This window comes from Crocodylus siamensis, chromosome 1 (assembly GCF_052110815.1).
Source record: "Crocodylus siamensis isolate JL-2025a chromosome 1, ASM5211081v1, whole genome shotgun sequence".
NCBI classification, from domain to species: domain Eukaryota; kingdom Metazoa; phylum Chordata; order Crocodylia; family Crocodylidae; genus Crocodylus; species Crocodylus siamensis.
The window spans coordinates 92,134,790-92,206,878 of record NC_143395.1 but is presented as its reverse complement, the minus strand read 5'-3'; the positions used below and the strand labels follow the sequence as shown (position 1 = coordinate 92,206,878).

The 72,089-nt window shown below is 44.5% G+C and overlaps 1 long non-coding RNA gene across 1 annotated transcript; it reads left to right on the top strand.

The window, feature by feature from the left end:
• The first annotated feature begins 39,148 nt into the window (after nucleotides 1-39,148).
• LOC149873044 (uncharacterized) lies at nucleotides 39,149-68,128 on the top strand. Its single transcript, XR_016440046.1, has 3 exons — nucleotides 39,149-39,181; nucleotides 60,309-60,400; nucleotides 68,088-68,128. It is a non-coding gene; the product is annotated as an uncharacterized LOC149873044 (long non-coding RNA).
• The last annotated feature ends 3,961 nt before the right edge of the window (nucleotides 68,129-72,089 follow it).

Here is a 72,089-nt window from a genome sequence, read left to right as displayed (position 1 = left end):
AACGATTGTAATGCATTTTTAGTGGAGAGCAAGACCCCTCATGATACTTGCCAGCCCTCTTTTTTTTAGTTCCATGATTTATATATTTATTACACTAAAAAGGGAGCACCTATTGGTACTATGTTTGTTACTACAAAGATCTGATAGTGGGGTTCCTTGTAGGCCCAGAAGCCTGATAGTGCAGTACAGGGGCTCATACTTGCAAATTTTCATAGTGCTTCAACTTATCTATATACAATGCTTGAAATGTTTCTGTGCGCTGTACTTATTTCAAGTCCATGACATTTGAAACTACTGGGTGATGATTCAAATAGTGCTTCATTTCTATGTATTATCTAATGAATGGGCTACTTCTAGTCTAAGGGTGCCTACAAACATTCAGGACCGCACTTGAACTCATGGCGCTTTACATAAAGTGCCATGAGTTAGAGTTTTGCCCCTACCCAACAGACGTGCACCTGCACCGGGCCTGGCCAGCAGGTGGGGGCTCTCCAGCAGCCTCTAAGGAGGCTGCTGAACCACCCCTCTCTCCAACCCTGCCGCCCTGCTCCCAGCTCTGGGGCTGTCAGCTGGGAGGGTGGGGGAAGGGAGCACCAACAGAACTTCCAGCTTGCTTGGCCTGGGCTGGAGGTGGGGGAAGGAATGGAGCACCCTTGCCTTGTGCCCCCGCCAGCTACTCCAGCTGGGGTACTGGGGGGAGCCAGGCCAGGCCTGTGAGGCAAGGGGACTCCATTCCACCCTCCCCCCACTTCCAGCTCAGGTCAGGCAAAGCAGCTGGCAGCTTCTGCTGACACTCAAGAGCTGGGGAGGAGGACAGGGTGGAATGGAGACCTCATGGGCGTAGCTTGGCCCCAATACCACAACTGGGGTAGCTGAGGGATAGGTCATAAGATGAGGGGGCTGCATTCTACCATCCCCTTCCAGCTCAGGCTGGGGAAACCAATAGCTCCATTCTGGTCTCTTCCTCCTCCCTCCCAGCTGACATCCCCAGGGCAGGACTGAGCTGGCTCTTGCACCAGCTCAGCTCTGCCCCATATGAAAAAATAAGCCTCTAAAGAGCAGTGCCGTAATCTAATACCTTATTTGACAATGGTATTTTTTTTTCTCATGGTCAGCCATTTTAAAAGTGCTCTGGAGCTCTGCAGGAGTGTTACATCATAGCTGTAGAGCACTTTCAGGAGCCTGATCCTGTGAAAAGTGTCAGTTCTGTCTGCACCCTAAGTATTAAATGAATGTAGAGTATCTCCTAAACCTGAATTTCAAATGTAAACAGAAATGTAACACCAAACATTATGTCCCTAATTTCACGTACACCACTGGAAAGGCAAAGCAGACTTCAACAGACAGGGATTCTTTGGGAAAAGAACACTGGGTGAGACTTCTGATCTCAAATTGATTTCCCTGTTACAAAACTACATTAACTGCATTGAAGTTGCTCCTGATTCAAACTAGAATAAGTGAGGTCAGAATCAGGCCCAAATCAACTGTGAGTTCAGAGAAGAAAAATCAAAACAAAAAAATACTAATATTACTTCACTTCCAATTTTGAAATGGAATAAATGCAAGTGTAAGGTTTTTTTTCACATTACTAGCCATTTCCCAACACAGTGGCCACGTCTACACAGGGTGCTGACTGCACAGTTTTTACTGCACAGTCATTTAGTACTTGCATACACAAGTAGTGTCCCCAGATAGTTTTCTGGTGACACAGACTGCGCAGTTGCTCGTCATTACTGTGCAGCAACTCGTTACTACTGCACAGCACTGTGACATGGTGCTACTGCACAGTCTACATCTTGTGTATACGTGGCCAGTATAGAACAGTGTGTTCTGGACCAGAGCCATATAATAGAGCAGAATTTCATTTCTTGCCCCTTAAATATGTTGGTGAAAGATTTTCCATTTGGGGGTTGTTTCATGAATGTGGAAAGCTAGTTTATTTCACACGCAGACTACCATTTCATTTAATAGCCAGTCTTCTGTGGTTTCCAAAAGAGGTTTTGCTTCGCCAGTTCACTGTATTGCCGTCTATTCTAAATCAGGGTTAGTCCTTCTCATTTTTATTAGCTCAACTCTTATAGGCAATCACATGAACCAACACACTTTTCTGAATTCTGAGCAGAGAACTAGGTTTGATTACATACTTGTAGAAAGGAAATATGGATATATAGGAGTGCTGCAAGCACAAGGCATAAATAGCCTCACGTTCAAAGCACCTCAAGTGGGGCATGTGATCTTAAATGTTTCCAATCTGGTAAGTAAAGACTGAACCTTTCTGTATTCGTATTTTATGTTTTTAGTGTCTCCACTCTAACCTCAGAGAGAGACTTGAATATTGGCTTGTCTTCACCTCAGAGTTGACATTGGAATATATAATCAGTAAAGCTCACCATCTGATTAAATCTCCACTTACACAGCCCCTGCCTTTGTGAAATTTGAACCTCCTCTTCTCTATTTCTCTACCATTAAAAGGCATGCCAAGGCATTATGCCCTACTTTTTCATGATGGATAACCCCACTGTTTCAACTTAGTGATGTCTCCTGGGGATATGACAGAGGTGGGCTGGCAGCAGCACACATTGACTCTAAGCACAGGCTGTACTTCAAACCAGCTGGTCTTCAGGGACCCACAGATCTGTATCGCTGATAGAGGCAGCAGCCTTTCATTTCCTCCTATCCCTGAGGTTTTAATATTATGGTACAATGAAAGTGCCTTTTAGTACCTCATTGACCACGTTCATTAATGCCTGAGTCATTTGAAGTAGGGAGGGAAAGCATTGTGTTTTAACCGATGTTATCATCATGGGTTGCTGTACTGAAAAGAAAGTTAAACAAATCTTAAGGAAAGCTACAAGGTCTGATTTTATTGAGATTCTGGACTGTTGTAAAGCTGAACAAAAGTAACAGTAGTCAGGGGCTCTTCCCTTACAAATTTTGTGCATGCATATTTTGTCCTGAAAGGTCAGCATCAAAGTAAGGGACATAACTTCAGTTATAATTTCAAATTGTCCAGGTTCCTGCTAAGTACCTCACACTCACAATACAGATAAGAATACATGACCCCCATTGTGAAGAGGTTTCAGTGTAATGTCAGGCATGATGCAATGAAGTTGGCATATGAGTGCCACTGGATATAACTAACAGTGCAGTGGAAGAATGATGAGGGAAATATATGTAATATGATACAATAACCCTGCCAAAATTATTAGTTTCAACATTTCCTTTTTTTAATCAGAAACTATATTCCAGATTTGACTTAAAAATGTATAAATAGCTGTCTGTAAACATAGGAAATTCTAGGAAAAACTCTCATACTCAGAATAAATGTAGGTGTTAAGAAGTGTGACTGACCAACTACAGGAAGCACAGCTCTGACTATTGTGTGCAAAAGGAATTAAAGGCAAGATTCAGAAAGGGATTTCAGCATATGGATGCTGGGCATCCCTGACCTTAAAAATGAGGCAGCAAGTCCTAGAAATAGAATTCACAATTTCAAATTAGACATCCAAGTCCCTCAAACTTTAAATGGGAATAGTTAGGAACCTAGGATTGGGATTCACAACAGCCAGCACACTGCAGAGGAACTTCTAGAATAGCAGGTATAAGATGCTGAAAAGGGGTATATGCCTGAGATCCCATATCTCTCCTGGATAGACTACTTGTTTCCTGAAAGCTCATGTGCAACTGAGACTCACAGTTCAAAACTTCACTCTAGACTTAGGTAGGGTGACCATATGGAACAATGTGAAATCTAGAACACTGCCCTCCTACCAGGGCAGAACCAGTATTACTCTTCAGGCAGCTAAGGAGTCAATGGCCTGTTAATGACCCATTGTTTTCTTCACAGGTGTAACAACCCCCTTTTTAATGATCACTCCAAAAATCAAACTAACTTCTTAGGGCAATTTTGCTGCCTGCTAGGGCTTCCTATGTCACAGCTCTTGCTGGTCTGCCTCTCCACCCCGCATCCCTACACTTAAGACACTTCAGCTGATGGTGGCATTTCTTGCATAACAGAGAACTTGCCCATAAATTAGGAACCCAGGGTTCAGTTTCCTCCTCAGACTGAGGAAATTCAGATCCACATCACTCACTCATATGAGTGCCCTAAATCTGAGACTGAAGAACAGACTGCATAGGGCAGGGCTGTCCAACTGGCAGCCTGCGGGCCACAGGCAACTCCCAAAGGAGTTAAGCTGTGGCCCCAGTTCCCAGTCCTTCTCTGCACTACCAATTCTTTAATGCACAGTGTTCTTCAGCAGTACCTATTGGCTACTGCTGCCACCACTGGTGCTGGGAATCTCTGGGTTCTCCCACCCTCCTCTATCTTCTGCTTCTTGCCCTTACCCCTGGGGATGGGGTGGTAGCATGGTTGAGGGATCCGGCAGATGAAGGACTCAGGGATTTGGGGAACTCTGTATGGTTCAGGAACGCTGGCATGCTGCAGTAGGAGGGTGTTTGTTGCCACAAGTGCAGTGTGTGGGGTTGGGGATGCTGGCACAGTGTAGTGGGTGGGGTGTCTGTCCTGAGGTGTAGCAGAAAGATGCCCGTACATTGTGATGTGACAGTGCATGTGGCCCACGCAGCAACCAGCCCAGGACGCATTCAGCCCACACCCCTGCAGGCCCCCAGCACTCAGAAGTTGGATAGGCCTGGTGTAAGACGTTGGTTGAAATTGTCACCAGGCAGTCAAGAATGCAAGAGTCATGGGGCCAAAGGAGAAGAAACAAGAGGACTGTAACCCAGTGATTAGGGATATCATCTGAGAGGCAGATAGAATTAAGAGTCTGGGTTCCAGTCTCATCTTCTAAGGTTGTTTATGCATTTTACTCATTGATTACCTGAAACAAAATGCACAGACAGCTCCTGAAGCAGGGACCAAAACCCAGAACACAGGCTTTCAGCCTACCAAGGACGTATGTCTGTTCCACCAGGCTTCAGAAAAATACCTCCTCCCCGACACACACACACTTCATATTTATCTGAGAAAGACTATAAAGGAAACTAATACAATAAACCATACCAAATCACCAAGACCAGACTGTATTTCCCCAAGAGTCCTGAAAGAACTCAGACTCAGAACTGTGGATCTCCTGATTTAGTGTGTAACCTAACACTAAAAACAGCTCCTATACCAAAGGACTGGAAAGCAGCCAATGAAATGTCACTTTTTAAAATCCTCAGGAAGAGATCCAGGGAAATGCAGAGCAGTGAGCTTAATTTCTGTTCCTATGAATTTGGTAGAATTTATCATTAAAAAGTAGGATTCTCCTTCATATGGGCTGGTGGGAACAGCCAACTTGGCTTTTGTAAAGGGAAGTCATGCTTCACCTATCTACTAGTATACTTTGAGGTTGTCAAGAAGCATGCAGATCAGAGTGATCCAGTTGATATAGCATATCTCAATATTCAAAAGTTTCTGGAAAGGTTTTGCATCAAAGGCTGTTAATGAAATTAGGTTGTCACAGCATTAGACAAGGTCCACTCATGGAACAGGAACTGGCTAAACGACAGGATAAAAGGAGAGTGGTCATAGATGGTTGTTCTCACAATAGAGGAAGGTAAGCAGTGTGGTCTCCCAAGGGTATGTGCTGTTTAACATATTCATAATTTAGAAAGGTGAATAATGAGAAGTCTAAGAATGCAGATGACACCAAATTATTCAGGATGGTAGGGGAAAAAAGCTGACTGTGTCAAACTGTAAAAAGAGCGCATAAAATTGAGTTAATGGGTAACAAAATAGCAGGTGTTCAATGCTGGTAAGTGCAAAATGATGCGCCTTGGGGTGGGGGGAAGAACAACCTGACATGCACATATATGGTGATGGACTCTACATTAACTGTTACTACTCAAGAAAAATCTCTCTGGACTACTGTGAATAGTTGTCTGGAAATATCAGCCCAGTGCTCAGCAGTAATCAAAAAAGCAAATGGAATGCTAGGAAGTATTCAGGAAAGAAGTGAAAATAAAACAGACAGTGTCATTATGTAACAAGCCAGATCAGGGGCATCGAGAATCTTCAATGCAAGAAGAGACTAAATAGGCCAGGACTGTTCATCTTAGGCCATGTGTAGATGAAACAAGAGGCGTGTGTGCATGACACTTTAAAGCAGGCTAAATGTTTTTGCACCTCTTTAATGGTGCTGGTGTTTGCACGCCTTGGCGGCATATTGCTCATTAATTCCAGCTGCTCTAGGAAATTCAGCAGTGTAATGCACCTTAAAGGACCTAGGGGGCAGCAAACTAAAACTGCTGCAAGGGGTTTTAGTTTGCTGTCCCTACAGCTGCAAAATGAAGCACTGGGCTCTGTGCAGCTGCACGCCTCTGCAGGAAGCCCTGCAGGCAGCCTGACAGCAGATCAGGAAAGCAGCTCTGCCCAGGACAAGTGGCGAGCCTGATCTTTAATTTTTTTCCCACCTGGAGCCTGCCTTCCTGAGCTGTGTGGGGACCTGGTCCTTTCCTCCACTGGTACGGTGCCCCCTGGGACCACCTGAGCCGGGTGCCTGTGGGCAGGTGCCACCTGGGGTGTGGCACACCTGCTACAGAGGGAAACACCACCCCGCTTTCCCCCTGACAGCCCAGGGACTGTTCCACCCACCAGCAGCTCGCCTTCCCCTCCCCATCAGAGTGGCAGGTAAATCAGTGAGGTGTGTGCATGACACGGGGGTTTAATCAGCCCTAAATTGAAGTGGTATTTTTTTAAACCCACTGCTTCAATTTAGGGGCCCCATTTTGTCTACATATGCCCTTAGAGAAACAACTGAGGGGGGTAGGCTGGAAATCTGTAACCTCATGAATGACAAGAAGAAAGTAGAAGGTTTGGCTTGGTTTGGTTTGGTTGGTCTCCCCGCCCCCCAGTCCTCCCCCACAACCCACTCATAGTATATCTAACTAACTTGTGGAATACCTTGCTACAAGATAATAAAAAGGTTGTCAAAAGACCGTAGGACAAATGCAAGCAAAATAGGTCAATCTGTGGGTATTAAACCTTATAGTTAGGAATGTAACGTACAAATTAGGACTTTCTAGGTCTCTGAACACTGGAAGCTTTAAGGGAAGAGAGGCAAGGGACAGATCCATTTGCTAGACAATGCATACATACTCTTTCCCTTTGCAACTTTTCTCTGTCACTGTGACCCCTGCCAGACATTCAGGTAAAGGCAGGATAAGATCTGCCTCATGATCCGCACAACTGCACCTCCTACCATGCCACACATGCATTGTAGGAGGTGAGACTGTGGGATCCAGCATCAGATCCAATCAAACCTTATTGTTGGTGCAGAGGGAGCCTGGGATCACAATTCCAGGCTCCTCCTGCACTAGTAAGTAGCAAGCTTCTGCAGCGGAGTCCCATAGCTTTCAGCCCATGGGCAATCCAGTGGCTGCAGACCCCTCAGCTGCAAGAGTCCCAGTCACAGGACTGCATGGTGTGCCATGGCAGCTGGGAGCCCTATCAGCTGATGGAGCTCCCAGCGCCAGGGAAACACCTGGCCACATGTTCAGTTAATGGCATGATAGGTAGGAACCCCAAAGTTATTACAAATCTTTATATGGAATAATGTTCTGGCTTATTCCTCCTTTTATCATGCCATTAATTGATTGAACATGTGGGTGGGTCACATCTTAAGATGTGATTAACTGGTTAATCACATTTTAAGTGTAATGTGTGGCAGGGACCTGTGAACTATTAGATGGATGGACACGTGCCCTGACCCCATATAGTACTTCCCATGCTCTGGTTCAATGACTCTTGTATTCCTTTCTGCACAATGACCCAGCTTATAGTAAAGATAAAGAATGCTTCTGCTTAATCATTTATCTAACACAGGGGTAAAGAATCACTCCTAAGTGGAACTTAGACAGCTGTTTGGCATCCAAGGGTAGAATTCTATTTGTCTTTCTATTTGCATTTAAATAGCAGTTTCCTAGCCTCATTAGTGGCATTTTTCCCTTACATGTAGATGGGCATGTAAGAATACATATACAGACTGAGAACACACAATAGGCCATGCACTGGCTGGGCAATGAGATGGTTATGTATACTTGACTGTTGTGGATGTGTGTGTGTGTCTAAGTCATAAAATGTAGCTGTCCATAAACTCATGACTAATGAGCATCAGATTTTAGAGGATGGCCTTGGTTCTAGCATGCAGCCTTGTTCTCAGTGGGGCAGAAACTTCCCCAATGATCTGCGTCCATTTTATCCCATTACTACTGAAATCAAGGGACAGCTGCTCAAATTTAAAGGAGCGCTGGAGAGGGTCTTGGGCAGGAGTGGGCAATTATTTTGGCTGGAAGCATATGCGACACGTAGGGAGGGCACCGGGGGGCACATGCCCCCCCCGGCAGGGCCGTCCCTGGTGGCATTTGGGGGTGCCCTCCCAGATTCGGGAAGCATATGTTGCCCATGGCTGGAGGACTGCTTAATGAGTTTTGGAGAGCTGTTGAGGGCCACAAGAGTACCCCTGCCTCTTGACAGGTGCCCTCCCCTTGGTTGCAACTTGGGACTCGAATCCTGACCTTTTCCACTGGACATACTCCTTTTGGGAAGAGGGTTTACCATCTTGGAACTGAAAAAAACCCAAATCATTTACTAAAAATCAAACATATATTAGAACGTATTTTATTTCAAAAACTATTTTTGTCCTTTTTTACATGTGTTTGCATAGTCTATATAGAGGTGATTGCATAATAGCTCAAAATAAAGTCTTACTCTTGCATATTGTGTGTGGGGTGTAGGTGGTGTAGAACAGTGAAAGTCCACTCATGCATCATATGATTAGAGGTGAGAAGTTTCTAGAGGGTTTAGACTCTAAACCTTGATGAAGTCATGACCTACTTTTAAGGTCTGGGCATGCGCAGTGCATAATGGTAATGCTATTGCTTATCAATGTTGGTATGTTATTTAATAAGTTGTGATAATATTCCTTGTATTGAGTTGAAATAGTTTGAGTTGATTGGTCCTTTTAAGTATTGCCCAGGTTCGAACTGGATCGGGTATTGTGAAAAGGGTGATGATTGGACCATTGGGTGAGTGACAGGTGGAGAGATTAGAAGGTTATAAATCCTGTCCAGAGCAGCCAGCAAGGCCTCGGGCTCAGCTTTGTTCTCCCTCTAGCTGGACAGTTCTGACTCTGGGCTCTCGGGGTGTCGGAGTTCGTCAAATGCAGGTTCCTTGATGTGACCTGGTTGTTGTGAAGCTACAGTTGGGTAAAGTATCACCCTTTCCCTATTTGCGGTGCTGAGTACCTAAGCAGGGAAAAGCTAGAAATCCTCAGAGACTGTCAGACGGTTTCTCCTGCTGACTAGGCCCAGGGTGTTCTTGCTGCCATCTGTGGTTTCTGGGTTGTCTGTGAAGTTGCATAGCAGTTAACTGTGTGGAGATCGAAGCTCACTGTAATGTGTAGCTGATTGCTTGTGTGACCAGGGACACTGGGTTTGGGATGTGCAGTGGGTTATTGTCCCATCAGGTGTTTTTATTGTGTTGAGGATCAGGTGTTATGGGAACATTGCGTCGGGTAGTTGTTGCACGGGTTTTGTTGTGTAATACAGCTTATATTGCTCAACCTACCTATGTTATAGTGTGTACCTACTCTTTCTAACTTTGAGTGGGGTCAGGAAGTAGATTAATGCTCAGGCAAATTAACTTACTTTAATGCCCTGAACCTGACTACCTGTGGGTCATAGAGGATTGATGACCCTCTGGATTAATTAGTTAATTGGCATCCCCACAGGCAGTCCTTCACTAGGGGCCTGAATGTGTATGTGAGCTATGGGGGGGGACTGTGTGCCATGTGGGTGGGTGGGGAGCTGTGGGTGGGTGTGGCTGCATGCAGGTGGGTGTGGGTGTGGTGTTTGTGGGGGTGTTGTGGGGGGGGTTATGCTAGGGTAGGCATGGGAGTCCCCTACCTGCCCACACACACTTGCCCTCCTGAGCTAGTCAGCAGCCCCTTCCTCCCAGTTGCAGGCTGTTCAACAGCATCCAGACCAGGATGCATTCAGCCACACTGCTGCAGACCCCTAACACTCAGAAGTTGGATAATCCTGGTGTAAGACATTGGTTGAAATTGTCACTAGGCAGTCATGAATGCAAGAGCCATGGGGCAAGAGAGAGAAAAAACAAGAGGACTCTGTAACCCAGTGATTAGGGATATAATTTGAGAGGTGAAGAGTCTGGGTTCCAGTTTCCTCTCCTAAGGTCATTTATGCATTTTACTCATTGATTACCTGAAACAAAATGCACAGACAGCTCCTGAAGCAGGGACCAAAACCCAGAACCCAGGCTTTCAACCTCCCAGGAGGTATGTCACCAGACTTCAAAAAAATATCTCCTCCCCACCACACATACACACTCTATAGTTATCTGAGAAAGACTATAAAGGAAACCATACCAAATCACCAGGACCAGACTGTATTTACCCAAAGAGTCATGAAAGAACTCAGACTCAGAATTGTGGATCTCCTGATTTAGTGTGTAACCTAACACTACAAACAGTTTGTATACCAGCCTGCAACATCCTTTTGCCCCGTGGTTCCTCCCTGCCACCAACAGTGCAAAGCCACTGTCGCTGCCACCTTGGCTGCCTAGAAAGGCAGCTGAGCTGTGGAGCCACCACAGCCCCACTGAGGGCCCAGGGCAGTGAGGCATGCCACAGGCTGGACAAAGTCCCTCCATGGGCCAGATCAGATCCACAGGCTGTATTTTGCCACCCCTGGCCTTGGATAATGCCTGAACTGTGTTCTGGCAGATAGATCACTCTGCTGGATAGGAAATCAGAGAGATACTAGTTCAAGCCTCCTCTGAGTTAAGGGTCCTAGAACAGGACTATCTGACTGGTGACCCATAGGCCTCAAAGAGCGTCCAAGACCTGCCCCCTTCCCCCAGTTTTCAGGTTCCGGGCTCCCATCGTTGTTCCAGCTGCAACACCAGCCAGGATCTCTGAGCTTCCCTTCCTACTCCAGTTGCCACAAAACAGATCCATAAGTAAGATGGGCCTCTAAGTAAGTAAGATGGGCTTTTACTTATGCCACACTTACACACCCTGCATGGTGTGTAGTTACTGTTAGTTTGACCACCTAGGTACATGGGCCACAGCTACTTAAAACTGGATGGTCCTAGTCTAGAACATCAATGTCTGGCTTTCCATGAGAGTGACCTAACTGCTAAAGGTACTGGAGCTAAAACATTCTACCTAATCCATTTCAGGTGCTTAAATTCTTTTCTGAATTTCACCCTAGGTAATAACCTCCAAACATTAGGGACCAAGATGTAGGACAACCCTTGGTATTTGATTTCTATAACATTAGATATTTTCAAAAAACTGGCATTCATTATTTGATGCTTGTCACCACATTTGGAGATACAATATCACTACACTCATAAAATAAAATGAGCTAGCTGAAAATGTTCCAGTGGATAAGAGAATCAACTGACAATGCTGATTCATGTCTGAACACCTACTTGGACAAAAATGTCAGTTTTAGTGAACTCTCCACAAACCACAGGAAGGCAAGCCATCTTGAAAAGTGACTAGCCCTTGGAGTCCCCAGCTCTGCAGCAGTCTATGGGGCAGAACTGTCCTCGAGCCACAGGCCCAGGAAGCCCTGGCAGCTGCTGGTTGAAACTGGCAGTCTTGCCAATTCTGCTAATGCTCATATACACTGGCAGAACCATGGTTTTAATTAGTAGCTACCAAGGTCCCAGCATAGGAAACAGTTTGTTTAAGAAGTGCCATGTGTTGATATTTCAAATAAATTTCAAGTTTGTGAAAAATTAAAAGATAATTATATTCCAAATCACAGAAAAATGAAATGTTAGAGTCTTAAAATGTCCAATGAATTTCAGATATCTCTAAAATATTGATACATTTGTATAGGAAGCAAAGGTATTGTTTTATACTACCTCTTTTCTAGTGTCTCTTCTACCACGTAGAGATAATAGCATAAGTCTAAGAATACTATAAGATGGTGGTACCTTTGGGGGGGAGGGGCTGCCATCCTGGTACCTGGTTCCCCAATAATATGACATCTGCCAGCTCTGTCCCAACCACACTTAACCTCCAGTCTCTCACCTGCATGACTTTGATGTTAGTTTTCCTGTTGATGGGGGAGGCAGTCCCTGGAGCTGGGAGTAACCTTGCTGACTGTCTTACCTGCCCAGCCAGGTCACTCCACAGCTGGGGCCTTGTGCTCTCCCTTGAGTACTTCCTGTTTAAAGGAGTGCCTCTATAGGCTTCTCAGCACCTGCTTCACTTGTTGCAGACTTGGCCCCCTTTTTCTCCCCATACCAGTCTCCACTCCTTTGGTTTTTGCTAGTTTCTGGCACATATAGCAGGAGACTACCATCCAGACATCCTTGTTCATGATCTTCTCTACCCCTGTAGCCACAATCCAAACCTCCAGTCTCAAGTTCAAAATGGAACAAAAACACAAGCCAGCTGCTTCACAAAGTAGATAGGCTCCCTCCCCCCAGGGTTAATGTTGCCCACAGACGCTACTTCATATCACCCCAGCTCCCCTGATGTCTTGGGTGCTTGCCTGTCTGTCTCTAGCAGCCTCTCTCCCAGGAGATCCTCTCCTTGCTTCAAGCAGGGGCTGCCCCTTGAATGGTCAGCATCTAGGCTTATATCCCCCAAACCTAGCCACATGACCAGGTCTTCTGCACCAATTGCTTCATTAGTTGCCTGGCCTTTTTAGTCCACCTGGGCTGCTACTTGCTGGCCCTGGGTTTTCTATCCTCTCAGGCTATCCTAGTAAGAGGAGCAGGGGTTCCTTATTATGAAGGCCAAATCCAGTATTATTTCTACAGTTGGACTGACAAAAATGAGTGATATCTCTATCATACTCAACCGCAGACTGAAACATAACTTTTAACCACATCCCAGAATACAGAGCAAAGGGAAACCCCATTCCCCAGGGAAAGTACTGCATACCTATCAGAGGCAAAATCATAAAAACAGAGAAATGAAAGAGACCTTTTAGGCCATTGAGTCTAGTCTCGTGCATTTGTCCAAGAAATCTATTAAACTGTCCACCTGACCCCTCTCCTGATATGTTGTGAGTTTAGCAACAACGCTCTGGATACTTCTGGGTTGAACAAACAGTTATTTATTATTATAATTCTCTGGAATCATATCCAAGGTGGATCTTAACAATTGCCTCAGTATAGGTATGCAGAACTTGCTCTGCCTCTGACTTGACCCAGTCCGGTCCTGTGGAGAGAGAGGAACCAAGAATGCCGGTGGCTCCTCCTGGTAGAGAAAATAGAGTCCCCAATGCTGCAAAACTTCCACAAAGCAAACTGTTCATGGCCTTGGCCCACTGCAGTGCTAAACATGAGGGCTTTGGCCTTAAAGGGATAGTACAAAGAAATCACAATAAGGCACAACACCCCTTCACCCTAGACAGAATAGTCAGCCATACATTTGGGAGGACTCCGCTTTCACTGTAGTCTTCCCATAAAAATAAATTCAGTGAGGGGTTCAGCAGATGATGGCCCTGTTAGCCTATCTGGAGACAGAACAGCAAAGCTTCCTTCTGAAGGTTATGGAAAAGGGTTTGCATTGGTGTAAACAGGTAGGCACTTCCCCAATTAATCCATGTTTGTCGATGATGGATTGGTGCTTGGAGATTGCTCAGGTGGAGGGTTATCAATAGAATACCCATGCAGCTGGTCCATATGACATCTCAAAACTTGTCTGTCATCAGTCTGAACTGTATATAATACAGGTCCTATGACACTTACAATTTTAGATTGAACCCATTGTAGGCCTGTCCCGTAGTTCCGAGCAAACACAGTCTCTTGTGCACTGAAAAGATGTAAGGTACCAGATGCCATTTGGAGTCCAACTCCTTTTCTTTCTTGAACTCTCACGAGGTCTGGGTTAACAAAGTCAAGGCATGTCTTGAGATGACGACCCATAAGAAGCTCTGATGGGCTGGACCCTGTTGTAGGGCAAGGAATTACATGTTAAGTTTCACCCAGGCAGTACTCCAAGAGGTACCCCCTCTCCAACTGAAGGGATCAAAGCAGGTGCGCGAGCGCTGTGGGAGGTGTAGGGACTCTCCTCCCCCTACAGAGCAGAGTCAGACCACCAGTGGGGTCTTAACCTATAACTTTTAATGAGAAAACAATACTGGGAACATAACCAATATAAACCAGGGGGTATAGGGGATACTACAATGCCCTGAGGGGGCAGGATTCAACACAGGTTAGACACTTACAATCATAGACATATTCATCCAGTTGACAAAATACAGGGTTAACCAAAATGTAAAATAAAAACAACAGAACAAACGATACTAGTTGTTGAAATATAAAAGGCACAAAATGTCAAATGACAAGAAATATAGGGCCTAGGTACCTGGAGGGGAAGAAAGGGAGAAAACACAATGGCCCCTTTCTTCTGCAAGAATAGTTTCACAGTGTTAGCTCACTCACCCCATCCAGGACTTGAATTTAAATCTCCTATATGATAGGCAGAAACTCTACCACACAGCCACCAGCACTAGCGCTACTTTAACCTTCTAGGGGTCTTGACCTTCCCAGAGCCCCTGCCTCACATTGAGCTGCCTAGCCTCTTATTGGAAGAGCTGGAAGCACAGAGCAGGGAACCTCTCAGGTCACTGCTCAGATCCCAGCTCTTGCCAGCTCTTTGAATCTCCTTCATTGTGGTCCCTCGCTGGTCTCCCCAGAGTCAGCTGTGCTGCCCCTTTTATCCCCCTCCAGGTGACCCAAGGGGCCAATTAGGGGACATGGAGGGTAAGTCTTTGGGGTCTGACTGGTGAGGAAGGGGAATCCCAAGTCCTCCAATCATCTTTTGCCCTTTCAAAACCCCTGGGCTAAGTCACTGCCAGCTAGCCCGTCACATGAGCAAACAGGCTGGTAGGCCAGTTTGGTAGGCCAGTCTGGTAGGCCAGTGTTCTACAACAATCCTTTTCAGTGCATCTTTTGTGGTCTGCACCATTTGTTCAGCTTTTCCATTGACCTGTGGCCTACAAGGTGCAATGGTAACAGTTTGAATGAGGTTGCAGCTGGCAAAATCTTGGAACTCTCCTGAGGTGAATGCACTGCCATTATCAGAAACGATAGTGTTGGGTACCCCATTGATTGCAAACAGCTGATGGAGAGCTGGTATAGTGGCAGTTGATGTAAGAGTTGAGACAGTAATCACGTCAAGCCATTTTGAGTACAAGTCAACAACAATTAAAAAGTTCTTACCTTAAAAAGGGCCAGCAAAATCAATATGGATGCATGACCAGGGTACCTTTGTCATTTCCCAAGGGAATACTGGTGCCTTCAGTGGATTATGATGGATTGCTTGATAAATGCTACGCTCCCTCACAACCCTTTCTATGTTATTCTCCATACCTGGCCGCCATACATAACTTCTAGCCAGCACTTTCATCCTCACAATGCCTGGGTGTGCTGCATGCAGTGTTGTCAGTACAATTTGGCATCCTGCTTCTGGAATTACGACACAATTTCCCTACAAGGGGCAACCCTTGTGGGCAGACAGATGAAAATGGCCTGAATTCCTCAGCCAATTTGTCAGCAGGCCAGCCCCTCCACACCCAGTTGATGACACGGGCAAAGATAGGGCCTTTTGCAGGCATCCTTGCTATCTGATAAGCCTGAAGAGGGGCTTCTGCAATGGATTCCAGCATGAGGACCTCCACTGGTGGAGGAGTAGCACAATCAGGTATTTGTAGTTATAGGCAGCTCAATACATCAGCATTTACAATCATTTTTCCAGGTTTGTACACAAGTGTATAGTCATATGCATTTAGCATGATGCTCCAGCATTGCATATGGGGAGACAAAATAGAAGGAGTTGGTTTTCCATAGTAAAAATTCCAAGAAGGGGTTTGTGGTCCATTTGGATTTCAAATTTGTGGCCATAAATGTAATTGTGAAATATTTAACTCCTACAGTGATTGCCAATGTTTCTTTATCAATCTGTGTGTAGTTCCTCTCAGTTGAAGTCATTCTTCTTGAGTAAAAGCAACAGGTGCATCCATGCCATCAGGCAGTGTGTGACTGAGGACAGTGCCAACACCAAACAGCGAGGCATCACAAGTAATGGACAGTGGCTTCTGCTCATCACAGTGAACAAGGACAGAGTCTGATGTCAGCACCTTCTTGATGCCCTGAATGGCATCATTGTGCTGGCCAGTCCACTTCCACTGAGGTCCTTTATCCAATAAGTGATGAAGGGGATCTGCTATGGTGGCTTTGTCTTTCAAGAAGATGTGATAAAAAATGAGAAGCCTTAAGAATGCTTGAAGATCCTGTCTGCATTTTGGTAAAGTGACAACATGTATTGCTTTTACCTCGTCTTCAACTGGGTGACTGCCAGAAGCATGAATTTGATATCCCAGAAAGTTGATACTGGAAATTCCCAGTTGACATTTCTATCTTTTTACTCTGATACCCGCTTTATCAAATCTCTCTGAGTCTCTCAATGAGTTTCTCTCTAGACGGACCCATGATCAACATGTCAAAGTATGGAACAACCCCAGGAATTCCTGCTAGCATTTTCTCTGTGAACCACTGAAAAATTCCTGGTGCCACAGAAATTTCAAACTAGAGGTGCTTGACATGGAACGCTCCCTGTTATATAATTATTGTTTGGGCCTCAGCAGCCATGTCATCCACTATCAATTGCTGATAGGCTTGAGTGAGGTCAAGTTTAGCAAAAAAACCTTCCCTCCTGGAAGAACAGACAGTAACTGGTTAATGGCAGTCACCGGGTGCAGGTTCTGCTTAAGTGCTTTATTAACAGTGCACTTGTAATCCCCACAGATGTGAATACTGCCATTAGGTTTTAAAATAGGAACAATTGGTGTAGCCCAGCTTGTATGCATGATTGGCTTGAGTACCCCTTGTACAATAAGCTGATCTAATTCTGCATCAACTTTCAGCTGCAGTGGGAAAGGTACATTCCAAGCCTTCATAAAGATAGGGGCTATCACAGGTGGACCAGAGTAAGTTCCTAATTCCTCAGAGAATACCTGAGGAAATTCCCTTGCAAGCTCTTCTAGACTTTCTGTGCAGAAACTGCGTATGCCTTGAATACTGATTCCCAATGGTGAGAACCAATTTCTCCCCAGAAGACTTCTGCGGGAACCCTTAGTGACAACGAGGGGTAGACACTGTCTAGCAGATCCACACTGGATATCAACACTGCAGCTACCCAAAGTTTCCACAATCTGTCCATTGTAGTCACGCAGGAGACACTCAGGTTTCAATAACTTGGGGAGAGCATGCTGAAACATCTGGAAGAATATGTTTTCATCTATAAGGGTTACCCCCGAACCCGGGTCTGCTTCCATTTTACACTTCTTTCCATTTATTACTACGGTTGCAATCATCTCAGAACCTTGAGTTTCAACAACACCAACATTTTGAAGCAAATATAGTTTTTGTACCTCACATTCTGGGGAGGACTCTAATCTGTGAGTGGTTTGGGAGTGAATACATTTGCTACAGTCTTTTTGTCTCCTGGAACTGGCCTTTGAGCAGCAAACCCCCTCTATGTAGCCCTTCTTCTTGCAAGCATGACACTCCACATTCCTAAACCTGCACTCCCTTCATCTGTGCTGGCCGCCACAACTCAAACATGTCTGTGGATTAGTTGGTTTACATGGTGCTGTTGGTGAGGGTATAATCCATTGAATTTACTTGTGATTATCTGGTTCTTGATCTTTCTGGAGTAAGTGGACATTGCTGGAGAACTCCTGGTGAATTTGTTTCACATTATGGGATGCTGATTCAGCTGCCAAGGCTTTTTTTTGGTCAAATTTGGTTCAGAGAGCAGGCAATGTTGAATTGCTTCATCTTGAACCCCACAGATAAGACAGCCACAGAGCAAGCCATACAAAATTCTGCAAGGTGACAGAACTAAGCCGGGTAATCTGCTATGCCTTCACTGGCCTTTTGGTCCTGTTTTAAAAAAAATGAAATCTCTGCAGGGTAACAGATGGCCTTGGTCAAAAATGTGCCTTTAGCAGAGCAATTAGCATAAGACTTAAGGTTTGGTCAGGCAGGTGCTGTAAGGGAACGAACAATGGCAAATGTTTTGGCACCACAGATTGTCAGAAGGATTGCGCGCTTCTGTTCTGGGTTTTACACTTTGTTGGCTTCCAGGTGATAGGACAGCCTTTCTGCATAAAAGTCCCAAAAAACCAGCTGATTCACATCAAATTCTTCTATCCAACCCAATGTAGCCATTTTTCTTAACATTAGCCATATTAGAGAGAAAAGAAGAAGAAGAAGAAGAAAAACTTCCCTCCGATCACAGAACACAGCCAAGTCTCAGAACGTCGTCCCACAATCTGGGAGTGATCCCATCCTCATCGCCAGATTGAGTTGCCTCAGTAGATGTATGCAGATCTTAAACCTGCTCTGCTTTTGACTTAACCTAGTTGGGGGTATCCCTCATAGTTGAAAACATATTCTTCCAGATGTTTCGGCATCCTCTCCCCAAGTTATTTTGGGGGCTAGACTTGATGATCTTCCGAGGTCCCTTCCAGCCCTAATGTCTATGAAATCTAGTCCAGTCCAGAGGAGGGAGAGGAACCAAGAATGCCTCTGGCAGAAAATGGAGTCCCCAGTGCTGCAAAACTTCCACAAAGCTGCCCCAAACTGAACCCTGCAGTGCTGAACAGGAGAGCTTTGGCTTTAAAGGGACAGTACAAGGAAAACACAATTAAGACACAACACCTCCCAGATCACAACCACAAATCACCCTATGGGGGAAAAAAAAACCTTACTACATGCCACAAGTGGAGAACAAGTGGCACAGGCACTTGAGAGAACCATGCCCCATGCAGAAGATGAAAAGTCCCATAGTCTTTGCCAGTTTTATCAGAGGGACAATTCCTTCCTGGCTCCAAATCTGGCAATCAGAATAACCCAGAGGATATGAACAAGATGCTACACTGAGAGATTTATAAATGCTGGCAGGAGAATGAGTGAACACCAGCCAGCCTCGTTTGTCAGCGTCTAGTGCTTCAGAGGGAGGTAAACTCCCCCAGAAGCCAAAAAAATGTTTATGGGGAAAGCTCTCACCAGTGTACAAGAGATGGAAGGAGAGGAAGTAACCCCACTGTACCAGATTCTTAAAGGGGACAGACCTTTTCTCTTCCTGCACACACAACCAACTCTGAATGTAAGCTCTGAGAGGAAATGTTAAGAGAACTAGGCATATTCAGTTTGGAGAAGAGGAGAGTAGGGACAAAATAGCAGCTTTCAAGTATTTGAAAAGCTGCCCGAACAGCTGTTCTCCTTTGCTGCAGAGGACAGGACACAAAGCAATAAGTTTAAACTGCAACAAAGCAGATGTAGATTAAATCTCCTACTAAACAAACAAATTAAAAAAACCTTCCTAGGACAGTGGAATGAGGAAAGATGTGGAATCTCTTCCATCGGACCTCATTTTAAAGCTCTGGGATAGTACCGGTAGAGCACATTTGCGTTTGTGCAGAAGCCTAAACTAGATGACCTTTGAGGTCCCTACCATCCCTATGATTTAATGATTCTGCTGGCCACTGCAGGAAAGAAATGTGAGGGCCTTGCTTCACTCTTGCTCCTTTTGAGTGATGTAGGTCTCCCATCTTCCGCAAGGCAGGAGAGAAGTCTCTGCACTTAGATTACAGGGATTATAATTGGTCACTGACTCCTGCCAGGAGAGTGCAAGGGCAAAAGGCTTGTTAGAGCCGTCCTTTGTGAACACTTCCACAGAGGCCAGTGGCAGTCCAGCTGAGTAGGCTGTATAAATTAAAAGCATCTGCAGAGCTTCTGAAATCTTACGACCCTACAACTGACGTTTACATAGAGCACCTGAAATCTCAGATATGAATTATTTAGCGTTTTCATTTGCAGTATATAAAACAAGCAATTTCCACTACAACCAGCTAAGAAACATTTTCCATAGTCAGTTTGAAAGGAGGGTTGTCCATGTAAATGAAGGCTCCAATGAATTATTAAGCATACAGCCCTCTAGTTTATACCATGTCCCAGTTATTAGCCACAGATGTCTAAGAATGATTGCTCTTTGTTTAGTAGATTGCCTTTTTCTCCCTGGAGCGAAAAGGAAGAAACAATTCAGCTAACGGAGGCTTGTGGCTCAACGTTTTAGTTGCCTTAATGAGAAAAAAAAAATCTCTTGAAATAAGGGCTAGGTTAATTGGAGCAACAGCTGGCTCTCAGTTAATCAGTTCTGACCTCACCAATAGATATTACTGTCACTGAAAGTAATCTGAAAAAGTGTCAGAAAGTGTTCACATAAGCTAGCCAAATTACAAACAACAAAGTCATTCTTACTAAAACTGAAAAGAGGGTAATGTCCTCATTTGCCAAAAGTCTTTTAATGGACTGAAATAGGACTCATGGCTTTAGCAGAAATAGAACAATATAAGGATGAAATGGAAGTGAGCTTGAAAGACAGGAACATTAAGATTTAAATCAATAGATGAGTAGAAAACTTTTTTGTACCTATTTTGCAGTTAAAAAAGAGACTTATTTGGCATGTAATTTCATTCTATATTGGTGTGACACTATGAAAGAACATTCCTCTTAACTCAGAAAACTCTGACTGTGGCATCCATTACCAAATGCAATATATGCAATACTTACTAAAACACACACACATATTAGCACAACCTATCTAAAAATATTACACTACCTAACACATAACAGATTTTAAAATTCAGTACACTTAAGGGTGTGGTGTTGCCGTTCCAAAGCTGTTTCTGTAACTGTAACACCTCGTGCAGATTCTGTTTAACATAGTCAATTTTTTCCCCCAAGCATGAGAATCTATAAAAAATAGCAATGTTTGGGACAGATTTTTAGCTAGCACAAATTAGCAGAACTCAATTCTTCCACTGTTTCTTTTCCTTGAGAAGTGTTTGTTTTTGCCTTTCACTATCTAGCAACAAGAGGTTCTAATTCACCTTGTTTTCTATCCCAGTTTTATGCCAATGTAACTCTAATCTCAGTGGAGTTAGCCAGTGTAAAACTGAAGGAACAATGGTGATATCAGGGCCTGGACAGTGTGCATTAGGTGTCAAATTTTCAGCCTTTTTCAAAGATGATGCAAGTTAAAGCTCTACCTGTGGTGTTTGGCCATATTGCTCAAACTATAAAAACAGTAGGCCTAGAACCACAAAGCAATTTATTGTCAAATACAAGAATTAGACTATTGCAGTTAGAAGCTTAGGCCATTTGTACACACCACAAAATTGGCCTTTAAAGTGACTTAATGCCCTTTTGCACTGCTTTAATGGTGCGGCTGTTAACACATGTCAGCGGCGTAATGCATGTTAAATGACTTTGGGACACAGCAAAATATAACATGTCTGAGGTGTTTTAGTTTGCTGCCTCAAAGCTGTCGAGGGAAGCACTGGCCCCCATGCAACGCAGGGGCTGTTCAGGCAGACTTTGCAGGCAGCCCAGCAGTAGCCCATGCAAGCAGGCTCCACTGAAAGGGAAAAAGAAGTGGTGAGCCTGATTTTTTTTTTCTCCCCAGAGCCTGCCTGCCTGAGCTGTGTGGGGGGCTGCAGTGCGTCCTGGGACTGTCTGGGCTGGATGCCTATGGGCAGATGCCACCTGGGGGCGTTGCTGCTGCCATGGAGGAAAGCACTACCCCTTCTCCCCTACTGCTCAAGGACTGTTTAGCCTGTTGGCAGCTCACCCTCCTCTCCCCGCCACTAGAGAGGCAGGTAAGGATCAGGCCTGACCCTTGTGTACATGCCATGGGGGTTTACTTTGCCCTAAATTGAACAAGTGTTTTTAAAAACCCACTGCTTCAATTTAGGGAGAATTAAACCCCTGTGGTGTGTACAAATGGCCTTAGTCTTTATGTGCTGTGCATAGAAAGAAAGAAATGTCTCAGAAAGGTGATCCAGCAAATCTGCAACCATAAAACCAATAGAGAACATCAAGCAGATGGTTATGCTTGAATTCTTGCCCCTTACAAAGCATAGGTGTTTGAGTCAGGGCTGCAAGAAAGTGTGTGCATACGCTTAGAACCTGAAGTCCATCCCTGAGGGTAGGAACTTACAATTCTTTTTTTAAAGAATGGAATAAAGTTTAAAGGTTGCATTTAAATACAGATGCAACAGGAAGAAACAGAGATGTTTGTCATGCCCACCTTTTATATAATCAAAGTATCATAGAAAATTAGAGTTGGAAGGGACTTCAGGAGATCATTTATAGTTTCATAGTTTTATAGCAGCTAGGGTCAGGAGGGACCTGAACAGATCTTCTAGCCTGACTCCCTGCCACAGGCAGGAATGAATGCTGGGTTCACAAGACCCCAGACAGGTGATCATCCAACCTCCTCTTGAATTTGCCCAAGGTAGGGGTGAGGACCACTTCCCTGGGAAGTTGGTTCCAGATATTGGCCACCCTAACTGTGAAATAGTGCCTCCTAATTTCTAACTTAAACCTATTCTCCATCAGCTTATTACCATTGTTCCTTGTCACCCTGGGTGGTGCTGGGAAGAAAAGGGCTCTATCTATTTGCTGTTGATCTCCCTGGATGAGTTTGTAGGCAGCCACCAGGTCCTCCCTCAGCCTCCTCTTGCTGAGCCTGAATAGGTTCTGGTCCCTCAATCTCCTCATAGGGCCTGTCCTGCTGCCCTCTCACCAAGCAGGTGGTGCCCCTCCTCTGAACCCTCTCCAGGCTGGCCACATCCTTTGTAAAGTGTGGTGCCCAGTACTGGATGCAGTACTCCAATTGCAGCCTGACCAAAGTCACATAGAGGGGAAGTATCACCTCTCTGGACTGGCCTGAGATGCATCTTTGGATGCATGACAAGGTATGGCTGGCTTTGCTGGCTGCGATCTGGCATTGGCGGCTCATGTTCATCCTGGAGTCAGTAATGACTCCAAGATCCCATTCTGCCTCTGTGCTTTCAAGAGGGGAACTCTCCAGCCTGTATGTATGCTGTGGATTCCTTCTCCCAAGGTGCAGCACCCTGCATTTGTCTACATTGAACCCCATCCTATTCTTATCTGCCCACTTGTGTAGTCTGTCTAAATCTATTTGCAGGCTCTCTCTCCCTTCATGTGTGTCCACCTCGCCCCACATCTTAGTGTCATCAGCAAACTTGGACAGCATGTTTTCCACCCCCTCGTCCAAGTCACTGATGAAGATAATAAACAGTGCGGGCCTGAGGACCGAGCTCTGGGTACCCCACTGCTCACATCTCACCAGGATGAGTACAACCTGTCCACCACTACTCTCTGGGTGTGTCCCATCAGCCAATTTTTTATTCATCCAACTGTGCAGGCATCAATGCCACAGTTGCTTAATTTATTGATGAGGATGGGGTGAGAGACAGTGTCAAAGGCCTTCCTAAAGTCAAGAAAGACTACGTCCATGGCAACACCATCATCCAAGGATTTAGTCACTTGGTCATAAAAGTTTTAGTTACTTGGTCATTTAGTCCAACCCCCTGATCAAACAGGACCATCCCCAACTAGATCATCCTAGCCAAAGTGTTATCTATTGAGTTCTTGAAACCCTCCAAGGATGGAGATTCCACAGTTTCTCTGGGTAACCTGTTCCAATGCTCCTAGTGATAAAGATTTTCCTAATAATTAACCTAAACTTCCTTTGCTACAACTTGAGACCATTGCTCCTTGTTCTGTTATCTGCCACCACTGAAAACAATCTAGCTCTATCCTCAGTGGAACCACCCTTCAGGTAGTTGAAGGCTGCTATTAAATCCCTTCTTGGTCTTCTTTTCTCCAAGCTAGAATAGCCCAGTTCCCTCAGACTCTCCTCAGAAGTCATATGCCCCAGCACCCTAACCATTTTCATGGCCATGCATAGGACTTTCTCCAATTGGTCCACAATTGAGGGGCCCAAAACTGCAAACAGCAATCCAGATGTGGCCTCACCAGTGCAGAATAGAGTGGAATATGCACTTTCCTCAATCTGCTGGCAACACTTCTATTAATGCAGCCCAGTATGCTATTAATCTTCTTCACAATGAGGGCACACTGTTGGCTCATATTCAGTTTTATTGTCCATTTTAAGCCTCAGGTTTTTTTTCTGCAGAGCTGCTGCTTTGCCAGTTGGTCCCCAGCCTATATGGGTACACAGGATTGTTTCATCCTAAATGCAGGACTTTGTACTTGTTCTTACTGAACTTCATGAGATTTCTTTTGGTCCAATCTTCCAATTTTTCTAGGTCTCTGAATCCTAGCCCTACTCTCCAACCTATGCACTACTCTCTCAGCTTGGTATCATCTGCAAACTTGCTGAGGGTGTACTCCGTCCCATCTTTCAGATCACTGATGAAGATACTGAACAAAACTGGCCCCAGGACTGACCCTTGGGGAACTCCACTTGAGATCAGCTGCCAATTAGATATTGAGCAATTGATTTCTACCCTTTGAGCCTGAAGATCCAACCAGTTTTCTATCCACCTTACAATCCATTCACCAGACCCATACTTCCTTACCTTGCTTGAGAGAATCTTGTGAGAGACCATACCAAAAGCTATGCTAAAGTCAAGGAATATCACATCCAATGCTCTCTCTGCATCCACAGGGCCATTCATCTCATCATAGAATGCAATCAGGTTCGTCAGACATGACTTGCCTTTGGTGAATCCATGCTGGCTTTTTCTAATCCAAGTGCTTAGAAATGGAGTTCTTGAGGACTAAGGGCTAGAAAATGATATTTAGATATTTGGTTTTGGGAATTGGCTTGTATGTAAAGTATATATTGCATTAGAATAATTGTCAGGGGAACAGCAAAGGTTAACTGGTTTTTAAAAGCCTGTTTGTGACAAAGTTTCACAGACTTCAAGGCAGACACCATGTCTGGGACCAACATACAAACAGGCTGTGAAACATGAGCACTATATCCATAACATGAGATAAGGTCACAGTGACCAGCTGAAGAGGCCTTAAGATTTCCAGTTTTGGTGGGCAAACAAAGTTAAGAGATCGGGACATGCCCAAATTAAAGACACCGGTAGACCAAATTAAGATGTATGCATGTGATGTGTTTGTTGGAACAAAGGAATATGCTGACAGAACAGAATGTGGACAATGTGATGACCACAGGAAAACCAACCAATAGTACCTGGAAATAAAAATCAGGAGGCGAAAGAATACAAAGGGAGGTATTTTAGAGCAGCAAAGGGTCCCCCGGGGGAAACCCAAGGCTACCATGAACAAAGGGCACACCACCAGCCTGTCTCACTCAACCCATTGCTGGGCCTTGGCCTTCAGTCTCCAGTCTGCTGACATTTGATATTCGAGAAAGAACCACAGGGTGAAGCTCATGTACTGGCCAGGCATACCTTCCCACTGTGACAGCCCTAGGACAGGTAGATACAGAACCAGGGGACATTATTTTGTTTCCCTTGCCTACATTACTCTTATCTGCAATTACTGTGTATCAATAAAATTAGCCTATTATCAAATGAAGGAAGTTACGGTTGGCATGAAGGTTTGGGTTTGCCTGGAACAAGGTATCTGGATCATAAATCCAGTGCCAACAAGGACCCGCTTCATTATTTTTCCAGGGATTGAGGTGAGGCTGACTGGTGTGTAGTTCCCTAGATCATCCTTCTTCCCTATCTTAAATATGGGCACTATATTTGCCCTTTGCCAGTTATCTGGGACCTCCCCAATCACCATGAGTTTTCACAGGTAATGGCCAGAAGCTCTGCAATCACATCAGTCAATTCCCTCAGCAGCCTCGATTGCATCGCGTCTGGCCCCATGGACTTGTGCACATCAAGTTTTTTTTTAAATAGTCCCTAACCTGTTCTTTCACCACTGAGAGCTGCACACCTCCTCCCCAAACTGTGCTGCAGGGTACAATAATCTGGGAGCTGACCTTTCTTGTGATGACTGAGGTAAAAAAGGCCTTGAGTACTTCATCCTTTTCCACATCATCTCTCACTAGGCTGCCTCCCCCCATTCAGTAAGGGACCCACATTTTCCCTGATTTTCCTCTTGTTCACATACTTGTAGAAACCTTTCTTGTTACCCTACACATCCCCTGCTAGCTGCAACCCCAATTGTGCTTTGGCCATCCTGATTTCATCCCTGCATGGCCAAGCAATACTTTTAAACTGTTCCCTAGTTGTTTGTCTAATTTTCCACTTTTTGTAAGCTTCCTTTTTGTGTTTTAGCTCACTGAAGGGTTCCTTGCTCAGTCAAGCTGTTCTTCTGCCATGCTTGCTAGTCTTCGTTGGGATGGTTCATTCTTGCACATTCAGTAAAGTCTTTTTTCAAATACAACCAGCTCTCCTAGACTCCTTTCCCTCTCAGACTGGCCTCCCAAGGGATCCTGCCCATCAGTTCCCTGAGTGAATCAAAATCTGCTTTCTGAAGTTCAGAGTCCTTATTCTGAAGCTCTCCTTCCTTGTGGTTGCTGCTGCCCAAGTTGCCATTCACTCCTATGTTCCCCACTAATTCTTCCCTGTTTGTGAGGTCAAGAAAAGCATGGTTCCTAGCTGGCCTCTCCAACATTTGCACCCCTCTAACTCTTCTGACCTTAACCCAGAGACTTTCAAAAGGCCTATCTCCAGTTTCCTACTGGAGCTCTGAGCAATCATTCAGGTCTTTTACATAAAGTGCAAATCATCCTCCTCTTCTCCATGCCTGTCCTTTCTCAACAGTTTATACCCATCCATGAGAGTGCTACAGTCATGCAAGCTATCCGACAAAGTCTCTGTTATTCCAATCATGTGATAGCTCTGGGACTGTAAGCGGACTTCCAATTCCTCCTACTTGTTTCCCAGGCTCTGTGCATTCATGAACAGATACCTAGCTGATTGTCCTACTTTCTCAGGAAGAATGAGAAGGCCTCCCCTGTTGGCCCTTCCTGCTTGTGCTTCCTCCAAGTCACTCACCTCCTCGCTTACCTCAGGGCCTTGGTCTCCATCCCTCAGTGAACTTAGTTTAAAGCCCTCCTCACTAGGTTACTGAGCTTGTCTGCAAAGCAGGTCTTCCCTCTCTTCATTAATTGGATCCCATCTCTTCCTAGAAATCCTTCTTCTTGGAATAACATCCCATGGTCAAAGACACCAAAGACCATCTGGGCAGCCATGCATCAACCTGCAGGATAGATAATAGATCATTTGTTAGGGAATTTATCCAGGAAGTAAAAAACTCAAGTTCAGTGTCCTCAGTTGGAAGGGTTTAAATCCACCACTCCCATCTTCCAAAAGAGTGGCCAAAATTTAGATCCTCCAAATCCCTATTGAGCTAGTACCTAAATCTCCTGGACAATTAATCTAACAGTAAATTGGATTGGTACCTATAGTGTTGCTTCCGGGCATATTCAAAAGTTAATTTTCTGCCTTCCCACCTGTAGGACCTGTTCTTGTTATTTTGAAAGACACCTACTAGCTTGGACCTCACACAAATCATAAATGTCAAGTAATGAAAATTAATGGCCAGTTTATTTAAATGTTTACACTTTTATAAAAACAGAGAGAAAAAAAAAGCAGTAAGGACAAAAAATGCATGCCCTAAATTTATGACTTCTGTCCTCCTCTCCAAAATAAAGGTACATTTATTCATGGAACAAACTTGGCTGATGTCTGAAGAGTATCCTTATAATTTAAAAATACAAGTAAACCTTGGTTCTTGGTGGACAGTAAGTTGTCATTTTTCCATGTCATTCAAAAAAAAAAAGAAACATGGCTAACATAAGTAAGGGGACAAAAAGTTAAAATCACAGTTGCACAAGTCTTTGGGATCCAAATACAGAAAAAAGACACTTAAAACATTGAGTCAGAGTATGTTTTTTAAAAAACATTCTGGGTAGGAGGAGTTTAATACCAGGAGGTATTGAATACCAGATGAGTCAATGTCTCATCTGCATGAGACACTGACTGCTCAATAGCCTGATACGACTGTGCAGTAGTGTTGCATGGCAAAAACCATGCCATGAAGTACCGTCACAAAAAAGATGTTCACTGGCAATACTGCACAGTAACACAGGTTACTGTGCATTTATTTAGTACTTGCTTATACAAGTACTAAATAAATGCATAATAATTACTGAGCAGTAGCATCTCATGTAGACACACCCAGAATAAAGCAAACTAGAAATCTAAATCTTCAAAAGCTAAAGCAAAACCATTTACTATAAACCAGTACAATTTGACTAAGTAGTTAAACTGCTCAGGTAGGTAGAAATCAGTGCTAATTAAACATGTTGGAGTCTTGCAAGATAGAATATATGAAGCTAAGACCTTTGATACTGAGATCAAAGAAAACCATCATACAAAATAGTGTCACAGAGGGGTATCTGAAGCCTGATTCCTCTTTGCTGTCAGTTACTAAATTATTTTGATCTTGGGAGATGTGTCTCAGAAAGAAGCGATTCTTGCAGTATTGTATTATGTATAGTTTCTTGGACTACATAGCATCTGCCTGCCAGCTTTGCCCAGCTGTTAAAGTGATTAGACTGCCAATCGGGGAAGGATACTGCTGTTTTGCTGCTGACTAGTGAGGTCATGTTTCTACCTAGCATCATTCAGAATGCACTAATGCAGTCTTTGGGACAGAATCAGATTTCATTTTCACAGATGTAAACAGAGAGAGAGACTGCACAGATAGTTACTCCCTGTTTACAACAGTGTAATCATAAATGAAATGGCCATATCCCCATAAGCAGAGGCATGTGGATGCCACGGGGAAAAAAGCAGTGGGACAAATTTGTGCCACTGCTTTTTACCCCTACACACAGGGTTAGCATGGGGAAAAGATGCCCCAGGTGGGGTAGGGAAGGCTGGAGCCAGCACCTTAACTGGCCCCAGCAGTCTTACCTGGGGTTCTGCATGCTTCCCAGGGCTGCCGCAGCAATAATCCAGGTACATGGAGCCTGGCCCATGGACAGCACACACTGCTGCCCCGTGCGCAACCCTGCTTTTTTTCTGGTGCAGTTTTTTGACACCAGGATCTCCTGCATGTGTGGTGTGTGCAGTTTGCAGTGCCACAGATGGGTCTGCAATGCCACAAATTGCACTTGTGCACTCATCTGGATGCGCCCAATCTGTCCAAATTCAAAACATGAATGGGAGTTGGTAGGAATCAAAGAACATACTTCAGTTCTTAAAGGCTAATCTTCCTCATCATGGCAAAGCTACCTTGGCTATTAACCAAAACAAACTCACTTAAATTTAAGCTTTGTCCTCATACCCAAACTCTGGATGTTCTTTCTTTGACCTCAATTTGCAAATTATCCATTTGCCATACCAAAGTTATGGTGCTATTGATTGCTGGCCTATGAATTCTTTGTTGGACCAACAGGTTTTTAAATTTTTTTAAACACTTGTTTATGATAAAACATTATAAAAATTAAAGATCGAATTCTATAATCTATTGTAGCAATCTATTGTACTGGGTCTATATTGGGGTAATTCTGTTACCTTAATGTGAATAACATTATTATAAACTTGATGCATCAGACTAGAAGATCAGACCTTAATTACATGCAACTCTGTCTTAAGGAGACCAAGGTAATATATTTCATATTTACTTTATTTGTAAAGTGTCAGAATTCAAGTAGAAGTGACCAGGGTTTAGGAAACAACAATTAGGATAAGATTAAAATGAATATGGGAAATAAGTATTGTAGAAATGTAGACTTTCTCTTTTATCTGTGATGTTAAGTCTGTGCATATGCATTCATTATTTTTATACATTATACTATAATTCTTTAAGACGCTATATCGCTGGCCGTCTACTCCCAAAGATGCAAAAAACATTGCATAGTTTAAAATGTAAATCTAGTCTTTAAAACATAATATTTTATACCATCCTTGATTTTTGAACTCAGTTGAACCCAGGCCTTAATACAATTATAATAGCATTTCAAATGGTGATGTTCAATTAATACGAATTATCTCTGGAAATCAGTGTATTATGTCTTTTTAGTAACTGGGCCAATTACTTATTTTTTCAGTGAATGTAAAGATTCTGTGAAAGCTGCTAGTGTAACAATGAAAAATGAAGTCTTATAGCTCAGAAGAGGGGTGTGCAAAATGGGCCGTATAAAATTCGGATTCAGATTCGGCCTGAATCAGGGACAGTGATTCAATTAATTGATTAGGATCACAGTCTTGATTCGATTCGACTGAATCCAGATCTGAAGATTTGATGCTGATTCAGATATTCAGCGATTTGGACATAGACACAGCTTTAAATGTTTTTTCTACATACCTCGACGTACTAGGTGCAGCTCGTGAATGCTGCAATGGTGGGGCAGATGGAGTGGCCCACCGGAGCACACGGGGGACCCCACAACCCCCCCTTGGTTTAGCGACTTGGCCACAGGGGGACCCCAGGTGCCCCCCAGATCCAGGAGGCACCAGTCACTGAACTGGGGGGTGGGGGAGGTCCCTCGTGCACTCCCTGGTGGAAATGCTTCTGGTCTACTTCCAGGTCCACTGCCAATCATGCTGGGGACCCCCCACACACACACACTCCTGTGGGATGCTCCATCCACCCCAGCATCTCAGCATTCATTAGCCACTTGGTACCTTGAGGTATGTAGAAAAAACATTTAAAACTGTGTCCGTGTCCGAATCATCAAATCTTTCCAAATCTCTTGAATCAATTCGGAGGGCTCCGATTCGATTTGGAGAGATTACTGGGTCTCCTGATTCAATTCAGATTTGGAGATTTGGCTGCCGAATTGGACTGAATCTCTGCTGAATTGAATCAGTGACCGAAGCTTTGCACAGCCCTGGTTCAGAATATAGGCGTAACCATACTGGATTACATCTATAATCTCTTTAGTCCAACTTTGTATTTTCAAAAATGGCCAGTACCAGATGTAGGAACTACAAAATAGCTACTAAAACAACTAGAGTAGGGTAAGTAACAGGCAGATAGAGGTGCACCTTACAGAGTAACTGAATCACAGCTACATAAGCTTTTGTGAGCAATGGCTCACTACATAGACTTTTAGCAAATGTTATATGTTAGCGTCTGATGAAGTAAACCGTTGGTTATGAAACATCTCTTACTCAGTTACTCTATCAGGTGTGCTTCTACCCTGCCTTCTGCCTGACAGACTAACACAGATAACAAGTAAAGTGAGCAAAATGCTGGCTTGCATCCGTAGATGCTTCTCAAGCCAATCCCAGGACGTCATTCTCCCCTTGTACTTGGCCTTGGTGAGGCCGCAGCTAGAGTATTGTGTCCAGTTTTGGGCTCCACAATTCAAAAAGGATGTGGAGAAGCTTGAGAGGGTGCAGAGGAGGGCCACGCACATGATCAGAGGGCAGGAAAACAGACCTTATGATTTGAGGCTGAGATCTATGAGACTTTTCAGCCTGGAAAGGCACAGGCTCAGGGGTGATCTGGTGGCCACCTATAAGTTTATCAGGGGTGCTCGTCAGGATCTGGGGGGAACGACTGTTCACCAGAGCCCCACAAGGGATGACAAGGTCTAACGGTCACAAACTCCACTGTGACCGGTTCAGGCTGGACTTAAGAAAGAACTTCTTCACTGTCTGAGCCCCCAAGGTTTGGAACAGACTGCCACCGGAGGCAGTTCAAGCGCCCACTTTGAACACCTTCAAAACACATTTAGATGCTCATCTTGCTGGGATCCTATGATCCCTGCTGACTTCCTGCTCCTGGGGTGGGGGGGCTGGACTTGATGATCCTCTGGGGTCCTTTCCAGCCCAAACGTCTATGAAATCTATGAAATCTATTAAAATTTCTCTGCTCTAGGGTCAGTAACAATAAGATCCTCCAAATGGCCGACTCATCAGACTATTTACAGATGAGAGCCTGATTTACTCTCAATTACCATGTAGCCATTGACCCTTTAAGCTAAGATACCAACAGGAATACCAACACTGCTGGCCATTTTTATGATGTAGACACCAGTCCAGAAGAAAATGAGTTGAAGAGAGAATAAAAATAAACCATACACAATCTTTTCAAAAACCTCAGCTAAGACAATGTTTCTGGCAAAATATAGCCAAAAAAACAAAACAAAACAAAAGAAAAAACCTGTATGGTGCAGTATCCTAATTGGTTTCTTACAATGAATGATATTAACAGTGAAGAGTGAATTTGATTTCAGTGCAATATTTATGTTATTTCCTGTAATTGGAACAGGAAGTATTGGCTGTTTTATGATGAATGTATCCACTATGGTATTAAATATTTATTTCAGTTGGTGTCCAATGTACAATAGAAATCACTAGGAATAAATGGAACCAAGAATGTTTAAATGTTAGTATTAAATGGGTTTGCCACAATCACATTAAATTAATGCTTTCCCCCCCCATAGGAATTGGACTAATCACCCATATATGCATTATCATTTATTCTATATGCAGTTTGATTTAGCTAAAATTCCCACACTTCATTGTTACCACATCTCTACTGTATTCCTGGGATACAAATTACTGTTCAGTGTATTTAAAAGATGCATAAAATGAGGAAAACTATGACACTCAGCTGAAGCATCTTTGAATAAGAGAGACTCCCTTTGAAGAGACAATGATTTGCTTACTCATCCTTTGGCCACATGCACTTATTCTGTGGACATTTTAATTGTGTTAGATAGCATTTTGCCTCAATGGAGTCCTGTAGCAGGGCTGCTCAACTTTCAGTCAGCTGCACGAGCAGGGGCTGCACACCACTTAGCTCACTCCATGTTGAGCCACAGCCCCTAGGGCCACACTTCTCACAGGCACAACCCCTCTGCACCGTTGCACTGTGTGCTAATGACCCATGACCTTCACTGCTGCACTACATATTTATGACCCTTCCACCAGTGATCCCCATTGCTGCATTATGTGCCAGTGACCCTCCTCCCCATCAGCATTACACCATGCACCCACATGGGTGTCTCCCACTGTACCACATTATAATTTAACCCCTTATGAGCCACATGTGGTCCACTGGCCATCAGTTAGACAGCTCTGTACTATATTAATGGTCCACTGACCTACCTACACATATTGCTGTATCAAGGACAATTCAGTACTAGAAACTGGCTGCTGATAGCTCATGGTACTACTTTTAATTGGATAAGGTCTATTTGAACAAATTACTATTCCTGGGAGCATGCAGAAGTCCTTGATTTTTTTCACAAACTTCACTCACATAAAAGTAAGAACAGTCATCTCATGGAAAGAACATCTTAGTCAAGCCACTGGTCTGTGCAGTTCGTGTTCATTTTAATTACAAGGGGGAAAGGGACATGCTTATTAGCTAAGACATTACTGCTATCTGTTTGCTGAACTGTAAAGTTATAATCCCAGGCTGAGGCTTTGACTCTCTGACTACTACCACCTGAGTATCTAAGTACTAAAATGTGTGTATTTTCAAGACTGGTTCTGGGTGAGAGCCTCAATCTATGTTTTAGAGAAATGTAAGAATAGAAAAAAAAATCAAACTACAGAAAATGTTACATACAGCACATGGAAGATTTGAACACCCAAGAAGAGCTGCAATTTTATTAACACATGGGCATTCATAATTGTATGGTATTTTCTATGTCATATGTAGAGGAGTGAAATTACAGGTGCCTAATTAATGGAATACTTTGTTTGCTATTTGTATCCAGGACTCTGCCTCAGTATGAATTGGCACTGGGAGGGAAATATGAGGTGTTGAGAAGCCAGGTCACTTGCCAGGCCCCAGCATCAGTTGCATCAGCCAAGGGAAGACTCTAATTCACGTAACCAACAAATGATCTCTAAAGGGCTTGGTGTCAATGAAAGATCTGCATTGCAGTGTTCTGCTCCACCATGCCTCTGACAGGCTCTCTATCCCCAGGGAGATAGGAACTGGCAAAATAGCAGTCTTTGGCAGGCTTATGCTATCAGTGTTTCCCTTTGCGGATCCCTACCTGGATATTAATAGTCCCTTTGTGCTACTCAAGTGTAGTATACTGGAGAATTTGGCCCTATAGCTGTAGTACCTACCACTGATGTAGCATGAAAGGAAAGGAAAAAACAGAAATATAATAAAAGTTTCTTTTTGCAGTACAGGAACACAAGGTCTGTCACAAAAGAACAGAACAAAAGACCACATAACTAATATCCTATGATGTTGTAGCCTAGAACCAATAATGCCTGGCTCAGAGGAAGGCAAAAATGTTCAATAATGCACATAGGCAATTGTGAACAAGTGGCTTGCGTAGGGAGGTTTGTTTCTTCTCTCATCTATTTTTCAGCTTTTGCCCTGAAGCATAAAAGACTGGCAACCCCAGTAATTTCTACTTAGCTAATATTTTGCATCACTGAGTTCAAGAGATTAATTCTGCATAGCTTAAAGCATTTCTTTTCATTCCTTACTATTTATATTAATAAGAATTACCCTCTCTCCCCTAAACCTCCTACAGTGATTTACTCTAATGGATACCTCCAGATCATGACTAGATTGACTACTGGTTCTTTCCATCTTAATTCCCTGTGCATATTGCTATGTCAACCACTTGTGACATTTGTCATATGAAAATTTTGCACACAGATCACCAGCAACAGAAATACACAGCTACCCATTTCTTCATACCAACTGCTGACTATCCAAAAACATATTTGGGGATGAATAACCTTTTACAGGGACTTAGCATTCAGCATCATTCCCTTTGGTGCTGATTAGGCAGATAAGATGCAGAATCAGACACTATATAGATTCTTTCTTATAAATAAAAAACAAATTTCATTATTGAGAGGCAAACTGCATTAAAGGTGCATTTCCTGAAAAATGACCAGCCCAGGCAAAACAGCTGCACTGACTAAAACAGTGAGGGTCAAACTTTTAGGCAAGTATGTCACAAATTAAGCCCCACTCCATACCCTGGTGTCAGTCTGGTCCCCTACCGCTGCCCAAAATGCTGCTCTGCTTTCTGTTCTTTGGCCCTGTACTCTCTCCCTGATCTGCTGTTCTGTTTTGTGCTCCCTGCCCAAGCTACTGCTCTGCTTTCTGTTCCCCACCTGCCACCATGTTGCCTGCCATCTCCCCACACTGTGACATGCCACACACACAGACTGCATGCCACATGCCACACTGAAGTCAGCAGTCGGCCCTTGGATTAAAACAGTTGGATTGTGATATTCCTCAAACGTCTCGGTCAGGACTGTGGCACTGTCCTAGGCACTGAAACATCCTACTGAGCTTGGGTGCCCAGTGCTTTTGAAAAATTAGGCCACTAATTTGGGTATCTAAATATTAATTTAGATGCCATTTAAAAAAAAATCTTTCTCCATAGCTCTTTGGAAAACACATGCTCAAGCTGTAATTCCACCTAGTGCTTCTTACAGCTCTTCCTTATGGCTCCTCTTTTTGTTTGACAGGCAATCACAAAGCCCAACTGTCAACTTAAGGAATACATTTTCCTCTCAGGCAGCATCTGTCTTTTTGGCAAGATCTGAATGCCATTTGGAGCTACCATATTTACTAATCTCCTGATATTCTGTCTTTGATGCCTCACTCACAAAGCTCTATTATTCATTGCTCCTCTAATCTGAGAGTTGTATGTGTTTCAAATCTCAGTCTCAAAATGTTCCCGAAAGAAACCATGAAACTGATCCATGCACAGGTTTTAAACAGAAGTGTAGGGAGTCTCCCACTCCCCTAAGTGTTTCAAGCAGGTATTGCAGATGGACCTGAAGCTGCTATTACTCCATATAGCACAGGTCACAAAAGGTTTGGGGGATTGTCCCAGCCACTGTAATCATTTTCTTTCATTTTCTACATAAACTATTTCCTACACAATGTGGCCGGGGGTGGGGGAGGAATACACTGCTACAAAAACCTGAACATGTGGGTTTTGAGAAGTCATCTGACAGCTTTTCTTCATACTATTCCTTTTCCTTCAGTTCTGTTACTCGGTCTGCTATGTCAATAGTATTCTCACTTCAGACTTAGCGGGGCAGATCCTCAGCTGATATAATAGCTCCAGTGACTCTGCCATCTGGCAAAGAGTGTGTCTCGTGTATTAAATCATTTGCTAAGAGAATCACTTTGTCTCCTCCACTACCAACATTATTTGATGAGATATTAGTTGTATGCATTGAATTTATCCTGCTGATTGCATTCTTGGTAGTATCTATCTGTATATGTTGACAACTTATATTTAAATACAATTCAAATGTAGCATTTTTACTTTCGTTCATGGAGGGGGGAAAAAAACCCTGCACAGTGATTGTATAGATCCTAGATGTTATTCATCTGTCATTTTTTCCTTTTGGGCTTGTCATGCCATTCTACAATGCTACATTTGACCTTCCTTCTGTGTCTTGTAAACAAGCTCAAGGGGAGAATTATTTGAGATGTGAGAGAAGTCTATTAGAGAAGGGCAAAAGTATGTGGTTAAATACTTAAAAATGCTCTGACATATGAATGCCTAAAACTGAATGGAAGAGACTGTGACGAGGGAACATGTTAGCAGAAGCCAACAGTAAAGGGCCTGCCCAAAGGAGCAAGGAGGAAACTAAGGAGGACTAGTGACTTTGAGGTGTGCCTGTGACTCATGATGCCTCTCAGAACTATTTGAGGTATTGCAGCTAACCTCAGGGCTTTTTAGGTTCCCAAAACTTCTGTTACATTACTTCCTGGTTCCTATGAGATGCCACGAGTGCCTAAAAAAGTTAAAATGCTGTTCTTAAGATATCTCTGCACTAAATGGGAACAAGAAATAGTAATACTATAAGAGAATTCCACTTTTTTTTCAGGCAAAGAAGCTTGGGTACATCCAGGGTCTGATTTTTTGCATTCATGTCTCCAACACACCTGTTCTTTACTAGTGTTCTGTTCTTCTGGGGGAAAAAATCTTTACAGTTCTTCTTTAGACTTGATATGATATTGTCTATTGCTATCAGCAAAAAATAATATTCGGCATGGGTATAGCTGAAGGATTGTGTGCCCTGGTTTCCGAATGTTTAGTATAATTAAGATAAACATTGATTAGCCATCCACACTCTTCAGTCCTCTGAATCAGGGCTCATTTAGGAGTGACAGTCATTTCAGCTAGTAGAGGTAGGGTGTATCTACATATTCATTAATATGCAGTAGTTACTGCGTAGTAGTGCCAGCACACAGTATTTTTCATGACAGTTACTGCGCAGTAGCCTAATAACACTGGGCAGTAGCTTATTAGCAAGGTTTTTAACCAGCACACTATTGTACAGTGTTGTTAGGCTACCACGCAATAAGCCTGTAAAGAGGCAAGGGTTTCTTCCCGGATCTGTACATGTTGCACATTTACTTGAGCTGGGAAGTTACCAGGTGAATTGTGTGTAGCAAATGCTTAGTAACTAAGTTAATTGCTGCAGGTCACAATTTCTGCTCAGAAGGTTATGGCTCAATAAATTTCATAGATTTCATAGATTTTATAGACATTAGGGCTGGAAGGGACCTCGGGAGATCATCGAGTCCAGCAATAAGTTCCAGCAATTAGTTTTTTAACTTATTAAGCCGATATGTTAGTATAGGTTAATGTCTTTACTTAAGACAGGACTGCCCAACTTCTGAATGACTGGGCTGTATGCCCTTTGGACCATATACATCCCTAGGCTACACAGTACATGGCACACTCTCCACCGTGCAGTAGAGTGCACCCTTGCTGTCATAAACAATTCATATACAATAAAAGTAAGGGGCTACAACTCCATACCACCACCACTGCCCCCACTGCTGCCAGGTGCTGGCTCCAAGCTAGGCTGCAACCCCAGGCCTGTATCCCAATGTTGGCACATAAATCTAGCAGGTGTGTGCCCCCCGACATGTTGCCTTTGCCCACAGTGCAGCAATACAGTGCACTGCATGGGCACTCCACCTCTACGCAGGCCTGTCTGCTGTGCAGCTCTGCACTGTACCACATGGACACCCCCATGCCACACAGGGCCTGTGGGCCTTAAGCTTCCTGGATCCCTTGGACCACCCTAACCTGTCCCTGGGGAAAACAAAAAACTGGAGAAGGGAGGGGAAAACTCAAAGACTCCATTGTCCAGAGTAGGAGAGCAAGGGGGAGATCACTGCTGCAAGTGGGAGGCTGTGAGTTAACCCTGCCATTTGGTTAGCCCTGATTTAAGGAATCTAGCTCTGTTAGAATGTAACTGAAGATATGCATATAAAAATCCTCTGAATTACCTTTTATGTTCAAGACTTTGCATAATTTGATCTGTCAAATCAGAAAATGAGGAAGTGCCACTGAACTCCTGTGGTCTGTTACTCAAAGCAAAACCCAAGCCAACTATTAAACTCAGGGTCTTTCTTGCTTATGCACTCTGTCTGTCTCTCTCTACCTCCCGTAGTTCTTGTACTTCTGGCTGCACAGTGGGTCAGCTTCTTCCCTTGTAGGGTTAGCCTGGTAGATAAGGCACACTATTCGACTGGGAGGGTGGATATATGAGCTTGAATTCCCACAGGGAATGAGGGCACAGAACCCAGTTCTTAGTTCTTCATTTCCCACAAAGCCATTAGACAATATCTGGCACAGAGAAGGAAGCTTTAAAAGCTTACACTCTTGAAAAGTGTCAGTCTTAATAGACAAGATAAAGTTTACAAGAAAGGAAATACTGCTGTATCTGCAGTGAGGATAAGGAACCGAAGACCACAAAGATTAAATAACATACCTAAATTTTCACAGGGAACTTCTGGTAGAGCCAATAGCTAAAAGGAGAATTAAGCTCATAGCCATGCTTCCACCATATCTCTCTAACCCATTGTCTTTTAGCAATATTACATTTATCTTAAAAAAACCTTTTTCATTTTTTTCCTCCAAATACTGTGCTTCATGTACAATTTCAAGAATCAAAATCACTGGGACTATTCACACATATAAAGTATGCAAATGTACTAGTGAATACAATATCAGTGCTTATGTTTCCAGTGAGTCATTTGATGCAGGGGTTACAATGGTATATATTTCCTTTTTTAATCAGACACCAGGGAAAAACACACACTGTCTTGTGAAGGACATTTTTACAAATTACCCTAGATCAGATTCCACTCTATGTGGTGGTTGGTAATCTTTTTTCACAAGAGAGCCTAACATACCCATTTTACATAGAGTTTTCTTTCAGGTGGCTGAGGACTAGATGAAAATCATCTGGGGCTTTCACTGCTAACATCAGTGTATTACCGCACTTCTCCTGGACTGACAACAACAAGGACCTGCCTTCAATTCCGGAGGAGCAAAAGCAATAGCAGGTTCTTTGCTTTCCTTTCACAAAAAATAAGGTTCCCTCTATTCTCTAGTGAGCAAAAGGAGTCCCTCCTATTTATCCCAAATACAATTCATCTGGACAGACACATAGGTGGTACATGCTGCATTCCTCTCTCCGTGAAACATCCAGGCCTAAAGGGTAGGCATGTCTGGGAAGCAGGGCTGTTTTGCTTTCCATGCACTCTGATAGCACATTCCTGTTGTTGTTTTTCTATAACCTTTAGAAATACAATGCTGAAGTCACAACTCAGACTCAGGGGAGGAAAAGTTCAATGAATATTAAAAGTGTCTAATTATTTTTTTTTCTTTGCTATTCCCAGGCAAGTCTGGAGAACATCCATGTAAATTATGCATAATAGTTTTGAGCTGAACTTTCCCCTTATGCTGCATGCAAAAGCCTTTCTCATTTTTAACAGCCTTTGGGAATTCATTTTGTGCTTTGGGGAAGACTGAAAGAAATTCTGAACTCCTGAAATCATTTTAGTTCTCTTTTAAGTACTATTATAGGCCAAAGAGACATAAACTTTCAAATGGTCTTGTACAGCTTCCTTCAGTGTCTCTTAATGAAAGCATCACTGTAATACCCTCATAAGACCCATAGGCTAGGGACAGAAGTCACACATAAAAAGGTTTAAGTGATCAGAAACTGGTTTAAATCTGTAACAGAATATAAGTTCAGTGCACATAAACCAATTTCAAAATGGCCAAAACTGGTTTGAGATAAACCTAGTTGAATGTAGTACCAGACTTAACTGATTGAGCTCAGACTGGTTTATCACCCCCTATCATGGTTTCCTTAGGAGTGCAAGCCTCTTTCCAGTGAGGGGGCTGCACTGTGAGTGGGGGTGGGAGCAAGGTAAACAGAGCTGCCACAGACTGCACAGGTTTGGGGGGGAGCTATGGCCACCCTTCCAAGCCCCAGTGCTGCCGCTCGGCCCATGCTGTCTGTGGAAGCTCTGCCCAGCCCACTCCCACCCCTGCCCTTGGTGCAGGCTTGCACTCCCTAGGAAACCATGATATGGGGCTGCTGTACCCATCATGGTCCCTGCCCCTTCACCACTCCGGTGGCAGGGGTAAGGGTGCAGCCAGAGGCTGGCTGGCATGACCCCTTAGGTTAGGGAGCAGGGAGGGGGATTATTCCCCTCTCCCTCTGGCATCTGATGAAGGGGGCAGGGAGGGAGCTTATTCTGTTGGTCATCCCATGCAGGGAGTGATTAGCAGTGGCAGTGATCAGGGCTGGCAAACCCCAGCTACAGTCCCCCAGGGTAGAGGGGGCAGAGGGAGGAATGAACCCCCTCCCTGCCCCCACTCCCTTAGCGGGCCATGATGGCCAGCCTCCGGCTGCAGCAGTGAGAGGGAAGCACTAGATGGATCCTGGCTCCGGTCTGTGGTGATGGAACAGCAAGGGGGGAATTAAATCCCCTCCCTCCCCAGTGTACTTGAGGCTACTGCTAGGGCTGTCCATGCCCCCACCCTGCCCCCCACCAACACTGGTTCACTGTAGCCAAGGGCTCACTCTAGCACGCCCCAGCTTTAGCCTGAGCCACTGCAAATTGTTTCAATCTAGACAGGTTAGACTAACATGCAAAGATTGAATCAAATCAGGCTCTGGCTTTTTGAATGTCTGTCCCTAGCCATAGAGCACATCCAGACAAGCACACATGTGCAGTTTGTGGTGCCTCAAACTGCACACGGCACATGTCCCCCCATTCACCATGCTGCAGATTTGCAACATGGCATCTTTTTTTTACATTGGGAAATCCAAGTGTCAAAAAAAAAAAGCCTAACCCCCTCCCCACCCCCAGGTGGTGCATGTGGCTGGCGCATATGCTGCTAGATCAGCAGCCTGGCTGGCTGGAGCCATGCTCTAAGTTCTAGCCAGGCTTCCAGCTGCTGGTTCACCACCACTGCTGCCCCAGGAAGCCCCAGGACCCCAGGTAACGCTACTGGCCCAGCACAGGTGCTGGTCCCAGCCTCCCCTACCCCATCTGGATCATTATTCCCCATGCTAACCCTATATTCAGTGGCACACACCAGGGCAAAAAGCAGCAACCTGAATTTGCGCCACTGCTTTTTTCTCTACAGCAACTACACACCCCTGCTTATGGGAATGTGACTATAGGGTTTGAAAGCCTGGATTCGAGATTTTATTAATCTTGCTTGGAATAATCTAAATATTACAATAAAAATAAAATCTGATCTTCTGCCCTGTCCTGCTAACTGTTTGTTGACAAGATTTCACAGTACTCAGAGAACTAATTTCAATCATGGCATATGATTGTAAAAGAGGTAGTTAATGAAGTAATGGTCTCCATGTTTGAAGGGCATCTTTTATTCCTGTTACTCACTAATATCCTGCTGAGGATCAAGACAAGATCAACTTTAGACACTTTGTTCAACCCTAATTATAAAATTAACAAGTCATATTTGGTCCTGAGAAATAATGGAATTTTTTTACAAGCTATTAAATGTTAACAACACATTTGACTGTTTATACACGCTCACATAAAGCATATTTATTGAAGACATTACTCTGCTGTCAGCCCTTCAGAAAGTGCAAAGCTAATACATTGTAAATCCCCCTTGGGGACACCAGGTCTGGGCTGCCTGGCAGACTTGTATTAGATGTTTTCTTCTCCTTGGGAGTCGGAGGCAGACATATGGTGCATACAGGCATATTGTGATGAAGAAACACAGCTTTCCTTTCATCAAAGAGAGCAGGTCAAACTTGAGCGGAGCATGCTTCCTGGAAAATGGGTTAAGCATAACAGAAGCTCATTTATCTTCTATTTGATCCTGAGTACAGCTGGGATCTGTATCTATTACCACAATGCCTCAGTCACTTTGAGGCTCTAATAGCACAACTCCTGTCACTTCCCAAATGACAACACATAGCACTCTTAACAGTCATGGTGATACACTGTCAAAGCCCTCAGAATACAGAGCACCAGATACCTGACTAGTCTCATCTGTAAATGGATTGTTTCTATTATTTGTTCATAAGCCACAGCTCTCTATGTTCCAGCTCCCCTTTCTGCTGGCTTCACTTTCAGTCCTACATATGTGCTTCTCCACTTTTGCACTTGTCAGTTGAACTCCTGCAGAATAAGCCTTTCTCTGCCAGTCTCTAACTGTAACACCACCACGTGGCCATTGCATTGTAGTTTTCTTCAGGCTTGTTGACATATTGTTATCACAGATGCAAATTAGTTCTGGTTCATTTGCTCATAGCTACTGTAATACGTGTGTGTGTGTGTGTGTGTGTGGAGGGGACTGGAGGGAGAGGAGGGAAAAAAATATCTTAGCTGAAGAATGATAGCACCCTATAGGCTTTCTGTCTTCACAGCCTTTTCTCTATAGCAACACACCCGCTGTTTTATATTTTTATATTTTAAAAGAAAAGTAGAGTTTAAATTCATTGCCAGTGGGTGCATTTACATGCTCATTAACGCACCTTAGACATTGTGCATTTAGTTTAGCACTTCCTTAATAAAGTATTAACTAAATGTGCAGTACCTAGAGTGACTGCGAAGTAGCACTGACACACGGTTATTTAGTAATGCTTACTGTGCATTAGCTTAATAACACTGCATTAGGCTATTAGCATGGTGTTTGCCATGAAACGCTACTGTGCAGTGTTATTAGGCTAATGCGCAGTAAGCGTCTCATGTAGATGTGCCCAGTATATCTCATTTTAAACGTGACCAGGCTGAGCAAGCACCTGGTTCACTTAAGGAAATATTTGCCTCAATTCTCTCAAGGTTCCACATGTCTCCTATCTGGGAGGAAGCTCTGAAGCTCACTTTTATATTCATGCAATGATCCTGGTATATAATTCAGTCGACTGTTTTCTGTAGGTGTTCATCCTCATAACTCCCCTTCCTCTCATCCATCAATGGTTCTAGAGTAAGGGCGGGCAATTATTTCAGGCAGAGGGCCACTTACTGAGTTTTGGCAAGCCATCGAGGGCCACATGACAGGCAGCCAGGGACAGATAAATACTAATTTTACACATTTTTTAGGGTCCCCGCAGGCTGGATAGAATGGCCTGGCAGGCCGCATCTGGCCCCCGGGCCACATTTTGTCCACCCCTGTTCTAATGGAATTAGGGTCTTTTCAATGAATGTTAAGGGTTCTCTAAAGTGCACCATACATAAAAGATTTTTAAAAGATTGGCCACATTCTTGTGAAATATAATGAGCTTCTATTCTATAACTACTGTATCCTCAGAAAGGAGGAATTTAGGTCCACATCAAATGTCCAGAGTTAAGTGGGTTAAGTCAGGCTCTGGAGCCCTTTAGTAGACTTTCGTAGTTGGTCAAAGGGGAGTACTTCTTGGCATCCACACTGAAGATCATGGGTCAGACTCCTAGGTCAATTTGAGTTGTATTTAATCCAGACCCTGGGATAGCCAGAAGGAATATGTACCGGAAGGAAAAGCAAGAGGGAAAGAATGTTCCTGTCCCTTAAAAAAGGTGGGGACATCAAAAGTTATTCTCTCCATTGGCATGAAACAGAGACTTTGGCCCCTGTTTTTCATTAAAAAGTATGGAGGGGAGGGGGAAGAGAGAGAAAGAGAGAGAAAAACATTAAAACCACAGAATAGTCAATAAATCAATGGTTAGGGCACTGACCACCTCTTCTTTCTCTGCTCTGCCTAATTTGAAGCAGATGATTAAATCTGGATGCCCCACGGCTCAAATTAATGTTCTAATAACCAAAGGACTAATTAAATCAGGGCTCACTCTCTGGTTTAGAAATTTCATCCTGTATCTAAGAAACCATCCAACAAGATTTTCACAGATACACTGCCATGAGAAATTTTAATTTCAACAAAATGGTATTTGTCAATGAAAAAAAACATCTAAATCACTTTTCTTTTTCCTGATCTTCAGCCTGACTGAATCCAGAATAAGTCTCTGGCATAATTTAAAGGACTTTAGGGCTGCTTTTAATTAGACCAGCCAAATTACAAGGATATGTGCAGATGTTGCTTTTAGATCAACCTAACCAGGTGGATCTAAATGCTGATCTATGCAGATGTTCAAGGAAGTTAAATCGGGCAAAAAATAAAAATGGACCCAATCTAAATTAATTTGCCTAAGGAGGTGAACTAACATAAATCAGTGGTGGGTTAGCCTGATTTAGTGAATATGTGCATGTTAGGAGTGCAGCCCTAGGGCTGGGAACCCCAGCTGCTCACCCCAGCCCTGGAGCTGCACCCCCTGGTCCCCAAATGGGCTATATTTACCCACTCTATCTCTCCCCAAATGGACAACCCTTCCACAAACCACCAACATCCCACCCCACAGACCCACTAGCTCTCCACACCCCCACCTTGAGTTACTTGCATCAGTTTGTTGACATGGCCCCCGGTGCCAGCAAATGTCTCTACATGCCAGTCACAATCTATGATTACATGGCTTAAAGTAAGATACATGATCATAGACTGCAATGAACAGGTACATATACCCCAACTGATACCAACATAGTCAAAAGATTCCTAGAAGGTAGTACATGCTACGGACATACTAATACACCTAAGAATGCCCCAGATGTATGCAACAAGGAAACAATGGTAAGGTGTCATTTATGCTAGCAGTACCCTACAATTCCCCTGATGAAAGGGACACACCTCAGACTGCCTGACCCTTTTTTCTGTTGTTCTTTCAGGCTGGAAGAAAAGGAACAGAGAGGGTGTGAGGATATACTCCTACTTTGAGGAGTCAAAATGTTCTAACACCACTATTTTGTCCAAAAATGAGTCTGAAACAACCTCCCCGGGTGTAATTTGTGTGGTGCCACCACACTGCAAGACCTGTGCCCTTTAGTCCCTGCTCAGAATAACTTTGTTTTGTCCAAAGCACAGGGACAGAGGAGGAGGCCCTCCATCTGGAAACAAACAATACCGCAATTTGGGACAGAAAGTAAAGAACTACCTGTACCAGTGAAAAAAGCAGAGGATGTATAGGTAGAGAGAACATTATTACATCATTATTGTAGGTGCCAAATTCTTGTATCTACTTGGAACAGATTTTAGAACTGCTGATGATTCCAGAAACACATATATATATAGTAGAATAGAGTAGAGTATATTCAGGGATACTCTCTGTCTATATATATATACACACACACACACATTTTTTTCAGGGACACTCTATATATTTATATTCATGGACACTATACTATACTATACTATACTACAAGTGTAATTCAGGAATGTACCCAAAATCTCTCTCAGGAAGGTGCAAACCATTCTTAGACTTAACAACAACTATCACAGGTGAGGAGAATCAACAGGCATCTGTTAGCTGATTTGATTTGTTACGATAAAGTAAATTTCCATGGATTACACAGCAGGCGGATTATAAACATTTATTTCATTAACACAGCATCTATCATGAGGCATATGAAATTGAGGCTGAAACATGAGGTTCTAATTCCCAAGTGCCCTGCACATTGTAGGGTCTTTTATGCCTATAATGTAATATTTTATACTAGTATAAATGTCTAATCAATGTTCAAGATGACAGAGAATCAGGCACTGAAAATCTAGAAAAAAAATGATTGTGTGTTAGGTGCTTTCCATTTGCATTCTCATACTTGGGGGCCCATTTGGGACTATTAGCAAACTTTACTTGGTAAGCAGAACCCCAAGAATTCATTTCTTTTCAAATAAAAGACAAAAACCTTAATTAATCAACATCTATTTGCCTCCAGAAACAGGAGAATTAACAAAAACACTGAATATTATATGATTTAGGAATAAAACAATAAGTGTTGGGAAACACGGGAAAGGGTTGGTTAATTGAGGGAGAGAAAAATTTTGACTGAGAAAGTTTTTGTAAGCCTCAGTTTTTATAGCTTACATAATCACAGAAGGTTTTTACAATTCTCTTGTAAATTTAGTCTTGAAGTGTGATGTGAATAACAATTAAATGCATAACATGTAATACAGGTTTCCCTCACTTTATGCAGGTTGTGTATGTGTGAATTCAATCTTATGCAATAACACTTTTTATTCCAAAAATTCGTTATCATAGAATCATAGAATCAATGAGTCGGAAGGGACCTAGACAGATCATCTAGTCCGACCCCCTGCCATGGGCAAGAAGGAGCACTGGGGGTTGGAGGGGTCATAAGACCCTGGCCGGGTGCCTATTCAGTCTCCTCTTGAAGATTTCCAAGGAAGGTGAGAGCATCACCTCTCTGGGAAGCCTATTCCAGGCTCTGGCCACCGTGAAGTAGTTCTTCCTAATATCTAACTTAAACCTATCCTCCCTCAGCTTGTGGCCATTGTTCCTGGTGACTCCAAGGGAGGCCCTGGTGAACAGACTTTCCCTGAGTCCCTGCTGGTGGCCCCTGATAAGGTTGTGGCCAGCCACAAGATGCCCCCTCAGTCTCCTCTTGCAGAGACTGAAGAGATTCAGGTCCCTCAGCCTCTCCTTATAGGGCTGGCCACGGAGGCCCTCAACCATACGAGTGGCCTCCTCAGGACCCTCTCCAGGTTCTCCACATCCTTCCTGAAGTGGGGCGCCCAGAACTGGACACAGTACTCCAGCTGTGGCCTGACCAGAGCTGCATAGAGGGAAAGCAAGACCTCTCTGGACCTGTTAGTGATGCCCCTGTTGATGCATGACAGGGTGTGGTTGGCTCTGCCTATTGCTTCGTCGCATTGGCGACTCATATTCATCCTGGAGTCAATTCTGACTCCAAGATCCCTCTCTGCCTCTGGGCTGCTGAGAGGGTCAGCCCCTAACCTACAACCATAATGCTGGTTCCCTCTCCCCAGGTACAGCACCCTGCACTTGTCCTTGTTGAACTGCATCCTGTTCAGATCCGCCCACTTCTCCAGCTTATCCAGGTCTGCTTGGATGTGGTCCCTGCCTGCCGGTGTATTCACTTTACCCCACAGCTTGGTGTCATCAGCGAACTTGACCAGGGTACTCTCCACATCCTCGTCCAGTTTGCTAATGAAGATGTTGAACAGCACCGGCCCAAGGACCGAGCCCTGGGGGACTCTGCTGCCCACACCCTCCCAGGTCAACATCAACCTGTCCACCACCACCCTCTGGGTTCTCCCCTGGAGCCAGTTTGTCACCCATGTGACCATGCATTCGTCAATGCCACAGTCCCTCAGCTTGCCCACCAGAATTGGGTGGGACACTGTGTCGAAGACTTTCTGGAAGTCCAAGATGACATCGACTTCCTCCTTCCCATCTAAGCTCTTTGTTACCTGGTCATAGAAAGAGACCAGGTTAGTCAGGCAGGATCGGCGTTGCATGAAGCCATGTTGGTTACCCCTCAACATCACTTCCCCTGCAGGGTTCTCACAAATGTGGCCCTTGATGATTTTTTCAAAGACCTTCCCCAGGATAGAAGTGAGGCTGACTGGCCTGGAGTTGCCAGGTTCTTCCTTCCTCCCCTTCTTGAAAATAGGGACCACATTGGCCCTTGTCCAGTCCTCAGGGACTTGGCCCGAGCACCAGGAACCCTGGAACAGCCATGCCAATGGCTCTGCAATGACATCAGCCAATTCCCTCAGCACCCACAGATGAAGGTCATCCTGGCCCACTGACTTGGACACATCTAAGCCCTCCAGGCAGTCTTTAACTAGGTCTGAACTAATAGTCTGGGGACTCGCATCCGTCCTGGGCCTCTCTACGCTATCACCCGAGAGCACCCCATTGTCAGCGGACAGGAACATGGAGGCAAAAAACTTGTTGAAGAGTTCTGCCTTCTCTCACGCGTCTGTCACCAACTGCCCTGCCCTGCCCCTAGGGGTCCAATGTTACCCTGAGGCTTCTTCTTGCTACCTATATACTTGAAAAAGGGCTTTTTGTTATCCTTAATCCCAGAAGCTAATCTAAGCTCCAGTGCTGCTTTAGCCTTCCTCACCAAATCCCTACAAGCGCTGGTCAGGGAGGTGTACTCCTTCTTTGTCCCTGTCCCCTGCTTCCACTGCCAGTACACTTTTTTCTTTGCCTTCAGGCCAGCCTGGATATCTATGCTCAGCCATGAAGGTTTCTTGGACCCTTTTCCTGCCTTCCTGAGCAGAAGAATTGTGTCCTGTTGTACCCCAAGGATAGCCTCCTTGAGGAAAGACCACCTTTCCTGGACCCCCATACTAGCTATCCCCTGGGCTCCGAGTGCCTCCCTGACTACTGCCCTGAGCACATCAAAGTTGGCTTTCCTAAAGTCAAGCATTTGCACTGTGCTAGTTACCCTCCCCACCTTTCTCTGAATAGCAAACTGGATCATTTCACGATCACTGTCCCCTAGCCTCCCTTGTACTAGCACCTGCCCCACTAGGTCATCCCCAGAGGCTAACACCAGATCCACTATGGTGTTTTCCCTAGTGGGGACAAGTATCTCCTGCACGAGGTGTAGGTCCTGTATGCACATCAGGAACCTTCATGAGTGGCTAGATCTCACTTATGTGTGAGGTGAATTAGCTCTTATATGATTGGTGTAGTGGAAGCCTGGAGTCAGTTGGCTGCTTTGTGCAGTGCATTGTGGGAGTGACGTGCACCAAAATATAGGCTCCTGTGTGGATCTGTGCTCTTTGTTGATTGTCTGCAATATGTGTTTCTGTAGCTGCCATCCCCAATATAATAGTGCCCTATGCTTGTGTGTACTGTCTGCTGCTGGTGAATACCAAAATTGTCTTGTAAAAGTGATAGAAATGAGTCTGGGAACCAGTAAAGTTGAGGTCTTTAAATGTATTCGTGTTTGTTACATTTTAAAATGGGTTCCCTTTATGCAAATTTGAGTTATGCACTGTTTTCCAGGAATGCATGTACAGCAGAAAGCAAGGGAAACCTGTACTAGCATTATAATTCAAGATTGAATTATTTGGGCATACATGAGAAAATGTTGTGTGTGAAATTTAGATACATGAGTTAGACTTCAAGCAGTTATGGGAGTTGTGTAGGAGGTATTCACTGAAAATTTACCTAAAAAGACTTAAATCCTAAACAGTTTGTGCCCTGCTTCCTCTTTAGCTCAAATGTCAAATATGGTATAAACATAGATAACATACCACTACAAGCTCCATATAGCATTGATAAGTGAACATTTAGAGGTGTTATTGACAAATGTTCTGTCATTTAGCAGCATATCTATCATAAACAACTTAATTAAAAAATTATTCTGTTAATATAAACTCTTGCATTCACAAGCAAACAATATCAGTTCTAAACTTAAAGGTCACATCACATTTACCCTTTCCTAAATATGTAGGCTCTTTTTAATTGAACAGCTGCATTGCTCCCTATAGTCACAATGATTTCTATTGCCAAGAGCCAGCATATTAATGATTGTGTATATGTCTTCAGTAAATAGTACTGGTTTGCAATTTGAAAGCCATATGGAAAAAGATTCTAAGATATTAACCAAAGGCATAGTGTCCTTTGATCTGGACACTGTTTGAAATATCAAATACACTTAGGACATCTATTGGGTATTTAAATAGCCTTTGCCTTGACTCTGTTAAAGTCCCTGAAAATCAGTATTAGATCTGCTTTTCTAACACAACATCACCAGACCCATTAAGGTATGTACAGACATTTGGGGATGTTACGGGGAGGTTAGATCATATTAAAAATGGCCACCTGAGCTAAGTTAAGGTAAACTGGAATGAGGAGACAGAGATCAGGTTGGGGGCAAGCAGGGTCTGCAGGGGGGTTTGGCAGAATGGAGGGAATTGCAGAGTCTATAGGAGGGTTGGTGGGGTCAGGCTGGATGGGGGGGGGGGGGGAAGCAGGCCTGTAGGGCCCTTGTGGGCACTTGTGGGGAGAATCAGGGGAGCTGACAGAATCAGAAAGGCACTCCAATCCCACCAAAAACCTCCACAGCCTCCTGCAGATCAGTGCATGGCTTCACAGATGGTGTCGCCAGAAGGGCTGTGACTCCATTGACCTCTGGATGTTGTTCCAAGAAGAAGGATTGTTAGAAAGAGATGGGATCCACCTGATGAAGAAAGGGAAAATCATCTTCATAGACAAGCTCACTAACCTAGTGAAGGAGGGCTTTAAACTAGGGATAGAGACCAAAGCCCTGAGATAAGTGGTGAAGTGGGTGACCTGGAGGAAATACAAGAAAGAGAAGACAACAGGGGAGCCCTTCTCATGCTTACTGAGAAAGCAGGGCAATCGGCTAGTTACATGAATGCACAGACCCTAGGAAAGAAGCAGGAAGAATTGGAAGTCCTCACACAGTCACAGAACTATGATGTGATTGGAATAATAGAGACTTGGCGGGATAGCTCATATGACTGGAGTACAGTCATGGATGGGTATAAACTGTTAAGGAAGGACAGGCAGGGCAGAAGAGGAAGAGGAGTTGCTCTTTTTGTAAAAGAGCTGCATGACTGCTCAGATATCCAATATGAAGCTGGAGATAGACCTGCTGAAAGTCTCTAGGTTAGAGTCAGAAGGAAGAGCAACAAGAATGATGTTATTGTGGGTGTCTTCTCTAGACCACTAGACCAGGAGGATGAGATGGATCAGACTTTCTTCAGAAAACTAATGGAAGTTCCCAGATCATAGGCCCTGGTTTTCATGGGGGACTTTAATCATGTTGACATCTGCTGAAAGGGTAACAGAGCAGTGGTCTGGAAATCCAGGACATTTTTGGAGTGTGTTGGGAACAACTGCCTTTTGCAAGTGCTGGAGAAGCCAACTAGAAGCCATGCTCATCTTGACCTGCTGCTCACAAACAGGGAAGAATTGATGGGGACTGTAGTAGTGGATGGCAACTTGGGCAGCAGTAACCATGATAACACTGACTTTAGAAGAGCTAGCTGTATTTTAAAGAAACCTTACTGAGGGCATAGGAACAAACCATCCTGATATGCAGGAAGACTAGTAAATATGAAAGAAGGCCAGCTTGATTTTTCAGGGAACTCATGAGTGAGCTGAAACACAAAAAGTAAGTTTACAAGAAGTGGAAATTCAGACAAACATCAGAGGAGTATAAGAGTATGTGAGTATTCTACCTGATCAACACATCAAAGAGCTACTCAACACAGCTCACAAAGACACTCTCATGGACCCAGAGGGACAACCTTCCATCTTCAGCTCCCTCTGTGCAAAAATGAAGTTTATTTCCTACCTATGGAAACTTACTACCATCTTGTACCAGCTACACTTTTCCCAGAGCCTGATGAAGGGACTTTGATCCCAAAAGCTTGCAGAAAAAGACAGTTTTCTTGCCATTTTCCAGTTGGTCTAATAAAAGGTATCATTTTGGAAACAAGAGTTCTAGTTTTTTGTGTGTTTTAGAGTATTGCTTGGGCATTCAAGGATGAAATCAGGAAAGCCAATGTGTAGCAGCTGGAGTAGCAGCTAGCAAGAGACATGAAGGGTAACAAGAAGGGCTTAAGGGCAACTTAGTGACAGATGATGCAGAAAAGGCTGAAGTACTCAGAGTCTTTTTTACCTGTCTTCACAGGCAAGGTCAGCTCCCAGACTACTGCATCTAGCAGCACAGTTTGGGGAGAAGGCAAGCAGCTAACTCTGATAAAAGAACAGGTTATGGATTATTTGAAAAAGCTGGTCCTGTACATGTCTATGGGGCTGGATATGATGCACCTGAGGCTGCTGAGGGAGTTGGCTGGTATGATTTCAGAGTCACTGACCATTATCTTTGAAAACTCATGGGGATTGGGAGAAGTCCTGGATGATTGGAAAGGGAAAGTATAGTGCCCATATTTTAGAAAAAGAAGGAGGATCCAGGGAACTACAGACTGGTCAACCTTACCTCAGTCCCTAGAAAAATCATGGATCAGGTCCTCAAGGAACTCATTTCTAAGTACCTAGTGGTGATAAGGTGGTGACTAGAAACAATCAGCATGGATTCACCAAAGGCAAGTCATGCCTGACCAACCAGATTGTTTTCTATGATGAGATGCCTGGTTCTGTGGATTCAAGGAGAGCAGTAGACATGATATAACTTGACTTCAGCAAGGCTTTTGATAGGTCCCCCACAACATTCTCCCAAGCAAGCTAAGAAAGTATGGGTTGAATGAATGAATTGTAAGGTGGGTAGAAAACTGACTCTATCGTAGGGCTCAAAAGGTAGGAATCAATGGTTTGCTGTTTAATTACCAACTGGTATCAAGTGAAGTGCCCCAGGGGCTGGTCCAGGGGCTGGTTTTGTTCAGTACCTTCATCAATGGGATGGAGTTGCACCCTCAGCAAGTTTGCAGATTACACAAAGCTGGGGTAGATATGCTGGAGGATAGGGCTAGGATTTATAGAGACCTAGATAAACTGGGGGGGTTAAACCAAAAGAAGTCTCATGAAGTTCAATAAAGACAAGTACAAATTCCTGCACTTGAGACGGAATGATCCCATGAACCAAAACAGCTTGGGGACTGACTGGCTAAGCAGTAGTTCTGCAGAAAAGGCCCTGAATAAGCTGAATATAAGCCAACAGTGTGTGTGTGTCTACACAAGATGCTTTTACTGTGCAGCAATCTGCTGTGCAGTAATGTGTCACTGTCTACACATGCTGGGCATTTACTGAGCAGTAAATTAGGCTACTATGCAGTTAGCCTAGTCTAGTGCCTGTAAACATAGTTCCTAGACTAACTGCACAATAGTTACGGTGTAGTAGCATTCATGTAGATGCTGACCAGAAGCAAATTTGCTCCCCATCAGCCTAGGCAGCAGGAAGCCACAGGGAACAGGGAGTTCTCTGAACTGGCAGCTCTGGAGGATGAGTGGCCCTAGGTTTCTAGTTCCATGCCACACAGAGTTGTTCTTGGGGGTTGGCAGGCACTGGGAACCCAGGAAGGAGGCTTGCCACCAGCTACCCCACAGCCAGGACAGCTCCTGGTGAACCCCTTGCTAAGCAGAGAAACCCCACCCAGCAGGGGGCTCACTGGTAGCTGTGTCCCTATAAGCATGGAAGCCATGAGAGCACTTCCTGCTGCAGGGGTAGCTATTTTCCAGTCCTGTGTACATCAGGCCTGCTCCTGATGTGTACAGTGCCAGGGGATAGCTGCTGCAGCAGCTGGCAGAGCTCTCCTGGTCTCTTGTGCACTGAAACAATCCCCATGCCTCTTGCCAGCCCCAGGCTACCACCTCGAGGAGCCTGAAGCTCTCCCTGGCTGCTTCAGGGAGGCAGAGCATGGCAGGAGCAGCCCTATACTGGGCTACTCCTAATGGCTGTATCCACAAATTCGAGCACATGCACTTGCAGCAGCTCAAACTGAAGCAGTGCAAATTCGAGCTGGGGCATTTTGCCTCAGTGTACATGCTTGGACATGCACTTTGTTGTGGAGGGACCTGTGCCACTTGAGGCAAAATAACCCTGCCTGGCTCCTCCCAGATCTGTAGCCAGGGGGAGCTAGAGCCCAGAGCCAGCACCTATGCTGTCCTCAGCAGTATAGAAAGCTGCCCTTTCCTGGCCCCATCAGTACAAAAAGCTGTTCTGTCAAGTAGCTTCTGGGGCCCATCCAATTGGTACCTAGGGACACTACCCCTTATGCCAGCTGGACTGCTGAAGCACCCCTAAGATTTCCCTGCACCCTTTACCCACTGCAGCAGTCTGGCAGTGAGGGATGCTGCCTGGCTGTGACCTGATGCATACTGACCAGACTCGGATGAGGACTGCACTCTGTGTGGCTGCAGAGTTGGCCTCTGTGCCACACTAGTGCCATGTGTGCTCCCTGCCTGGTGATCTAGGCAGCTATTGCCCAGAAGATGTTCCAGGTGTGGTGGCCTGCTTTGAACTGTCAAAGCATGTCCTTCTGGCCCCATTTGGCCAGGAGGTCAGCCACAGCCAGCTGGGTCATGCCACTGGCCTCCTTAGCACGAATACTGGTGTTCCTTATTGGAAAACTGAAAAGTTCCTGATAAAAAAAATCCCAAAGTCACTCTGTAAAATATCCCAAAATCCATGTTCCTCCACAATTAAAACAAAAGACCACAATAGAGAGAGAGAGAGAGAGAGAGAATGAAACAGAGAGACAGTGATCAGTTAGAAAATGTTTTATTGATATATCTACAGTGTTAAAGCAATTTGGAAGACTACCAGTGTCTCTATCATAATAATAAAGTGAACTCTAAATACATGTTTCATGAATTCATGAACACATGAATATGTATTTTGCTGCCCCCCAACATGGGCTATGGCCCCCCTCAGGGGCTATGCCCCCCCTCAGGGGCTACAGCCCACACACAGGGGCTATAGCCCCCCTCAGGTTACAGCTCCCCACAGGGGTAACAGGCCCCCCAACAGGGGCCAAATGGCCCCTCCACAGGGCCCACATGCCCCACCCCAGGCCCCCAGTTGCTTGTCCACCTGGCCCCATCCCCCACCAGCTGCTGCAGCCCCCCAATGGCTGCCCCACCCAGCCCCATCTCCCACTTGCACCCCCAGGCCCCTATGGCTGTCCTCCCCAACCCCAGGCACTGGCACTTAAGAAAAAAACGGGAAAAAAAGAACAAAAAAGCCTCTACTCATCCTTGAATCAGGAGCTGTGGGGACTCCTGGGCCTCCTGGAAGAACACTCCCAGGCAGCACAGGTCAGCAGGGCCCAGGCTAGGCCCAATGGGGTGTCTCCCTGCCCCACACTGAGCAGCTGGGGTCCCACTGACACAGACAGCAGCTGAAACTGCCAGTAAGTGCTGGGGGAGTTGTTTGTTTTTTTGTTGTGAGGATGCTGGGGTGGGGGAGCAGGGCTTCGGGGCCTCAGGGGGCTGGGGAGGATGGGCCAGGCAGGGAAGGAATTCAGAGGTTTGCGGGGCAGGCAGGGGGTGGGGCCAGTCAGGGAAGGGAACAGGGACTGGGGATGGCGGGGGTAGGGCCGGGCAGGGAAGGAATGTGGGAGCCTGGTGGGCAGTCAAGGGGTGGAACCAGGCAGAGAAGGGATCAGAGGGGCTTGGGGAAGCAAGGTGGGATAGGGCCAGGCAGGGAAGGGATCGGGAGCTCAGGGGCAGGCAGGGGGTGGGGTTAGGCAGGGAAGGGATCAGGGAGGCCTGGGATTTAATAGCAGTCTTAATACCTGAAGTGTATTTCCAAAGAGGATGGAACTAGACTTTCTGTGGTGGCAAATGGCAGAACAAGGAGCAATGGTATCAAGTTGTAGCAGGGAAGTTTAGGTTAGATATCAGGAAAAACTTCCTTACTAAGAGTGTGGTGAAGACTGGAATGAGTTCCCTAGAGAGGTGGTGGAATCTCCATCTTTGAAGGTTTTTAAGGCCTGGCTGGACAAAGCCCTGGCTAGAATGAGTTAGTTGGAGGTGGTCCTGCTTTAAGCAGGGAGTTGAACTAAATGATCTCCTGATGTCCCTTCTAATCCTAATTTTCTATGATTCTATGACTATCGTGATGCTGAACTACCTCCAATCTCAGAAACCACTCCTGTGACGTTTTACTTGGTTCACTGGTCCCAGGAGCCTGACTGAAGTACATTGGGGTTGGAAGAAACGTGGGCAGATCAGCAGAGCCGGCAACTCCATGGTGTGGTTTTGGCAGGATGGGGTGCTCTCTCTCCTCCCCCCATACTAGAGGCTATTTTTAGCTCCATGACCCACCCCACCCCCAGCTGAACAACTCCCCAGTGAACAAACTCATTTCCAACTCCACCCACCTCTCCCCCACACCAACTTACTTCCATTGGCTCCTGGCACCAGTAAATGCCAGTAAAACTGCCACCAAGGACAGCTTGGGGATTGAGCAAGCAGGATGTGGTAGGCTCGGGGTGGAGTGGGGACTGGCTGGTTTGCAGAGGGGAGTTGTCCATTTGGTGCTGGGAGCAGGGGCCAGGGACCTAATAATAGCTGGAGGCCCCTGTCACTTTACGTGGAGAGTACAGGATGCCAAGCTGGCTGTGGAGCTGCAGCAGAGGAGCACAGGCCAGCCTGTGTGTGTGAGGAGCACCACATGATCAGAAGGGGTGGAGCTTAGAGGCATATATGACCATGGCCTGAGGCAAGGCAGACAGTTTGGCTCTGCATGCTGCAGGAAGTGGAGCTCCAGGGAGAGTGGGGCTGAAAGGGATAACCTGGCAAGCCAGCCATGAGAACTTGGAGGGGAAAGCCCAAAGGGAAGTAGGGTTTATGGGATGGCATAAACCCAAACTACAGGTGTCCTTTTTGTTTGAAAACAACTGCTTATATTTGCATGGTGTTTAAGTTGATACTAGAGGAATGGATTATGGCTAGAAGGGAGGCATGGGTATCATACGGTTGCCTGAGTGGCAATGTGCATAGAGCCCTGTAAAGGTCAGGGACTGTAAGGGGGATGAGCAGCATGAGGCCTGGGTCAGGGATCCAGGAAACTGAGTGCTACACAAACAGTTTTGCTTGAGTAAGGGACCCCAGGAGGATAAGACGTAAGAGAGCAGCCTTGCCTAGATCCAGCACCCCAGGGGACTGAAGTGCCCAAGAAGTACAGGTCCAAAGCCAGGAACCCAGAGCCCAAGAAGGATAAAATGAGACTGTGGCCCAGAAGCTGAGGACTTAGGATGAGGGGGGCATAGCTAGAGAAATGGGGCAAAAGCTGGAAAGGTTTGAGGCCTGAGGGGCACGACTAAGACTGCCTGGTTGAGGACTTGGGGCTCACTTTTGGTTAAAAAAGGAAGGTACCCCAAGGACCCGGGGTGAGAGAGGAGTCACTGGGCCCTCAGGGCCAGGACTTTGCTACAGGGCATAGGAAAAGTGCAGCCCTGGCACTGGGGCTGGCAGCTGGGCTTTCCCAATCCTGGGGCTGCACTGGCAAATATACAGAAGTTCAGTTAGATCAGTCTCTCCAGACCCAATCTAAATTAGACTACCTCCAAACTACAGTTAACATAGATCAGGCCAGTCATTTTTAGATGGATATAACTGTCCTGAACTTCTGTACAGTTTGCACTTAGATCAACCTAACTAGGGATCTAAATATAAGGCCCACACCTGGGCAAACAAAGGTAGATCAGGTGACCATTTTTAATGCAATCTGACCTCTCCTTATCTTTCCTGAATCTCTGTACCTAACCTATGACTGACTGGATTACAGAAAAGCAGCAAAGTGACATAGACCCTGTTCATTTTTTTATATTAATCATTTTCTAAGGACTCAAGCTTTATGGAATAGAATCATACTTAAGCACCTAAATTAACTTGCTAGATAGATCGAATCTGATCCTACTGCCCTTGAGTCCTTTCACAGACTTCAATTCTATTAGCATTTCTAAAGGGTCAGAAAAGTCAGACAAGCTGCTTTTTTATTGTTATGTTATTATTTTCACTTCTGGTCCTAAATGACACCAGGAAGTGCAGCAATGTGAAAAATTTAAAAGAAAACAAACCCTCCAACTGCTAATCAATCATTCAATTAGTGGTTTAGGTAAGCTAAAATATTTTGGCTTACCCTTTATCAAAACATGCAGCTCTAGGCTGGCAAGTCTTTACCAACTAGTTTTGGCCATAATAGGCACATCCAGATGAGCACACAAGTGCCTGTTGCACCACCTCAAACCAGTTTGAGATGCCACAAGAGGCACACTGAGAATGAAAAAATGTTCCCCACACTGTATATTTGCAGTGTGGGCTCTAAATTTGATACCTGCAAACAGAAGTAGAGCAAGACTGTGGTGTGACCTGGCCCCAGGAGCTGTCCCAGGTAAGCAGACACTGGGGGTGAGGGGGCTGTGTGGTTTCTAGTGGGGGGGGGGTTGTGGGTGTTGGGTGTGTGGGTGGTTATGTGTGGGGAGTGGCAGGGTTGTGTGGGGGGGTAGAGGGGTTGTGGGGAGGTATGGGGGGAACCACACACACCTACCCTGCTCCTCCCCTCCCCATACAGCACACAGCCCCCAGTGCTGGCTGCAGCAGCCAGCTAAGCCATACCTGCTGCAGCGCTGCCACTGCAGGGAGAATGGGCTGAGCCTGACCCAGCATTGTATGGCCCACTAGTGGACCTTTGGACAGGACCAGGACATGCAGCTCTGGGACCTATGGCTCCTGCCCAAAGGCATACACTATCTGGGTAGGCCAGGACAGTTTGGGCCTGTTCTCCATGAGGCTCAGCCAGTGAGGCACAGCCATTGGGTTAGTTAGGGCCATAAAATATATATTACTATAGGATTTAAGTGGCAATAAATTATGATCATAAAATTAAAGAATGTAAAAAGCCTAAAAATATAGCTCTGCAAATAAATAGTTCAAAACATCCTAAATTCATCACCTAATGCGTAGTTAACCATAATTTTTCCTAGCTGATCAGGGATGCAAATCAGTCCTGTTGGGTATTGGTCAGGGGGAAGGTTGTCTTTTAAATATAAAAAGACAATTTGTCCCCTGAAAAAAATGAGTTGTGATATGCCAGTTCATAGAATTTTAATTCAATTTTCACCAAGTAGTTAACAAAATGTCATTTACACTGTTCAAGTATGCCATTAATGCATATTCCATGAGAACTGTAATATGTAGAAGCTATGTATGTTTGAAGCAAGAATACAAGGCAGATGCAAAATTATTTTCTTTACTATTAAAAATCTCTGCATAGGGTAAACCTTAATTTTCCTCTCTCTTTTTTTGTTTTCTGTTTTTGCATAAGAAAACAACTTTGAAACAATAGGCTGTCCAGCAATGTAAGACACGAATCTTTACATAAGTCCCCAGACTTGTTATTGTACCAGTATAGGGTCAGTTGTAGGAATGGACCTTAAGAGAGTTCAGGAGATAAAGATGTTTCTCAATTGCCAGCGTTCATTTGTTTATAATTGAGGCAACCAGCAATCCATATAGTTACCATTATTTGAAACTTGATAAAGGAAATCCTGTAATAACTGTTGCTTTTAGCAGGGGTCAGGGTTTCTGTTTCTGTAACTTTAGAGCAGGGTCAGACAAAATATGGCCCATGGTCCAGATTCAGCTTGCCAGGTAATTTTTATCTGACCCATGAGTGCCCAACAACTAACTGTACCTTACCAAGACCACACACTTAGCTTCCACCCTCGCGCATTGGAGGGTCTCCACCCCAGCTCCAGCCCCACCCTGGCTCTAGCGCCACCTCAGCCAACATCCACAGCTTCCAGATGGGGCCACTGCTGCTACTGCTGCAGCCACCAGGGCCTGCTTGGCTTCCCTGGCCTCCAGCACCTCCACTTCATGCCGCTGCTGCAACGTTCATTCTGGGCAGCAGGTAGGGAAGTAGCAGTGGTTGGGGGGAGGGCAGGGGACGCTGCAGCTGGGTAAAAGCAGACAGTGTGGGGGCTGGAGCTGATTGGAGCCTGGGGCTAGAGGCACGCACATGGGGGCACCTGGAGCATGGAGCTAGGGTCAGCTCAGTTCCATCACACATAGCTCCCTACAGCTCACATACAGCTCCTGGGACTCGTGCACCACTGGGTGGGAGCCCTGTGCAATGGAGCCAGCTGCCTTCCCTGACTTCCACATGCAGCTCCCAGGACTCTGACAGAAGTGGCAAGGAGCCCTGACCCCTGCTTCACAGCGGAGTCCCAGGAACTGCACATGGTGGCAAAGAGTGGGGACAGGCCACCTACTCCATCATGCAGGTCTTCCTTCCAGTGGCATGCAAGTCCCAGGAACTACAAGTTTGCTGTGGGGACTGCCACACAACAGAGGTGGGCCAGCTGGGCTCTGCTTCTTGCTGCCATGTACAGCTCCCAGAACAGGTTAGATCTGCATGCTGCCAGGCAGCTGTACTGTGCAGGTTATGAGCACCCTGAGGACCTGTCACTTGCCACTGCTGATACCAGTGGTGGGGATTGTGAACCATGGGGGGACATGTGGGTCCCACACCCACCCACCCTTACTCACACCCCACAAACCCACAATCACACCCTGCCTACACACTCCAACATCAAACATATACAAACACCCACACCCTCAACATACCCTACACACACCCCCACACACAACCACACCCCCACCACCCTCCCACACAGACACACACACCCAACCACACCCCACACACTCCCTCACACACTCCCCCAAACACACAATATGCAGGAGTAAGACTATTTTTGAGCTATTATGCAATCATCTCTATATACACTAAGCAAACATACATAAATCAGGACAAAATTATTTTTTGAAATAAAATTAAAATATGCTATAGTGCATATTTGACTGATGGTTTGTTTTTTTTCAGGTTCCAAGATGGCAACCTCTCCTCCCAAAAGAAAGACTTCCAGGGGGACAGAACAAGACAGGAGGGAGGCAGAAGGGACTTCTGGTGACAAGGTCAGGGATTAGGGATGGGATTTCCAGTCCCCAGATGGCAACCAGGGAGTGGGCAGGGCACCCATCAAGGGGCAGGGCTACCCATGCAACCCTTGACAGCTCATCAAAACTCATTATGTGGACCTCCAGCCAAAATAATTGCCCATCTCTCCTTTAAGAGTGATATTATTGTCAGTTGTTATGCATCTCATGAAATATAAAAAATTATACAAGAAAAGCCAGTCGATCATGTCTCTCAGCTGCTCTTACATAACATATTAGCTTTTAATCAGTTCAAACCATACTTTCAAAGAAAAATCCATAGAAATTCTTTTAGGAAATTGCAAAGGAATTAGGGTGAAGCCTAGGAGGACTGGAGCAACAGCCTAAGTAGCCACAGAAGTAGATCTTTGAAGATCTGGCCACTGAAACAACTATACTCTGGGAAGAACCCAAAAATGCACGTGGACCCAAGTAGGAATTTTAAACCAAGGTTTTCAAAAATGGTTACTTAAAGTTAAACACCAAAAAAGTGGACTGACTTTCCTAAAAGACAAAGCACTCAGAAGTTCCAACATATATGGGTATTTCTGACTGGTCAACACATTTTAAAGTCAGTCCAATTCAGGCCTCAATAGAACATGGGGCTCCTCCTTTTTAAAATCCAGCATTTTTAATTTTAATTTTTTTTTCATTATAGCAAATGCAGTGATTCTATCAAATGAAAGTACACGTACTTGGATGGATTAACCACAAAATATTCTGGTGATTCAGGAAGTAAGAACCTTTCCTCTAAATCAGATGTAGCAAGATGCACCTACATAAATTTGAGGGCATTGCATTCAGGAGATGCTTCTTTTGATAGGTATACAGACAAAGTGTTAGCCACTTAAAGTGAATAAAGATGCTATGAAGCATTGCAGTTTTTAGAAAACTAGGGGCAGAATCCTACTTCACTCTGTGGATAACCAAAGCACAGTTTGAGATATCCAACTATTGTGTAGGAGCAATGCTAATTCAATCTTCATTTTGGTCATCCACTACAAGAACTAGAATTCTGCTCTAAATGTTTTAAGTCCCACAACCTAGGGAGTTCCAGCTTAGGTTGGAAGATTTGCCAAAATAAAATGCTCAGGGTATTTCAGTCAGATGCAGCACTCTTTTAAACTTAATCAACATATAATGTGTTAGGTTGAGCCATATATACTTTAGTGAGATCAGTCACAACCATCACAGTTGTGTTGAAACATCAAAAGCAACACAACTCAGCCCAAAGACAGTATAACATCAAATGCCTTCAAACCCATAGACTCTGTGAAGCCCTCCAAATACATCTCAGTAAGAAACTTGCAAATTTCTTGATTGAAAATCATAACACTTGGGTTGAGGGAGATTGGCAAGCTCTAAAAGAGACCATCCATGAGGCTTGCATAGAATCAACAGGCTTTATCACCCAACGCCATCAGGACTGGTTTGATGAATGCAATGCTGAGATCAAAACCCTTCTTAATGAAAACAGAAAAGCTTTCTGTGACTGGAAAAACCATTCTTTGTCATTTAGAAGCAGGGAACTTTTCAAAAGCTTAAAGCTGAAGCCCAGAGGAAGATTCAAAACATCAAGAACAAATGGTAGGAAGAGAAGGCAAAAGAAATCCAGCCAATTGTTGACAATCATGATATGGAGATTCTTCAGTGCAAGGTTCTGTATAGGTCAAATTCTTGTGGCCTCACCCCTCTTAGATTTTAAGACAGAAGTACACTCCTCAAAAGATGAGTCCATCGAAAACTGCTAGAAGTAGCACTACAAAAAGCTCCTGTACCAAGAATCAACAGTGACTGATGAAACCCTCAAATTCAACCTGCAGCATCCAGTAAAGGAAGGACTTGCCAGTCCACCACCCCCTGAAGATGTCCACCAGGTGATAAGACAGATGAAGAACAACAAAGCATCTAGCCCTGATGGCATACCAGCTGAGGTCTTCAAAATTACTGCGGAGGGGGGATCTATGACCAGCAAGCTCCACACGCTGTTTCCTAAAATCTGAAACATTGAGGCTGCATTAGCAGAAGCATTGCCAGCAGATTGAGGGAAGTGATTCTTCCCTTCTATTCTGCACTGATGAAGCCACTTCTAGAGTACTGTGTCCAGTTTTTGGCCCCTCCACTACAGAAAGAATGTGGATAAGTTAGAGACAGTCCAGCAGAGGAGAATGAAAATGGTTAGTGGGCTGGAGCACATGACTTGGAGGGGCTGAGGGAACTGAGCTAATTTAGTCTGCAGAAGAGAAGACTGAGGGGGGATTTGATAGCAGCCTTTAACTATCTGAAGGGTGGTTCCAAAGAGGATGGAGATAGACTGTTCTCAGTGGTGGCAGTTGACAGAACAAGGAGCAGTGGTCTCATGTTGCAGCAAGTGACATTTAGATTGGATATTAGTAAAAGCTCTCTCACTAGGACGGTGGTGAAGCACTGGAAAAAGTTACCTGGAGAGACAGTGGAATTTCCGTCCTTGGAGGTTTTTAAGTCCCAGCTCAAAAAAGCCCTGCGTGGAATGGTCTAGTTAGGGATGGCCCTGCTTTGAACAGGGGGTTGTACTAGATGACCTCCAGAGGTCCCTTCCAACCTTAATTTTCTGTGATTCTATGAGAATGTTGAACACTGCATACCTTGGCAGCCATCTGTCAGAGAAGGCAAACATCGATGAGAAGATGCAGTACAGGATCCAATGTGCCAGCTCATATGTTCAACAATCACAACATCCGGACACAAACAAAGCTCCTACTATATAAGGCTGTGGTAATTCCAACCCTTCTCTATAGCTATGAAGCTTGGTTGGCCTACAGGGATCCAGTGCTTCCTCCTGGAATAAAGTGGGAGGATCATCACACAAATGCTGATGTCTTACCAATGTTAATGCCACCAGCATGGAAGTGTTAATTATTCTACATCAGCTGTGGAAGACAGGGCATTGTGTGGGCATGCCTGATGTATGTTTACCAAAGCAATTGCTATACTCCCAACTCATTCAAGGACAAAGGACACATGGGGGCCAAAGGAAACATTTCAAGGACGCCCACAAAGCAAACATTAAGAAATATGACATTAACATCACAAATTTGAAAAAATTAGCCTGAGACAGGACTACATGGCAGCACCTTGTGAAAGAAAGTACATCTTACTTTAAGGAAAACTGCCTCACCCTAGAGGCAGAAAAATGACAGAAATGGAAGGAAAAGAAACAAGACCAAGAAATCTGTGGTCCAACCCTTCCTTTAACCACCGCCTGTAGCATCTGCCAGAGATTCTACAAGTCTAGGATTGGCCTTCGTAGATACCAGTGGATTCATCTACAATCTGTGGCAGTAATCATCCTTGGCCACAAGGGATTGCAGATGACAATGTACTTAAGTAGCTTTGCAACTCTAAGGGTGTGTCTACACGTGCATTCACACTGGCTTAAATTTCCTGCACAGTAAGTTACTGAGCTCGTGATGTCCCTTCTAGCCCTAGTTTCCTATGACCTTATCCTCTTTGTCACAGCTTCCCTAAAAACCCAAAAAAACAAAACACCTCCACTTGCCCCCAGAATTCCTTAAGATACATTGGACTTGAAACACTATATATTTGCTGAAGATATGTACAGGTGATCTTTAGCTAGTGTGAATCACATAGATGTGCAACCGAGGGTCTGATCAAGGAAAAATATATACAAATGCTATGCGCCCCGCCCCCCCCAAGGAATGACCCATATGTTGAAAAGGAATGGGCAAGCTAGCACATGAAAAATAAAGTCAAACCAGAGCCTTAAAATAACATTTACCAACATGTCCACTATAGAAAGTGAGGTAATGCTTTCTTCCAACATTACTTTTGTAGTTTCCTTCTGTTAATATTTCTATGCACAAGATATGTGACCAGTGAATCAGACAATTGCTGGGCTGTTGCACTCCAGTCTATTCAGTTGCCTATAAATAATTTGCAGGTCTTAGCATTTGGTTCCAGAAGTGCACATGAAATGAGGGATTTGCTCTCTCCAATCACTGTAATTAACCCATGTACACAGAGAGAAAGGGGGAGGGGGGAGTCTTTCATGCAGTAAATGCTCTATCAAAAAGAATAGTCATGTACAAAAGTCCTACACACAGCTTATGCTATTTACTTGACCCTGGGGTGTCTTCCATGTCCCTAAGGATGATCTCATTTTTCCATGCTTTAACCTCTGACTCTTGAGGAACCAAAGTCAAGGCCACCATCCATTTCACTAAAGAGGCTTTTAGGAGGTTGTCAGTGTCACTCCCTAATTAGTTAGGGCACTTACTGCCTGAGTGCAAGGCACTCATTTTGATTGTCTTCGTGGCTATGTGAAAAAGATACCAGATAAGAAAATCAGACTCCATTTCCCTCATTCACAATAACAAGACAACTTATGCTGTAGGAAAAAAATGAATTTCCACCTATTTATAAAATCAAACAAAGACTTGTTTGAAAAAAGAAAAATGAGTGGGGTGGGGGGAAATTTAAATTCCAAAGTTCTTTTCATTTCAAAGGATTCAAAATTGATCCATTCTTGTTTATAAATGGTTATTGAGATTGTTCATTCCAGTTTTGTCAACAAATTATTTTAGTATCCATTTCCAAAACATTGTAGATAAAGTGTCTCATCAACATTGCAAAAATAGAAAAAATAATTCTCACAATATTTCTTACTGAAAATTTAGCATTTTAACCATGTCAAACATTTTTAGTCAAAAAACCCAAATTCATATAAGCAATGCTTCATTTAAAATGTATATCGTTACACTCTAATTAGAATGCCATATTTTTGACCAGCATGAAAAGCACTAATTGCTTCTACAACCCTGTGGAAAGGGCTCCCTATTCTTTCTCAATTGTGCTAAACGTTGTAGGATACCTTTTGAAGTATTTTTTCAGTAAAAACAGTGTAGAAACAGGACACTGCATGTATCATACAGGAACTGGAATAAATGTGTAAGGTTATAATCTAAGTTTGGGCAGCCAGGGTGGATGACACCCTATTTTGCATATATTTTTAATAAAATACAAAACAATTATGAGATGCCTTGGGGTGAGACAAGGGCTCTGTGGGGGAAGGGAGTTTTAAAAGTATGTAGTTAACTTTCCCCCTCTCAATACCCCTTCTTAAATTAGAAAACAGTCTGTGATTTGGATTGTGTACATTTCTGAGAAACAACAGATGAGATCTATTATTTTTTTCAAAGCAGTATGCTTGGGTTAAGTAGTAAGGCCATACATTGGTTTCTACACTTACAATGTTATATGCTAAGGTTATCAGCTCTGCGTTATTAACAAAATTATTTGATAGCAGTCCCAGCAACCTCCTCTTCGAAACCAATACAGAATGTCAGAACCTGTGGTTAAAGGACTAAAGAATCTCAGGACTGCAGAAGGACATCAAACACACAGCACCTCCTTTCCTGCTCTAATCCCTGGGACACTGTTTCACCCTTCTGGTGCAGGGGGCTCTACAAACATGCTACACTTTGCTACGCAGCCTCAAGCACATGGGTGCCAACAACAGAAGAGGACAGCACCCTGCTTTCCGCCCACTCTAAACATGCACCTAGCAACACAACAGTAACATTAAGGAATGCATACTGCATGAGATTCAGAGCATCATAGTACTTTCCTCCTCTGAAAGCAAACAAGAGCTTGCAAGGGACATGATGCCTCCCAGAATAAGCAGTTCCCATCCCAGGCTGCTCTGGGCCTGTTCAACAGCGCACTGGGATAGATAATGACACATTCAAAGCCAAAATCAAATGGTTTTTTTTAAAAGCTCTAATATGCGATTCCTCTGACAGAGCTGGAATAAAACATTTGATGGGAATCAACTAATTGAACCCGGTGGAAAAGCCTTCCCTGAGCTCTATTCTCAATACACTCTAGCAGATTCTTTTAGTTTGAGCCAAGAGTGCTGGCAAACCACTCAGTCTTCCATCATGTTATCTAGCATTTTTATATTAATGGGAGAAAGAAGCTCCTCTAAATATTACATCAATTTGCATGTCAGCTGCATGTTTACTACCCAAGGATGCAAAAGCTTTTTACATTTTCTTAGCAAAACAGTGAAGGTAATTTCAGTCAGTCCAAAGAAGAAATACTGCCCTCCTCCCACCATTTGCATTTACGGAGAGCTCAGGTTCTCCAGCTACAAGGCTCTAGAATCCTATTTTAAACTTTGCCTATCCACCATTGTACGCAAACCATATTCTAGGCCAAGTGAAACCCTTTGTTGTAACAGATAAAGGATACCTAGGTGTTAGACATCCTAGTAACTGTTGAGAAGGGCATGGTAATCATATGAGGACACGGGATTGTCATCCACTTTTCTGTTTTCTCCTTACTCAGATGCAGAGACTTTCCAGCTTCCCCCAACCATTTTATCTTAGAGATAAAAGTAGGCTTTACATTTACATACATTTGCAAAAATAGAGAATTTGATTCCGGATTCCTCCTTTCTCCATGCTGAAAGAGCACAAGAATGGAACATGACTTCTACTGACCAACCACCATGTCTTTCACAGAATATCTCATGTGCTAGATGCCAAAGACTAGACTGACCTTAGAACTGATAGCCAGGATAGCCACCCTAATCTTCTGAAATAGTGAAGTATATATAGTGTGCTTAATTTCTCTCTGTACTGTAGTTGTGGGTAGGAGGCGCTATTTTCTCCTCTCTTTAGAATGTTGCTTGACTAACATAAAACATGCCAGAACTGTTTGTTCATTACTAATTACAAGTACACCTACTCTGCAAAGGAAGGAAAGGAGTTCTTATTGCCCAGCCAATTGCAAGAAATATTTGCAAACAACTTGTACCACAGTAATATCAGCCACAACAGATATCTACTCCATTTAACACCCATTAAATGCTATCCAGCAGCCCTGACAGGGATATTTTATTCCACAAAGCTGAAAAACCAACTTAAGACTCTTCTGGGAAAAACAGGACTGCTGGCCATTTTATTTTGAAGTGACAAATAGGACCGGTGGGAAATATTCATTCCCATGTGCTTCAATATCATTTGAATTAAGTAATTACTACTCATGCTTACTCAAGGTAACCTTGGAACATGCTCAACTGAGTAATGATTACCATGATATATCATCACCATTTAGCAACAATGAGACATATGCTTTTAAAGTCTCTGCATTGTTCATAAAGACATATTAGTTTAACTAATGAACACACAAGGGTATCACACTCCGTAATGATGAAGTTGAAATACTTTTAATTGATCTCAGAGTTATGTCCTACTTGGTCATTACCTTGTTGTGGTGTGTAAGAGACTATTAAAGCTGGCATTGTACTGCTGTCAAATCTGTGGACACAAAGAATATCTTAACAGTCATACCATCATTTTATGTAGCCACGAGGAATTTCATGGTGACAACAGAATAGATCTTAAATCTAGAAACACAGGCTCCTCCCACACAGGACTGGTATTTCTCAAGAGTCAGCTACAACACAGATGCACAGATGTGCTCTGTTTCCAATCAGTAATTGTAGGATTCCACATACACACACTAGCCAATTCATTTTAAAAAAATACATACTAATACTTGAAGTTGTTTGGCAAGGGATTTCAAGAACATTGCTGGGAAAATTTGCTTCTTTTCACAGACCATGTCAATTAAATTATTTTCTTTTTTCTTTTCAATATAGATTGCTGCTTATTACATGCCGAGCAAATAAGAGTAAAGGAGTTCAGAGGAGAGAGAGAGATTCTTTCAAGCAAAGTCTCAATTCAAGCTTTTTTTAATTAAAAAAAAATCAATTTAAAAAGTGTTTTACATATGTTTCTTCCACATTTCTCCAGCTTTTGGGCAGAATTACGTGATACTTTTACTGTACTGTCTAATTGCCATAGAAAGTACTAGAAATCTCTGCCCCAAATTTCCCGGTGAAAATACAAGAGGTGTGAATAAATTAAATAAATTTCAGATAAGTGTCCAAATTGCAGGGGTTTCTAGGCTCTGGAGCTTTTGAAGCGCGAAAGCTACTGTTTACTGGACTGGTCTTTCTAATTTCTGCCAACTTGCAATTTTGTTACACTGTCTCCGAGAGGTATAAATACCCCCCACCCCGTTCCCCCTCCCCACAAACCCTTTTTTGGTTAATTCCATCTCTTTCTTTGTATTGTGCTAGTATTCTTACATTTACAGCAACCAAGGGCGTACTGTTCAGTGAGAAAATCTATCACTATATCGGAAACTACAATAACCATCTGTCTAAAAAGAAAATATTGACCCTGAGAGCACAGGCACCCTTGCATTGTTACAGTTTGTAGTACTCCACCCTTATGGGATATGCAGTGTCTGAACTCAAGAACTGAGAAAGTTGTACCATTGTGCATAAAGGAATACTCTTGTCAATAAAAGGGCAAAGTCAAGCAAAGAATTCTAAACAGGAAAACGAACAAAATATGAATGTTTTCCTCTGTTACAGAGGTCAATTTATGGCAGACTTTTCTCATGTGTAACAGATCTCCGACACTAAACAAGCAAGCCACAGGGGTAAGGGTCTCATGAGAAGGGGAGTAAAATCACTATTGTTTTGAAAATAATATATTATTTCCTGCTTAAATAAAAAGCTGCAATTTACCTCAGCAATTTGGCCAATATGAGTGGCAACATGAGATTTTATAGAATAAATTACAGACTAAGAAAACACTCTGACCTGTCAGTTATTTCATATTCACGGCTTACAGAAAATAAAGAATTTTGGTCATGTTTTTCAGCTAGAAATAATCAGCCAAATTAAAGAAGGTATTTTAGGGGCTGGGAATAGGATCTTAGAGGCAGGATTTAAAGTTTCACAGAGGTGAGTGTTGGTGGGGGGTTGTCAAAGTAGCCACCGCTGGCCCCGTGTCGGGACCGCTTACCGGTAGCCAAGGGAGTGGCTCACCTACAGTTGGACGTCTGACTGCGCTCGCCTCTCCTGCCACGACTTTGATGATAATACCTGTAGGTTCAGATGGTCCGGTGCGTGTCGTCCAGAAGTGAGATTCCTTTGCTTCTCGCGGGTCCCACGTTGATGAGGGCTCCGCCACCCCTACACCCTCACCCATTCCGCCGGGTGGTGACCGCTTACCTGAGCAGACCCCGAGTTGGGTCTCGCTCGAATTGTCCATAAAAGAAATGCAAGGATCAACACAAAAAGGCTAGGGCCAGGGATTTCCTAGAGGGTGGGGTCTGCTTTGACCTTCAGCAGACGTCCCCTGATATCCCCCGGATGCCGTGGGGGTTGAAACCCCTTTTTTACCTCCCCTTGAAATCTTCAGCCCTCCCTAGGGCTCCTTGGGGCAGCTCTGTCCCTCGCTATAGGAGCAGTAGGCTCACAGCCCATGAGTGCTCCTATATTACCGTCTGTAAGGTAACCGGCCCCTGCCAGGTTCCGGCCGCTCCCGGTGGCATCAAGCAGTCCTCAGCCCCACTGGGCCGGCTGTCCAGGCTCACCAGCCCCACTGGGGCTTGCGCTTACCCCCAAAGGTCTTGCCGCATCTCTGGACGGCTCACAGCTGCCCGAGTGTGCTCTCTCCGGTGGCAGCTCCTCCGCTGTCTCCTTCCAGTTCCACTCCCCCACTGGCCGGCTCCGGCTCTTCCTTTATGCCGGGTCTGGTCATCCCAGCTCCTCCCTCCTCCCGGCACCTGAACGAGGTGAGTTCCCACCCAACGTTTTGGGCCGGGGTGCGCGTGTTCAGCGTAATTGCACCTGGGCAGGGAGACTCAGAGCCCGCTGGCTCCTTCTCTCCCTCACATATCCCGCCCCTCAAGATGCTACTAGGCATTTCTCTTTCCTGTTTCAAATCCTCCGGTCCTTCTGACTTGGTGCCAGGGTTCTCCTCATTACACCTTGACAGAAAATCGGCCACGGTGTTCATTTTCCCCGGTCTATATGCCACACAAAATCGGAAGGGTTGTAGAGACAGGACCCACCACATTATGTGGGCATTGTCCGTCTTGGCCGTATTCAGCCATCTCAATGGGGCATGGTCCGTTACTAGCTTGAACTCATGCCCTAAGAGATAGTACCTAAAGTAATCTACCCCCCACCGGATAGCTAAACACTCCCTCTCTATCGTGGAGTACCTTCTTTCATGATCGTTGAGTTTCCGGCTGGTGTAGGCTATCAGCCGCTCCACTCCATCCACTTCCTGGGACAGTACCGCTCTGAGCGCGAAGGCAGAGGCATCTGTCTGCAAAGTGAAGGGCAGGAAAAAATTGGGGGTATGAAGGATTACCTCCTGGCATAAGCCCTGTTTGAGGTCTTCAAAAGCCTTCCATCTTTCCGAATCCCATTCGATGTTGCCGGCCCTTTGGCCCTTCGTTGTCTCAACCAGCGGGTTGGCTATTTTGGCAAACTTGGGGATGAATCTCCTGTAATAGCTGGCCGGCCCTAAGAAGGCTCGCATTTGCTTCTTGGTTGCTGGAGGTGTGTAGTCCTTAATAGCCTTCACTTTATCCGCCAGCGGTTTCACTTGGCCTTGCCCCACCAAAAAACCAAGGTACTTTGTCTGCCTCTTGCCCAGGGCACATTTCTTGGGGTTAGCTGTTAATCCCATTTGCCTCAATTTGAGTAAGATGGCCCTTAGTGCTTTTAGATGTTGCTCCCATGTCTCCGTGTATATCATGATGTCATCTATGTAGGCTGAGGCATACCCTTGGTGGGGCGCGAGGACCCAGTCAATCAGCCTTTGAAAAGTGGCTGCCACCCCATTAAGCCCGAACGGCATTCTTTTCAATTAAAAAAGGCCCCAAGGTGTCCCGAAGGCTGTTTTTGGCTGGTCCTCTTTTCTTAACGGGATCTGCCAGTATCCCTTTGACAAATCAAGTGTTGAGATGAACTTCGCCTGACCTATGCATTCTACTAGTTCACTGACTTGGGGCATAGGAAACGCATCAAACTGCATCAGGGCATTTAACTTCCTAAAGTCCACGCACAGCCTTAAACTCCCATCGGGCTTGTCCATGGCTACTAAAGGGCTGCGCCATGGGCTACAGGATGGCATGATGATCCCTTGCTCCAGCATTTTCTCTAGCTCCCTTTTTATAGGTTGGTACTTATGATAAGGGATTCTATGCCACTTTTCACGTGCTACCTGACCCTCCTTGGTTATAATTTTGTGTTCCACCCCAGCTGCTTTCCCTAGCTGTTCCGTGAAGACGTCCTTAAATTCTGCCACTAGGCCTTGCAATTGTTGGCGTTGTTTAGTCTTCAACTGTCTGACCACCGGGACTTGATCCCCGTTTCTGGGGTCTCCTGGGCTAACTCTAATTTGTACCCCTAATTCATCTGCCTCGGGCTCGGGAGAGAGTAATAGGCCCTCAAGCTCCTTAAGGAGCCACTCCTTAAGGAGGTTGATGTGATAGATCTGTCTTTCCCTTTTCAGTAATGGCTCCGGCTCTTCCTTTATGCCGGGTCTGGTCGTCCCAGCTCCTCCCTGCTCCCGGCACCTGAACGAGGTGAGTTCCCACCCAATGTTTTGGGCCAGGGTGCACGTGTTCAGCATAATTGCACCTGGGCGGGGAGCCTCAGAGCCCACCGGCTCCTTTGCTCCCTCACAGTGAGATATGAAGATGGTTATTTCACCTTAAAATTGGAAAAATATGGGCGACTCAACATGTGACAACAACTCAAAAAGTGTTATTCCCTCAAAAACCTTGT